The 72,089-nt window shown below is 39.2% G+C and overlaps 4 protein-coding genes and 1 pseudogene across 21 annotated transcripts in view; 2 read left to right on the top strand and 3 right to left on the bottom strand.

The window, feature by feature from the left end:
* Positions 1-1,414, bottom strand: part of baz2ba (bromodomain adjacent to zinc finger domain, 2Ba) — an 83,961-nt gene extending 82,547 nt beyond the window's left edge. For 15 of the 16 annotated variants that reach the window (XM_084425327.1, XM_084425338.1, XM_084425336.1 and 12 more), the window contains exon 1: positions 985-1,414. The gene's annotated coding sequence lies outside the window, so the exon portion shown is untranslated. The remainder of the gene's footprint in view (positions 1-984) is intronic. The other variant, XM_084425335.1, reaches the window with a different exon arrangement.
* A 10,831-nt stretch (positions 1,415-12,245) lies between these two features.
* marchf7 (membrane-associated ring finger (C3HC4) 7) lies at positions 12,246-27,717 on the top strand. 2 transcript variants are annotated; one of them, XM_084425346.1, is made up of 11 exons: positions 12,246-12,319; positions 15,594-15,790; positions 19,849-20,010; positions 20,627-20,792; positions 20,926-21,102; positions 21,684-22,773; positions 23,757-23,926; positions 24,422-24,525; positions 26,185-26,286; positions 26,440-26,488; positions 26,875-27,717. In XM_084425346.1, exons 2-11 carry the CDS (start codon positions 15,608-15,610, stop codon positions 26,973-26,975), a joined length of 2,304 nt encoding a protein of 767 aa, XP_084281472.1. In that variant the 5' UTR covers positions 12,246-12,319; positions 15,594-15,607; the 3' UTR covers positions 26,976-27,717. The 2 variants fall into 2 exon arrangements, with proteins under 2 accessions (XP_084281472.1, XP_084281473.1); XM_084425347.1 differs by having other exon boundaries at positions 12,308-12,397.
* A 3,741-nt stretch (positions 27,718-31,458) lies between these two features.
* On the top strand, positions 31,459-41,336 carry fam171b (family with sequence similarity 171 member B). The gene is made up of 8 exons (XM_084425345.1): positions 31,459-31,775; positions 33,358-33,591; positions 33,954-34,046; positions 35,289-35,444; positions 39,105-39,275; positions 39,452-39,565; positions 39,748-39,871; positions 40,033-41,336. Exons 1-8 carry the CDS (start codon positions 31,589-31,591, stop codon positions 41,264-41,266), a joined length of 2,313 nt encoding a protein of 770 aa, XP_084281471.1. The 5' UTR covers positions 31,459-31,588; the 3' UTR covers positions 41,267-41,336.
* A 1,991-nt stretch (positions 41,337-43,327) lies between these two features.
* Positions 43,328-49,478, bottom strand: zswim2 (zinc finger, SWIM-type containing 2; the record flags this gene model as incomplete). Its single annotated transcript, XM_084426247.1, has 10 exons — positions 43,328-43,972; positions 44,203-44,374; positions 44,556-44,629; positions 44,847-44,931; positions 45,805-45,917; positions 47,501-47,639; positions 47,951-48,179; positions 48,330-48,370; positions 49,170-49,246; positions 49,329-49,478. 10 exons carry the CDS (start codon positions 49,476-49,478, stop codon positions 43,328-43,330), a joined length of 1,725 nt encoding a protein of 574 aa, XP_084282373.1.
* Positions 49,479-62,939: 13,461 nt separating this feature from the next.
* LOC311301281 (calcium-responsive transcription factor-like) lies at positions 62,940-69,986 on the bottom strand (annotated as a pseudogene). Its single transcript has 11 exons — positions 69,872-69,986; positions 67,352-67,472; positions 66,878-66,959; positions 66,453-66,636; positions 65,425-65,545; positions 65,192-65,326; positions 64,862-65,119; positions 64,621-64,778; positions 64,467-64,515; positions 63,081-63,305; positions 62,940-62,977 (listed from the first exon to the last, which is right to left on the bottom strand). The product of its transcript is annotated as a calcium-responsive transcription factor-like (transcript).
* Positions 69,987-72,089: the final 2,103 nt, after the last annotated feature.

Below are 72,089 nucleotides of genomic sequence, written 5' to 3'. Positions count from 1 at the left end.
AGATAACAAATTCGACGCCTTCTGTGCAAAACATCACATTTTACTTAAACTTCACATGACGTCACCGCTACCACATAAGACATTTCTAAACTTTCTGCCTGTAACGACATGTGCAGGTCGAGTCCTAAGATTACACAGATCCGCCAGTTAAAATTAACCAAGATGGCGTGAGGCTTGTTGTTTAGAGGGCAGAAAAAATGGAGGATATTGTAATATACACAAAGGGATAAATTTCAACAACTCGGCCAGGCGGCAGCTGCTGCTCTTTAAGGAAGCAACAAAGATAAGAGCAACGCGAAGCTCCAACTCAACACCAGCGACCCACTCCGACTAAGCAGGCGATTTTCTCGTCGAAAACACACAACTATGTGCTTTTAACGATTTATATCAAAAGGAATTGTAAAGTAAATGCTTTATAGTGTTGTTTAAATGAAGAGCTGTTAGCTTTTGCCATCATCTGAGAGACGGACATTAAACAGACCAAAGGTAGCTTCAGCTCCTCCAAGTGACTCTCCCGCATCGCCCTTTTCAAATAAGCCCTCTAAAATCAAATATTGCATTTTTACGTCCCCAAATGAACGATTGGGAAGCGTTTGCTCCTTTGAAACATGTTTGGATACATTCAGGAGTGCTTACAAATAGTTTACATTTAAAAAACGTAACAGTTAAAGCGCACGCGAGGGGGCACAAAGGCAGATTCCTATTATGAAGTCACAACCCCCGCGCGCAACATTGTGTCCACTCGTAAAGTTTTGCTATATTTGCAGTCGTATCGGAATATTTCTCTCGATCGGCTCTTCTCGACAACGCCGTTGAAACGGTTTCGACAAGTTTTGCGCTTTTTACGCTGAAGGGACGCGCGTAGCCAACCTAAAGAAACTATCGAGTTAGCAACCCTCGCTAAGAAATCAAGCCAGCCAGCGACACAACATTGATTCTCCAATGAAATAACTGATCCAGCTCTCAATAAATTCAAAAACTTACCCTTACTTTTGACACTTCGTGTAATTCCGTCTCGATCGGGTTCGAAGTATCACTTCAGGTAACGTTGCTCTTTGTTTTCCTATTTCGATTTGCTTTTGGAAGAGGCCAGTGTAGCAGGAGATGATGAAGAAGGGAATTGGGCAGTAATTGAGTCTCGGTGTGTGTGTGTGTGTGAGTGAGTGAGTGAGTGAGTGACTGCGTGTGTGAGTGTGTTTGTGTGTGTGTGTTAGTTACGAACAGCAGATTGAAGGAGAGTCCTTTCAAGGTTTATTCTGCCTCACTTCAAGGAATCAAAGTGACGTCAGCGGACAATAATTAAACGATAAAACTTTTATTCGCTGCGAATAGGCAAAAGTATGTAAGTGTCCGAAATATGCACGTTGCGCGCTGTATTTTCAGCATCGTTACTCATTCTAAAACATCTGTCAATGACATAGATCCGAAAACGCTGTAAGGGTTTTTTTTTTTTTTTTTTTTTTTTTTATGCTAAAGGTTGTCATGCTTTTTTTTTTTTTTTTTGGAGACGATTTCAGAAGTGTTATCTGTTCATAGTAATTATTGGTATTATGAATTGACAATATTTACATAATGGCTGAGCATTGTTTTGAATTTGCGTCGTGGTGGTGGTGGTGGTGGGGGGGGGATGTCATTTGTAATCAAGTTAAATCATCATTTATCAAAATTGGCACATAGTGTGTAAAAGTTCAAAGCAGCACATGTTAATGAGATTGTGCTTTCAAATGAATTTGAAGACATTTTAGAAGTACAATAGCAGTGGAAATCTGATAATATGGTGTCCAGTGAAATGGAAATTTAATTCTAAGATTGGTTACTTGTCATTCAAAAGCTGTCAGATAAACCGCAAGACAGCGACGCATGATCAAACTTGATTGCATTTGTCTCCAGTTACCTCAATAGCTAAATTCAGGGATTATGGATTAACCCAGCTAATCTGACCCTATTTCCCCTCAAATCATCAGGGGAGTGAGACAAGGTGATAACGTTCCGATTTGACAACAGAATTTCCGTAATCCAAAAGATAGTGGCATCGTATGAGCTGATGTCGTCTCGCATTGAAAGGAGGGGGGAAAAAAGAGGATCTGCCCCCGTGACGCTCAGGAGGAACAGAAAATAAAAGGCAGAATAATTGGAACTGTTACTTTTAGGATGACGCTCATTGATCTCTCATTTGAATTGCACTTGCGGGCAAAGCGAGAGGCATCAGAATGGCCCTTTGCAGCGGGAGCCGAGTTGGGCACCACGAGGCAGACAGCCATCTGTGCCTAATTGTGTGCTTTTTCTCCCTGCCGCTGCACTCACAATCAGCAACAGGCTGAGGGGGGCCCTCTGACCTAGACTGGGACAGGGGGGTGCCATGGGGTGAGGGATGAAGGGGGTGGGAGATTATTTCATTGAGCAAGAAAACAACAACAGGGGGGTGGCGGGGGGAGCAAGGAGGGACACGCTGCCACTCCTTAGTGGGAGAGGGACTAGAGGAGGAGGGGAGAGAGGGGCAACTCTTTTGGGAGTTTAGCTTCACGCTTCAGATTATGCCTGACTTGCGTGCGTTGTGCGTTGAGGTTTTACTTAAGACGGAGACGTTTACAGAAATCTCTTTTTAGCTGTAAAGCTGCTTTTCTCAATGAGAAGATTTATATCAAAACATATATGTGTAATCATATTAAGTTTAATGTATATTAATTAAAAATTCCATTTTATGTTATTATTTTGTTCATTTGTGGTTTCTCTTTTAATTGGTGATAAACATGTAAAAAAAACTGTAGAAAACAAACATGTTTACACACATAACATCTCCACACTCTGGTGAGTGTTGCAAACAGTCAGGCACATTTGAATAATTTAAGCTTGCACTGTATTTAGAAATTACTAGTGTTATAGTCATGTAACTACAACTGGTGTGCTAATTCCGATTATAATAGGAGACCGTTTGTGAGTTTATCGCTAAGTAGCGCTGCTGCTGTCGTTTTAATGTGCATGTAATGAAACTATATTTGAAATTGTTCAAAGGAGAGCCAGTCGGTGGTGTTTTTGAAAGCTTTGGCGAGTATAGAGGGGACACATTCGCTTACCAATTTATGCATGCGTTCATTGATCCTCTCTGACCCCCCTCCTCACCTGTAGAGATGAAGGTTGGTGAAAAGATGCTTATGGAGGGACACGGAGAGGCAGGCAGACCTCCAGGGATCAGTGCTCCGAAGAGTGGGAGGACAAGATGAGGCGATCGTGTGCAAAACGTGCATCTGAACATGTGTGTTTATCTGCGATCATCAGACCACCGCGACCACAATAAGAAAGCCATAATTGTGTGTATATGTGTGTGTGCACTCATGATGGCAATATTCCTCCCTCTTGAGTGACTATGTGTATAACCTCCTCCCCTCTTCCAGCAGAGACACACCGGGGTTTGTAATTGTGTTGGTGGTTCTTCATTAGAGCCTGTGTGTGTGTGTGTTGGGGGTTGGGACGTGGGTGGGTGGGTGAGGAGCTGAGGCTCTTAGGACTATGAGCTGCGTCATTAACGGAGGCTGGGCCTCTGCATGCAGCCAGAATGTCAGCCGTACCTCGGTCATTTGAAACATAATAAGCACAAGTACAATGAGTGCAATGCAAGCCTGCTGGGGGAGGGGGTAAGTGGAGGGAACACAGCCTGTCTCTTCCATTGGGCTGGGGTTTTTTTTCCTTAAGAGGCTTGATTAGAAGATATAATATCCTAGCGACTAATAACTGGTAAAGATGATCTCCCTCGAGACTGATGGAAACCAAATTAATGTGGCGATTTGGATTTAATTGTTATTTTTCTATTAGGCCGCATAAAGACAGAGGAGATGTCCATCTAGAGTGGGAGCTGTGCTTGCAGCTATTGATTTTTTTTTTCTCCCTCTTTTCTTTCTCACCCCTCTCTCTTTCTCTCTCCCAACACAGATTTTAATCATCTCAGAACACCACATTCCCTAATACCATTAACAACACTAACCTTCTAGCGCCACAAAAGCGTTTAATTTCCAATGACACAAATTTCTCTCCAAGAGACTCAAATAGTGTTTTTACGCAGTTTGCTGGCCTTAAGGTTTTGCTTGCTGGAATAATTGAATTGCGATCCTCTCACTTAGTCTTGCATAAAATCACTAGGCAAAGAGCTAATCAGTGCAAAAGAGACAATAGTTTCCTCGGTTTGCCTTATTAGCCTGTTTTAAAAGAGTAAAGAGCATTTTTCTCCCGACTGACTTTGGAGCAACTGATGTTGCGTCGGAAACCGCGTCGGATTGACAATTAGAGTTGAACACCAATGCAACCAGAAATGTATTCAAGCTGTTTGTTCCTCTGTCAGTGCTGCTGTTTGTATCCATAAATAAAAGATGACCTTTAAATGTTTACATAATTTATACAGCTATAAATTCTTAATATATCTGACTGCAAATGAGAGAGTGAGTCGCTTGATTATGGTTCATAGTAGAGTTAAAATACAGGTTGTCTGGTGTGATATATATATACACACACACCTGAGTCAGCAAGGAAAACATTTTTATGTTTGACTGGGGCAGAGGATATCTTCTCTACCTAATCAATGATTAAGCGTACATATAGCTGTTTTATCACTGGGAAAATGTTTAGTTATATTTAAAAGATATAAAAGCGGTCATTTTGGCTTTAAATGAACATTATTCATATTACAATGCAGCTCAGCAGGTTACGGATTATTACATCATTCATTACCAGAGTATAAAATTAAACCCAAATAAAACAGAATTACTCGACAGTTAGCTGGTAAATTTATCAGGAACTGTAACATTACATAGTTTTGAATAATAGTCTGATCTTGCTGACTTAAGTGATTCAAATCAAACAAATACAAACTGTCTAGTAAAGAAAACTCTCTTAATCAGAGTGTCTTTACTTTGGTGGAAAATTGATGCGGGGTTTACATGTGGCGACACGTAGAATTGTCCCTGCATTAATCCACCAAAACAAAAAAATGTGATAAGAAAATCACTTTTGTGACAGGTGCAGTTGACAGCTGCAACACAATAGCCTGCGTTTTATAAGAAAAAAAAGATCAAAATGATGCAAAATACAGTTTCAAGGTCATCCAAAAATATCTTTGCGCCATTTGCGCCCTGGTCATGACGCCTCAGTGTGTATAGCGATCATTATCATAATGGCTGCACATAAGCTGACCTTTGACCTATGGATGTAATGTTTCTGTAAAGGCATGAGAACAGATGCTTACCTATTTATGTCTTCTGTTTACTGTAGGTGCATCATCTCTATGTGGGGAAAGTCTTGTTAATATGGCGGCGATGAGGTAAACAGATAGGAAGTGATGGAGTGGCAGATCCTCAGGGGATAACCACATGAGGTGTGACAGACCACTGACATCAGCCCTTGTTCTCTTGCTCGCTCGCTTACTCTCTCCATCTCTCTCTCCCGCACACACACTGATTTCCAGGAAGGGGTCATTAATGTGAGGAGGGAAAAAAAAGAAGCGAATCTAGTCATCGCTTTAAAATGGAGTATCTTCTCATAACGATGCAGTCATTCCTAACGGGTCTGAGTCAGGCTCTCACAGGAGAACAGCACAACGAAGGTTTTAATTCCTCCGTTTAAGAGACAAAATACATAGTTTTAAATTTTATTTGAGAGTAACTCCCTTAAGTGGTAGCAGGGTTCATCTTAACCTGGCCAATAAACTGATCAAAATGATCCGCTTTTCGTTCTCTGCACACCAGCCCTCTATATAAAACTACAGCAGTGGTTCTAACATCCGTACAGTAGTTAAATGTTCACATTTAACAGTCGTAATTGACATTTTCCCTCGCTCCCTTCAGCAATGATATATCAAAGAGTGCATCAGCCGCCGGAGGAGGAGAGAAAACATTAGGAGGATTAATAAAGGGGGGAGGGAAATAGATTGAGCGTTCACCAAGATCAGTAAAATAGGATCTGTCAAGCAACCCTGCAACATCCATCCTTTGGAGAGAAAAAAAAAAGACAGAGGTACATTTTCATGGATGGAAGGAAGGAAAAACAGAGGCCAGCCTGTGCGGCTGATCAATTTCCCGAGATTAGCTTTCAGCGGCTGTGCCTGCTTCCATTTGTAAAGATAATATTATTTAATAACCCTTTTGGGTGACTATTTAAATTATCATACTGCCTACAGTGCAAGGCGCTAATGGAAATATTTAACATAAATTCCCTTTAAAAAATGAGGCCTTAAACAACAGTTGTAAGAATTATTCTGAAATTAAAGGAGTGTGCATAAATGATTCTCCCTGGCCTTGACGTGCTGTTCTCCATTACATTCTGCTCAACTGGAACAATGAAACGATGCTAGCGTGCCGCTTTATCGCGCATATATATGCGCTGTTACGAATGTCATATGGAAGCTATTTATGGCCACTAGCATCGGTGCCAAGGGCATTGAAAACATGGATGTTAGTGAATCAATTCTGAATGTGCAAAAGAGCAGTGCAGCGATAGATCAGGTAAAGCCCAGCCTCTGCGAGGTTAACCGTACCACCTGAAAACCGATAGCTTGGCTTTTGTCGTGCGCTTTCAAAGACAGACATCTGAAGATCCAAAACGAAGGAAGAAAGAGCCAAAGCTATAAGCTCTCCTTCCTTTCCTTAGTCTTACTCACGATCAACTTCTTTTTAATGATCTCCTTTCAAAACACCTTCCTGCGGACCTCCCCTTTCCTGTCTGGCTAACGTTAAATTGCATAATGCCAACTGAACGCTCGCATTTGTTCTCCCTTTCCCTTCTCAGGAAATCTATTTAAATTTTCACGCCAACTGTCAGTCCGCATCAAACCTTGATTTATGCAAAAACAACGTCTGCTTTAATTAGTCATTTCGGCTCAGTGCTGCCTGTGCTCTAGGCGCTGAGCGGGGTCAGACATTCGGAGGAACCTCCTTTTTGAATGATCAAAACTAGGCCATCAGCAACACCGTGATAATAGCCAAGTCTCAACACCACAGCAGCATGCGAGAGTGTGTGTTCGAGTGTGTTTTTATCCCCCATGAGCCGTCCATCTCCACTCAGCAGGGTGGATTTGGGTGGAGCTGGGAGTAATCACAGCAGTCACTGTACACCTGGAGGACTGGAAAATAATAAACAACTAACAGATAGTTTTTCCCGCCAGCTCTCTATACTTTCCCAGGCAGAGAGAGAGAGAGAGAGAGGAAAAAGAGCAATGTTTACACAGCAATATTACATTAATCAAGACAAAATGATCTCAAACACACCACATTATGCTCCTGTACGGGGATTAGCGTCTGTGTTCTTCAAAACGAAAGTAAACTACACCATGTGTTTTTGCTCGTTTCGGATTGCAACACTTCTTGATTACCACAATCGCAATCACGTAGAGCAAACAAAAGTGGCTGAAAGCTTGTGGTAATTTCACAGACTGACATTTCAGATGAAAAATTCACCAGACAGATGCTCTGAAGAGAGCAATTCTCTTGTCAGATGTTGGGGAAGTGCGTGTGAGATGTGAGTAACGACAGTCACATGAATGGGAGGGCACACAGACTTATTCTCACCACCAATTCTATTTTGGGGTCTGTGTGCTGCTTTGCTGACTGAAGTGGCATTGTGTCCTTTGTGAAAGCATGACCCTCTGAGGTGCGTTCATTTGCTGTGAACCTCGGCCAGGAAAAAAGCAGGAGGCTGGAGACCAGGGGAAGGCGTGGGAAAGCGACTAGAGAACGAGCGAACGGTGGAAAAGCCGAGCGATCTGCTGGCATTCCTTTGTGATTACACATCTGTGGAGAAGGAGGCCAGACATTCTTTCAGCCAGTGTCTGAATCTGCTGACTTCTACCCTCGATCTCTGCGCTGTTGTTTTTTCTTATCTGTAAAAAAAAGAGAAAAGAAACTCAGCTGTGAACGTTTTATTTGGTGACTGGAGACTGTGTTTCCTAATACAGAAGCATGATGCTCGCTGAATCAGCCCCTTTCAACTTTGTACTCTGATTTAAAGTCTCGAAACTCAAGCTTGTGTCCTTGTTCTTGCAATGAGATATGGTATTTCGGTGTTGAGCACTCATGTTCAGCACTTCCTTCCTCTTATGCAAACATAAACCTTAGAACCCTTCTTTAATCCAGTCATCCACTGGTGGGAGGCAGAACATGACAGCAGACGGACAAGGCAAACACTGGTGGGGGTGGTGCTTGTGTTCCGTCTTTGTTCTGATGCTGACCTCTTCATTAAAGGGCCTTTGTCACCATGTAAGGATTAAGAGTGAAAGAGAGCTCTTCTTCTGCTAGTCAGGGTTAAAATCTGTCTCCTAATAAAATGCTCTTCCATATGTGCACATCAATGCAATGTGGCAGTGATCTTTTATAACATTTGCTTTAAGGATTTCAAAGATGTTTCCTCTCATCCTACTCTTTTAAAAACAGATTTAAGCCAGACAGTGGCGGAGCTTTGTAAAGAAAACCAGTTATTAAATAAAGTAGTTCTTAAGTAACTTATCTCTGGCTATGATCAATGACCCAATTACGAAGAATTAATTTAATATTCTCAAGAAATAAAGTCTAAGGCCTGCTGTTTAATTCATTTAACTGTTCAATCAAAAAATGAATGCAATTGAAAACGCATTTCTTTTCAGCTATCAGTCTTCCTAGGCTAAGAAATTGATTTTTTTCTAAAGCTTGTGTGCTTAATGACAAATTGTTTGCCTCAGTTAGTAAAATATGTGAAGAGATCTAGTGTATTGTAAGACATTGTAACTTGTAAAGCAACATATTTGTTTGCATTGTAAATTTTTGTCTTATTATCACACTTTGCTATATTTTTAATTACCACAGTGACAGGATAAATGCCATGTGGCTGTGAGTAAACACAAGTGAAACAGTGCCGTCATTACTGTATCAGATGCATGATACCGCCCTCTACTGGACAGGCAAACAAATAGCCAAAGTTGAAGCTATAAAAATCACAATAAATCGTTTACAAATGCCACTTTGTTCATTTTCGTGTTTTATTTATTGGATTTATTTTTTACTTGTATTTACTCTGAATGACACTTGACAAAATACCAGTATTTATTAGAATTTATTTCACATTACTGGCTTTGTATTCCACAACATAACTATTTTCATTATTCAATGAACTACATTATACAACACTATGACTATTAACTGACAAAAAAGAGAAAAAAAGAGACAAAACCGCAAGAGGAAATACACAATTACACGTGTAGACAAAATTCTGAATAGAATATATAAATAATTGAAATAATCACAAATATTTTAAAGTCTTGATGTTTTTTTATTCAAGGAGTCAATTTACAGCCTGGATTCACTCAGTAAGATCTTAAGTTGTGTTTTCTATTAGAGATTTACTTTTATTTAGTGCAGTAAATATACTTTTAGTTTTATACAAGCAGTGTAACAAAGATTATGTGATTAGTTTTAAATAGATGTAATACTTAAATTAATACTTAAAAAAATTATTTTTGCAAAAAAAATTTTTTTTGCAAACATAAATGATTTTAAAAGAAGAAATATATATATATATATATATATATATATATACAGTTCTTCAATCCCCATTGCAGATCAGGTTTATAGGTCAAATTTACAGACTTTCAGCTGTTTGCAATGAATAAATCAAACAAAAGTAATTGTTTCAAGTGGTTTCCCCAAATTCAACTGAAAATGCAACTTTTAATGACTTTGAAAATTATTCAACCCCCTGAATAGAATCCCTCACAACAGCACAAATCTGCAAAACACGTGTTGTCTCAAGCACACCTGATGCAACAATCAAGGGCTTCATTAGTTGCACCAGGTGTGCTTGAGCTAGAACACATTAAATACCTGAACTGGCTAGGTTTGTTGAGTGTCACATTTGACTGCATGTTAGACATATGGCTAAGTCAAAAGAATGGTCCAAAAAGTTAAGAGAAGAAATCATCGTTCTTCACAAACAAGGAACACAAAAAGTGTGAAGGAGTAGGAATAGTGAAGGAACTAAATGTTCCTAGAGACACCGTTGGAGGCATAGTTTGCAAGTTAAAAGAACAGGTTACACTGGACGGGGAAGAAAAAGGAAGCAATCAATGGCTGCAACCAGATCTCTGAGAAGGCAGGTTCAGAAAAACAAGTGACTGCAAAAGATCTGCAGCAAGACTTGGTGGCAACAGGCACTGAGGTTTCAGCATGCACAGTAAGTCACGTACTAAACACATGTGGTTTCTGCATTGTCCAAATACCCACACTTGCGGTCTTGGCCACTTGAGAGTGCGTGTACGCGACAGGAAGTCAGTGTGCAAGACTGTCCCATGTATTAAAAATGACAAAGTGCAATGCACACTAAACTAAAGCATAAATCAGGAGATGTCTAAGGAAAACATTCCACTGTAATTTAAACGAATTAGATACATATAATTTGGCAGTAAAAAAATTGTGTTGCACATTTTATTGGTGCAAAGATGAGTATGGTATGTGTGGGCCTATTTTGCACAACATTTGCAACTGTTTTTATCACTTAATTAGAAGCACCACAATCTTCTGGTAGTTACATAGCGACTACTGAATAGACATATAGAAGTTTTTTTATTTTTTTTTATGCAAAGTATTGAAAATATAATAAATAAAAGCTTTGTAAACACTTGCATTTTTTGCAGGACTATAAGCATGTCCCATAGAGTAATCAAAAGTTCTACACACACTTGCAGTCTTTACTCCTACTTGAACACTTGGGCCAAATAGAGGAAATACGTCATGTAAGTAGACAAGTGGTCAAGTGCAAAGACCACAAGTGTGGGTATTTGGACAAGGCATTCCATGCCAGAACTCCACTGCTGACCCAAAAGCACAAGAAAAGGCAGCTCCAATTTGCTCGAATTCATATAAATAAGCCACATAAGTTTTGGGATTCTGTTCTGTGGAGCGATGAAACAAAACTGGAACTTTTCGGTCCTGATCAGCGGTATGTCTGCAGGAAGAAGAATCAAGCATATGCTGAAGAGAACACTCTGCTTACAGTTAAGCATGGTGGTGGCTCGGTGATGCTCTGGGGCTGCTTTGAATCCTCTGGCACTGGAAACCTGCAGTATGTGGAAGGCAAGATGGATTCATGGAAGTACCAGGAAATCCTTGGAGAAAACGTCATGCCGATAGAGAGGAAGCTGAAGTTTGGGCGTCATTGGACCTTCCAACTGGAAAATGATCAAGCATACCTCAAATTCCACCAAGGCTTGGTTGCAGAAGAAGTCCTGGAAGATTCTGCAGTGGCCATCACAGTCACCTAACTTGAACCCTATAGAAAATCTTTGAAGAAGGCGGTTGCAGCACCCAAACCCAAGAATATTACTGAACTGGAGGCCATTGCTCATGAGGAATGGGCTAATATTCCTCAGAAACGCTGCCAGATGCTGGTGTCTGGTTATACATCTCATTTACAGCAGGTCATAACAGCAAAGGGGTGTTCTACTAAGTACTAAAGATGCTTGCCATGAAGGGGTTGAATAATTTTGAAACTGCAGAAGTCATTAAAAGTTGCATTTTCAGTTGAATTTGGGGATACTACATTTGTTGTGTTGAGCTATTTCAATTAGCTACTTTTGTTTGATTTGTTCATTGCAAACAGCTGAAAGTCTGCAAATTTTGCCAATAAACCTGATCTGCAATAGGGCTTGAATTATTTATAACTGTATATATGTATGATATAAAAGTTGATGTTGATAAAAGTCAATAACACACACACACACACACGTATATATATTTATACATACATGCATGCATACTTAGGCTAGATAGATAGATAGATAGATAGATAGATAGATAGATAGATAGATAGATATACACACACTGTATAATCTTGATCTTTTTAAAATAATTCATGTAGCCTACATTTTTCACCAACAAGTGTCTTGAATACTAAATGTGCTTATTAATAGGCCTACATTTCTATCGTTTGCACCAAATTGTAACAGAGTGAACACAGTTTAGAAAAATAAATGTAAAACAGTTTCTGGGAAATGTTTAGACTACAAAATTGTTATTATTTTTTTCATTTAGCCTATACATATATTATTTAGGATTTTACAACCTAACACATCATTTTGTTGTTATAGTTTACAGGCATCTTTACAGACATCTTGTCAATGAACAAGGGAAAGAGGGTGGGGCGTATTTCGCTACACCGCCGTTCACTGGCTAGTGCGGCTGTCAATCAGCCTCCGCGAGCGACGATACGCGTTCCCTGCGGGTGTCCGCTTACACTTTAAACCACGTGACCCTCCCTATATCAACACACGGACGCCATTAATAATAAAGGCAGAGAGACGGAAAAATCAGAGGTGAGTTCACACGGAAGTGATGCCATTTGGAGCATTTTAACACGATGAGATTTGGTACGCTTTAACGGGGTGCGTTTGGTAAGTGGCAATGTAAACGCATACGGATTAATTGCATTCGTTTAACGTTACCCAACGAGATTTATTCTTGTTGTATTTACGAAGTGTCCCGGTTAACAAAAACAAGGCCTAGACATCTGGCAGATTGCTGGTTTATTAATGCGACTGACTTCTGTGATCACATGCGTAGTATAACGGGTCAGTTGTGCATGTCACGAACATCTCCTGTTTTGAACGCGGGTTAAATCAGTGATTTATTGGAGCAAAAGCTTTTGTTCAGGATAAATGCTCCGTGTTTACCTCCTCTGTGAGCTATTTTTCTTTTAATGTACTTGTAATCCGAGAGCTGTGCTGAGCTAATGCAAATCACTGACATATCGTCAGTTTGATATGCATCAGCTGTGGTTTACAATCATAATCCTGCTGTTTGTCCTGTCAAGTTCAAACAAGAGAACCAAACTGGAATTGGACTTTGTGGGCTGGAGACCAGAAAGGCATTTTGAGAGGTCAATGTTTATAAACCACTATTTTTATCTTAAATGTCGTTCATGAGTCAAATTTGCACTTGTTGACACTTAAAATATTGCTGATGCACAGCCCTAAAATCAGGAAAGAGCACATATGTGATACGAAAGTACATTTAGGAACCTCAAAAGAGAGAAATGCATGTCAGCAGTAACTTAAATGTCTCTTAATTTGATAGGTGTACTGTTTAGTGTGATTTTGTTGAGGGTAGCCCGGGTTTAAGTTTAACAAAATGTTCATGCACAGGTTGCATAATCGGTGAACAAAGCCAGAGGGTTTAACACACGGGAGTTTTGCCTTCTGTTACATACACGCCCTGCCCTGATGTTAATGGTTTTTCTCGTTGTTCTTTTCAATTACTTTTGGCACTAAGATGGCTTTTGCAAATGTGAAGTGGGGATGGCGGTCTATGAAAATGTACCCCAAACATAAATAAATACTTAAGAGTATTTCCCCCAAAGTTTAAAGTAAGCATTTTTAGTTCCTTGTATGGTTTTCTTTCTTCTGTCAAACACAAAAGGAGAAGTTTACCAGACTGTCTTCTCATTTCCACACAATGAAAGTAAATTTACAGCCTTTTTCTCGAACAAAGGTGTCGTATGGCTTCAGAATACAATATAGTGCAGATTATGGTGTTTGTTTTGTCCCTTTTGTTATGTGGAAGAGAGCAGAACAGACATTCAGAAGAAAGTCTTAAATGATGCAATAAGTGGATCGAATCAAACTAAATGGCTTGGTGCAGCAAGTGTTTCTGCTACAACATTTGAGTAGCTTATACATTTCAAGTACAGGTTTTGGCCTGAAATATTCCCTGTCTAACTTGCTCTTTTTCTGCCTGACACCTGAGTGAAGCAGTGCTTTCATGCCTTCAGGTTAAGTTTAGCAGCGTTCTCACTTGGCAAATGTGATTTGGAAAAAGCTTGACATACAGCAGAGAGCTTTCATTGCAGGAAGGTGCTATTTTGATACTCAACTGTAGAGAGGAGGGTATTTATAGATGGCTTGATGAAGGGTGCAGTAGGAAGGGGTATGGAGGGGTTTAGAAAGTGTGTTATGATGACCGGTACAGGTGCTCCATAATCCCTGTGCATTTAAGGAAGACAACAGGGTTACTGATTATTTGTAAAGTCGGGTATGTGTGACGAAACTGTGGGCCAGTAAACCGATTACCAGTGTGGTTTTGATAGCAGTAAAAACATTCTTCAGGTTCACAGTTAGCCATTTTCACTCATACTTCAAGACTTTTGGATGAACTAATCCTTAAAGCACTGTTTACTCAACCTCATGTTGTTCCAAACCCATGTGACTGACTTTGTTTCATGACACATGAAAGGATAACTTGTTAACGTCACACAAAAATTAAAATTGTCATTGAGTCACCCTCATGTTGTTCCAAACCCAGAAACCTTTTATCTTCGGAACACGAGTGAAAAAAGGTATTTGCATGCTTCAAAAAAATCATCAAAATATACCGTTCCGTTTATAAATCTAAGTCTTCTCAATGGACACGATTGTTTTATATGATGTACAGATTAAATTTAGGCTCTTTGATCATTGCACCTATATAGAGGACATCAAATGTGGCAAACAGAAGCTCAACAGTACTTGACTCTTGAAAACAAACCTCATTGGTTCTCGCGTGTCAAACGTGTGTTTGAGCTTCCGTTTGCCATTTTTGATGTGCTCTGTGCATGTGCGTTGATCAATCTGTATATGCAATTAACAACGGCGGACTAAAAAAAACAACCCATTGCAGCAGTGTAAAAGTAGACCAATTCTGCAGGAAAACTGCAGACTTGGCAACACTGGTCTTAAATTAATTAGAAAGAAATCGATATAATTGGATCCATGCCGCTCATAAAGTGACAGCAGCCTAATATTCCTGCTGCGTTGCTGTCTGTGTTTTTAATGTTAATCAAACACAACAAAAGACAACAATTAGACTTGATACAATAACTTTTGTAACTTTAATAAGGATTAATATATAGCCTATATCATTTTTACACTGAAGAATATGAACTGTTATTTTACATTTGATTACTTTTATTTCTGTACCTGAAAGCTACTGTTAGACCTTGCTGAAAAGCACTATTTGTTTCATATGTATCTTTGTTCGGTGTATTTATGTTAGCCTGTTGAATGTTAAACAGATCCAATCTATGTTCATTAGAATTTTGATGCATCAATAAACCTGCTAGTATATACTTAATGCATGTGTTTTTGAACTTGAAAACATTATTAAAACACTAATCTATTTTAATGACAATCGTTGGAATCGGACAATATTTAATTGCTAAAATCGCTATCGTATTGACCAAAAAAGATCCTATCGGTGCATCCCTATTAAAAATATCTTTGTGTTCCAAAGATGAACTAAGTCTAATGGGTTTCAGAACATCACATATTAACAATGTGCTGGTTGTTCTTTACTAGTATGTAATTACAATGAGTTTGAAGCAGTCAAGAAAGTAAGTCATAAGTTTGGATGGAGCAATTGAGTACATGACATAACTATTCCTTTAAAATCATCACACTGCTGGAAGCAACTTGTAATGCTTGACAGGTAATGGAAGTACATGACAAAAGACATGCCTAAAACATATCATTACCAATCCTGTTTTTAAATGGAATTTAGCGGCGACTGTTGTCATGAGTATGCGGCTGTAACGTCATGTGTGTCGCTGTCTCTCAGGGTACAGTTCAGAGATGGATTCGAAGTCTCGTCGCTTTCCGTTTGCTGTCTCCAGCTCTTCCTCGCTGTCATCACCCTCCTCCTTGTCCTCCTCATCTTCAGCGCTCAGTGCGAGTCGTCTCTATGGCAGAGGGAGCGTCTTGGGAAGAGATCGTTTCAGCAGGGAAGCTTCTGTCAAGTTAGACTCAGATTATCAGGTATTACAGTCACACATTAATTTCCATAATGTCTGTTTCACTAGATCACTAACGTCACCTCCTCTTGCTGAACCAGTCACCCAGAAATCCATATGTAATTCCTGTGTAACCCAGTGTAGTTACAGGAGTGTTACAGGTTTTGTAGTTCTATTGACAGCATCTGAAAGTATATTATATATTTATATATTTATTTATTTATATCAGTTAAACAATGAAGAAACTAAGCAAATTGAGTTGTGTACCAATTATTGATTAGGATCCATTGTATGAGACCCTTAAACGGTAAGTTCACCCAAAAATGAAAATTCTGTCATTAATTAATCACCCTCATGTCGTTCCAAACCTGTAAGACCTTTGTTCATCTTCGGAACACAAATTAAGATATTTAATTTGTATTAACACATTTAAGGTCCAGAACGATAGGAAAGACATCATTAAAATAATCCATGTGACTCCAGTGGTTTAACCTCAGTTTTATGAAGTGACACAAGTGCTTTGTTTGCACCATAGACTGTAAAAAATATGGACAAAGCGTCTGTGACGTCACCCATAGACTTTCTGAAGAACGGGTTTGAAGACGTTTATGGGGGGTATGGGCGGCGCCATCTTGGAAAATCTTCGGAAATCCTAACCCCACCCACCTTCTGACGCAGCTTGCGTCACTCAGCTCGCTCTGCTACTTCGGTTATCTCTTATTTTAGGCAACGAAATATGTTATAAAACACCATACGAACTCTTTTCGTTTTCATTTAAAGAAATCTTAAACATTATAGCCACACAAATGTGGTTCAGGCAACGCATATTTCAACTGCACATAACGTTTGCCTATTTATGATAAAACTAAATATAAAACACAAACCTGCCTCTTTTCATTTTAAATATAATATAAAAATATTACACATTTTATGGTCCAGGCAATATGTGCATTTGTACTAAACAACAGATTTTGCAGTAAACAACATTACAGATCATCTTCGTTGTATTAAAAATTTAAAATGACAAAACTCAACCCAGTCTCTTTTTGTTAAATTTCAGTTTTATCAATATTAGCCATTATAAAAGTATACGTAAAGGTATAAGAAGCTATACAAATAAAGCAAACAATTCAGACAAAGTCAGCGCTCTATAGTCTATACATCGGTAAAGTTAAATAGCTTATAAAGTTATGAAACTTCCCCTCAGCCAAAACGATTGTCCAGGGAAAAAAATTTAGATTCACGAGACCAAAAATCGCCCATTAGATATACACAAGACGATATAGATATACACAATATCTCATGTTTAACCACTAAAGAGACGCCAGAGTCCGCGGCATTGGCGGCAAACCTCATAACGTCAAGCCGATGAAAGACTGCTCCAGGTGGGGTACATGAACGCCGAGCGCCCGGTCATCGCTGGATCAACTGGATAAAATTTTCATAAATCTTTAAATAAACCACAGATTTGAGCTTTAAACAACTACATTCTCGCCTGAAAAACTCTTAAAAGTACATTTCATGAAACATAAACAGTAGTATTATATGTCAACTGTATTAAAAAATGGCGCTTCTTGTTGTCATTCTCCGTGGCGCTGCCTTGTCAGCTGTCAATCAAGCTGTCACTCAAAGTTAACCACGCCCTTATTGTCATATATTTTATATCTAAATACAATCTAAACTAACAAGTTAGAAAAAAATTCACCCCCCTCACAGTTGTCAGGCACTCGGAAGCTATCGAAAAATACAATAAAAGTCCATGGGACCAACCTGTAAAAACATGAATTTATGCTGTGAAAACGGACATTTTAACATGGGGGCTATGGACATTTGCTCCCTTTTGGGACCTCCCTCTAGCGGATTTTCGATGTATTGCAGTTTTTCGCACTTCCGGGTAGGCTTCATTTTTCAGATCAGAATGTTGCCGCTTGGTTTGCACACAAAAAAACAACATCATTTTCCACTTTATGAAATTATTGACTTTCAATCCAGTAGGGGGAGCACCACGACGCATGTTTATTGACTCAAGACAGGAAGTTTTTCTGTGAACGTGCTTTGGTTAGTATTATTTTGTAAATATAGACGTAATTTTTTTTTTTTTCGCACACAAAGCACTTGCGTCGCTTCATAAAATTGAGGTTAAACCACCAGAGTCACATTAATTACTTTAAAGGTACAATATGTTAGAATTTTGTATCAAAATATCCAAAAAACACTTGCGCAGTGTTATACATTTCTTTCAATTGTGTACTTCCATTATCCTAAATGTTTCCAAGAATTTGTAACTTAAGAGAAATTCACAATTTTGAAAAGTGCCCGTCCCGGTTCACTTGTCGCCTCTCAATGACGTAATATCCGCGTTATCCCTCGCTTGCTTGTACTGCCATAGTTACCATGGAGACAGACGTGAACAACTGCGTAGTGCATTACATCTAGCTGCACGCTCACGCTGTTGTTGTTTCGTTCAAACATTATGGACAATGGCAAGCAGACTTTGGGACAAAAGGAGAACTAAAACAAGGATCAATATCAGCATGGCGTTTTCGAGATGCCGAGAGCTCCACGTCCGCGATTAACTTGGACTTGACAGAGCTTCACGAGTCACGACTTGACAGGGATGCCACTCTCACATGTACTTTATTAGACAGGTGAGCAAATGTACATAAAACAGATCAATGTTATATAGATCAACATGATGAAATTTTAGAATATGATCAGTATGCTATTCTAATGTTGATCTAGCTTACTGCTAGTCTCATATAGCCAACAAACTAACATAGAATAACATAACTTTCAACACTCTCAAATGCAGTATAGTATGATACTGTAATATTAGACCAAATGAAACAGCGCTGCATTACCTCAAGTTTAATTCGTCAAATAAACTGACTTGTGTGAGTAGTAATTCAGCACTTGCGGGTAGTTCGGTAGAATTAAATGTCCTTATTCCTTTAAATCTGCAGGACTCGCGTGTGGCGCTGATATCTGTCTCTTATTAGCAAGCGCGCCCTGCTTCATACCACAGTCATATTAAAAAACAAGTATGTTTTCACTCATCCATAAACATTATTAGATCCATCAGCATGACAGCAAGTCCAATCATTCCACTTATCACTGTGTCAACTTATGCCTTTGTTATTGTAAGAGGTTAGCAACCCCTAGCGGCAAAAGAAAATTACATATTGTATCTTGAATTATGTAATTAATGACAGAATTTTCATTTTTGGGTGAACTAACCTTTTAATGCCCAGCATTGCATTTTTGCTATGCTTAAATTTTTTTATCAAATTACGTACAAAGTTTCAGGGCATGTAAGCCTTTTAACATAACTAGATGTATACAAAAAAAAAAGTATTTTTTTTCAAAAGTTAGACATTAATACCTAATCCAAATTTTTTTTTAAAGTTGTACACAAACTTTAGTTATACTTTTCAGAGAGTCAGCTACTGTTTTATGTAGTGTTATTAGGTAATTAATTGCTTTATACAATAGCTAAATATTAACCTAAGGTTCTAGAAGAGGCACTATGGCAATCTGTGTGCTAACTCTATTAGCATCTCATTTTCATCATGCTGTGGAAAGATCGTCGTGTTACACTGCCTTGGTTCACTGGGCTTTTTTTAGTGCACACTAGATTCCTGGCCCCGGTGTATCTCATGAACCTGTCAAGGTCTGTCGTGCTAGATAAAGTTACTGAAGCTCCCAGAGTTGTTTTTGACTCTCCAGAGTTTTTTTTTTTTTTTTTTTTGGAAGATCACATCTTAGAACTTGACTACATTAGCCAGCGTTGAAATGGACATCAAACAACATTGGCCACCATCAGCTCGTCCATGTATAGTTTGCCACTGGGGATTTCTCATCATAACAAAGCAGCAAACCACCCATATGCTTGAGGAAGGAAACTATTTGCAGAGTCTTTGTGGTTGGCTGTTTTAGTCTGAATCTTGGCCCATACTTCTCTTTTATGATGTTGAATAAACAGTAGTTGAATGAGTCAATAATCGTTTGGTCTCTTCCTGTCACGTTTATGTTCTGACGTCCATGTGTTGTGTGTTCATTTCTCATGTTTACTGTGTGTTCCAGAGCTCCCGTCTGCTGAGCTCGCCAAGAGCTTACAGTTCAACTGAAAGCCGTCACTCCAACTGGAAGCTCTCTACTCCCATCTCCGTTTCCTCCTCTTCCTCTTCTTCATCTGTCCATGATCGATCATGGACTGAATCCACCAGTGGGGACAGAGGCAGACTTGTAAATATTTTGCATATGTTTTTGTCAAAATGTAACGCATGCATGCACACACATAATTAGATTTGATCTATTTTTATATAATCTGCTTTTTAATAACTAAATTATTATTAACTTAAAACTATAATTATAAAAAAAAACTGTCTGTTTATTATTATTACTTTTAGTAGCATTAGAATTTTTTGTTAAATGAAAAAGGGTTTTTAGATGACTAACAAATCTGATTTTAACTGGGTGTTTTCAATTCTGACATATTTTGCTTCAAGTCTGACTTTTTTTTTCTTTTCTTTTTCTTTTTTTTTTCTTCGTTTTGTCTCCCTCCCTTATTTAAATGGTTGTGGTGTTTTGAACCATGAGAAAGTGTCTAAAGCTTGTGCATAGCTATATGACTGGTTGTCTGAAGTTCTTTTAGTTTCATAAAGTGGCAAAATATGTGCATTAAATATGAAATTTAATGCTGTTAGAATGAAAAAGTCATGGAGCATTGACAGGTGTCTGATATGGGCCACATTTGTATGTAAACAACTTTACCAAAAAATCTGATTTATGCAGAATTTGGCTCTTTTGCGACCTGAATGTATGACATCTGACTGCCTCTGTTTGTCCATTTGCATTTCAGACAGACTCTGAGAGAAGACTGGGAACCTACTGTGGACTTCTTGGCAAATCCCAAGACACAGAGTCTAAAAGAGCAAAACTTTCTTACACAAATAGAGCAGGAAATTCCAGATCCCCATCCACATCTAAACCTACCAACCTAGCCAACTCCTACTCTACTTTAGGACGTATGTCACAGTAAAAAGTATTTGTAAACATTTTAAATGTGGCTTAAGTGTCCAAATACTATAACTATAGTTAATATTAAGCATCTCTTCAGTGTATGGCTATATGGTGTATTAACACTGCTCTTGTTTTTAGATTCTTCGTGGAAAACCACCATTAGTCCTTTGTCTAGATCCTCCTCCTCATCATCATCTTCGTCCACTCCATCAGAGGGTCCTTGGGCCCGCAGGGATTGGGAAAAGAGGGGGGATTTAGGACTGACCTCACTGGGGGAGTCTAGTTACCGGCCTAGTGGACTGACATCTTCACTGTGTATGTGCACACACATACTCGGTTACAGATTATACAGACACATTCATTCACTACCACTCTAGTCCACTCCTTTTTCTATAGTGTTTTTTTTTTTTTTTCTCTAAGTGGCTCTATGCATAATTGGATAACTTTAAAGTTTTCATCCATGTATTTTAATAAGCATTCTGGGATATTGGCCAAAAATTCTGGATGAAAACATGGAATGCAGATAATTTCAAAATGCTTGCTTTAGTTTTCATAAATGTATATCATTTTTATTTGACATTGTAATGTGTATTATTAAGTTGTGTTATATCCAGTATTGTGAAAAGACAAAAAAAAATGTGAAAAATATCATGGTACCAATATAGTTTCTCAAATGTTGCTCCGGTCATCTGACTTTCTGCTTTGCACCACAAGTTGTTCTTTTGAACATATGGGATTGTTTCAATTTTTTTGCAGCTTTATTTGCAATTAATTTGAGGATTTTATATTTTGAATATCTCGAATATCTTGTAATTTCTTCTTACATTTTATGCCCTCATTAGTATCATGTATAAGGTTGTAGCCCATCAAGGTAACTGTTTCTTTTTGTGCTTTAGACCGTTCAGAGCGTGTTACATCCACCTATGCACAAGGTGCTCGACCCAAAGAGAGCCAGTACTCATCCTACAGGGATAACAGTTCATCTAGTCGCCGTATCCAAACCGAGTACCTCCCCTCTCCTCTGGAGCGCAGCTCCCACAGGCTGACCACAGATTACCAGTCCGCTCCGTTCTCTCGCGATACACCACGCACCAGCACTAGCTCCACCAGAACCTCCACCTCTGTGTCGGACCCATCCCACCTCTCATCCTGGAGCTCAACCCCTTACACACCCCTTACTGGCTGTAGCTCCAGCCCACCTTCATCTAGCCCCACCCCCACTCCACTTCCTGCTCAGAATGGCGGCGACTCAGACGGCAGGCGAACAACCAGACGCCTGCTATCTCGACTTTTCTCCCGACGCTCCAGTCAGGAGTCAAACTCCACCGCCAGCTCTGCCTCTGATTCAAGGTCATTTGACTCTAGCCCAGATGAAGCCCTGCCCTCTGAAGCCCCTCCTCCAGTCAGTAGAGAAAATTTGGAAGCAGAGCTGAGGAATTCTGACCCCGTTCAGGCATTTTCGTTCTTGCGCAGACGCGGACCATCTCTCGCTCCCGTCAGGGAGAGCGCTGATGTAGGGCCCGAACAGGAATCGCTCAGGCCTCAAGCAGGACTGTCCTGGCTGAACTGGAACCGCTGTACCCCACTGTTCTCTCGTCGCAGGAGGGAAGGCCGTGATGAAAGCGCCCGCATGGGCCCTCATCGTTCACCCCAATTCCCTGACCGAGATGGCAGTAAAACGCCTGACCAAGGCACACAATGTGAAGATGATGACGATGATGAAGATGAGTCCTCAGAGGGTGCAACAGCAGCACCCTCTTCTGGAGCCTCGGGTCTTTCTGCATCTCTACTGCAGGACGGAGCCCGTCTGGCTGGACGGAGCCATGGCATTGGCAGGGTGATGACCAGCCCGCTCTTCCGTATGCCAGAGAATGTAATCATTGGTGTGGGAGTAGGAGCAGAGGGGAGGAGTCAAACTGATGAGCAGGCAAAAGACAAGCCCGCCCCTTCCAGAGACCCAGAGAGACTGCGAAAGATTCAGGAGAGGTCAGAGGGCAATTTGAACTATGTCTAGTTATTGTGTAGAATGTTCTGTTTGTGTGTGTGTGTTTTAAAAAACATTACTGTAAATGTGCAGTCACATTAGTGAAATTTTGCAAGAAAAAATGACCATTGTAAAGAGTGCAGGACAACTCCCACAGAAGCCACTTTCCAACCAAGCAGCTTTCTGTTGGTCAACACAGCAAATCTGTGTAGGGAAAGCTTTCACCCTACCCCAATCTTTCACTCAGCAATTCAAAAAGGTTGACATGGCTGTTGTCTTAGATTTCTGTACATGTGTACGTAGTTTTAAACATTTTCCAAAAATGTTGTTTTGCATTTTCCAAACAATTATTGATCTTTCACAACAAAAAATTGGGTTAGTTGAAAAACAGTGGTATGAAGTGAAATCTAGTGCTTGTATATGTGTATATATTCCATTAAACAATGTACCTTTACACATGTACATTTAGTTTGAAATTTATAGGTAAAAAAATACTATAAATTATTTTGCAAATAAGTGATAAATTATACCACTACATAAATTCATCAATAGGCTGATGGCATGTAAAAAATGTAACGCTTCTAACACTCACAAATCCTCCATGCAAATGGCAGCTAGATAACCTTAAATTGAGAACATAAGTAGAATTTACCAAATATGATGGCGTTTACATTTATAGTACATAAACCCTGGAAACATGCATGCAACTATGCTTGTTTTCTGGCTAATACTGACCACAACCGGCACATTACAACTTTTTTTTCTTTTTTTCTCTCTTTGATGTGGTTTTGTGGCGCTGAAGTACACTGCAAAGTTTAGCTTCCACCTGCTCCTACATACCTGCCTGGAAGTTTCTAGTTATCCTGAAGATCTTGATTAGCTGGTTCAGTTGTGTTTAAGTAGGCTTGGATCTAAACTTGGTGTAGCAGGAGCACATTCACAATTTAGTTTGCCGATTATAACCACACCCTCTTCCTACTTTTAGCCTTCTGTTGGAGGATTCTGATGAGGAGGAGGGTGATCTGTGCCGAATCTGTCAGATGGGGGAGCAGTCGAGTTCCAACCCTCTGATCGAGCCCTGCAAGTGCACCGGCAGCCTGCAGTATGTGCACCAGGACTGCATTAAGAAATGGCTCCACTCCAAAATCAGCTCTGGTATGGCTGTCTTTTCCTGAGGGCAGAAATAAACTAGATGTTTATATAGTGTATATTCAGTTGTTTGATGTGCACTGAGAAAGGAACTGTTTTCAAATTAATTTTGGGTTCATTTCCTGTGCTGGTCAAAGACTACTAATGCATAACACAGTCTGAAAGCAGACTTATCAAATACACAAATATGACAATCACAAGACAGGAATAATCTCATTTATTTATAAACTTCTGAAGAACCTTTGAGACTGAGGTGGTTACTAGCCCTTACAGATGAATACTGTGATGGTACCATAGTACAGTCCTGAATGTTTAGTATATCATGAATATGGTATAGTGTTTACATGAAGGAGTTACTTCAGAGATTTATATGGTTCTGCCATGTACAAATAAACTGTAGTTCAAAAACTCATTATGGCCTTAATTGGTTAAGATGTGAATTAGGCTGCTTATTTTTTTAAATATTTTTTATTCATCCCATATATCTGCTTTGATACACAGGTTCTAACTTGGAGGCCATCACTACCTGTGAACTTTGTAAGGAAAAACTGCACCTAAATATTGAGAACTTTGACATCAATGAGCTCTATCGATCTCATGAAAGGGTGAGTGCATCAAAACAAGATACAAGCACATTGTTTAGATGACTTCTTATAATAAACCTACTCGTGTGAAATTGTGCATGCTCGAGTGCTTTACCAGTTAGTTATGGTTAACTAAGGAACAAGAATTATAACATGCAATTAAGGCCTGGAATTAAGAATTCAATCCCAATTTTCACATGCAATTTGTCTGTTCAGACCAATGCAGGGAAAAAAACAGCAAAAGCAATATGCACTTTCTCTCTGACAGAAGGTGGGACTTATGGAGAAGCAGAAATACAGTGGTACACAAAGCAGCACTGCACAACTTTACATTTCTTACACTCTTATCACAGAGAAGAAACCGTAAAACCACAAAGTCAAACCGTAGTCGCCTGTTTTCAAACAGACATTCAGATTTTTTTTATTCGCTATGGTGTTTATCAAACAACGGCAAATACAGGAGTACAGAGACAAAAGAGTGAGTCCTGGTTCCTTCCTCAGCAATTCACTGTCACTTGGCAGAATACTCTGTCTGTGACCACCACCAATTTATTTAACAGCAGACCAAATGCATGTATTTCATTTGGTGGTCAACACTTTTTGCAAAGTGATTTGAAACCCTCTTTGTACCAACTTTTTCGGACTAACACAAAAGGGCTTTTCACACTTGAAATAGTTGGGTCATTCCCTGGGTCATTCTAAACCCTGGGTAAATGGGATCCTGGTAATATTGCTTCAGGTTTCATAATACTTATACTTTTAACAATGTATCCTGGATATTCATACGCTGTTGTTTCACACTGTACATTTCTAAACCTTTGGTTAACATCCTTATTTGCAGTGTCATTGATTGGACGAACGCTGTTGACGTTCTTGCAGTGCACATTCTCATATTACACTATACCGACTGTACTATCAAGTTTTTCTTTTCTTTTCAGACTATAAAGGTATGAATGAAACGGTCTCTTCTTTACTCCAATTGATGTGTTTTCAGTTGATATTTGACCATTTTCTTTTTGAAATGCTCTAAATAAACACAGCATTGTTTCACACTGCACATGGCACCGTATTGTGGGGTTAACATCACAAAAGTGGTCCTTACCCTGCTCTGGAGCAGGTTTTCATAACCCTGGGTGAATATACTAACCCGGTAGAAAACATTACCTGGGGTTAAAGGCGGGTTTTAGAACGACGATGACCCAGGGTTAAGCGCAGTGTGAAAAGCTCTAAAGAGGTGCATGCCATCAGTACAACAGGCATATTAACACAACTTGTCTTGGTTTGAACGGACATTTAGAGACCATTCACACACACTGCTTTTTTTGCCTTTTTTTTGCCTTTTTTTTTTTTTAAGCAAGATGTAGAGTGGTGGAATAAAAAAACCAAAGGGTCTAGACAGGTTTTTTAATTTTTTTAGTTGAACTATACTTTTAACTGCATTTTTAGAACACACTGTTGTGTGAGATGCGCGCGCAGCGGTTAAACATGTCCATCTAGCGCGTTTTCATGGCTAAAAAAAACTTGTGTGAACTGCCCCTGAGAATCATATCCTAAAATCCCATCACTATTGATCAGACTCTGAACATGTTCCTTATTACAGAGACTTCAAGCAAGTAATGTTCACATCTATCTGTTATATGATTCATATTTTTAATTTAGTTTGTGTGTTGGATTCTTCAGTCAGAGTATGAGTTCATCAGCTGTGGGCTGTACCTGGTGGTGCTCCTGCACCTGTGCGAGCAGAGGTTTTCTGATGTCCTGGGTGCAGTCAATGATGCTGGGGTAAGCCTTCCACGTCTTTCCTGTATTTTGTTCATTGTATCTGTTAGTGAAAGTACAGTTCTTTGGCTCCTGTGATGCGTCACACAATATTATAGTGTTCATTGCAAGCTAATGTGATTTGAAAACCAAAACGTTCTCCCCCCTCTCGCTCAGTTTTTCAACTTGGCGAGAACTCTACACGAACACATGGACAATCTTGAAAGTACGTTGTGATTTTCTATTTATTTTGGTCCTGCATCATAAAACCTCTAAATCTTGTTAGTTAATTTATATAAAACTGGATAGCACCTTCTTTTAAATGCATAGGTAAGTATAGATTATAAAACCCAGTGTTGGTTCTGGTATTAAAATGTGCAAAATGATTTCACATAGATGTAGGTAAGATTTGTTTGCATGGCATTTGTTTATTTATTCCACTAACATAGTCATATTTGGCTATTGACTGCACAGAGGGAATCACCAATGCCTCTGTTTAAAATGCTTGCTTGCGTTTAATTCTGCCTAAAAAGATGGCATCTGTCCCTGATTTTTCCCTCCATCCAATTCAGATTTTTAATGTTTCTGCTTATTTCTTATATTTGGATTCAGGTTCATATGCAGAATCTGATGAAGATGAGGTGGAGGACCATAGACCGTCCATCGACTTCTGTGACTTGGAGGATGATGATGAGGAGGAGGAGGAGGTTTAATCAGTTGGCAGGGAGGAAGGAGGCGTGGCTTAGCAGTTTGCCTCTCAGTCTCCTCCCACTTGCTGTTTTTGACCTGTGTCCTCCTGTTTAAAGTGATTTTAGCCAACATCTGATTGGCAGCGTAACCACTGTCCCTAGCCTATCACAAGGCTTTCATAATATGCAGTTAATTCAAGGTTATGGGAGCTGTTTGGATCCTGTTATGATTTCTTTTTTTTTTTTCTTTTTTTTTTTTCTTTTTTTTCAGTTTCGCATCAGATTGGTGAGCGCACTAAAGCTTTCAGTAAAAAAAAAAAAAAAATGTCCGGTGAACTGTTGACCACCGTGAGTGCTTTAAAAAAACTATGCTTAGAAGCTGGTTTGGGGAAAGAGAGGATCTTGGCAGATTCATGCTCTTAAACTGGTGGAGTTGAGGAACGTTCATCCGCTCATTTATACAGTAGGGCTGCTTGAAAAGGATATGATGTTTGGTTTCAATATCTTGATTTTAAAAAATAAATAAGAAACATTTCCTTTGTTTGTTTTTATGTTATTAATGTTTTTCTTTTCTTTTTTTTTGGAGAATGGGTGAGTGACAAAATGTGGTCACTTTTCTTTCAAGAGTTTCTCTTTACAAAGGACCTTTTCCACAGTCTGTTTGTATGTTGTACATTCAAATTATGTAATTTGCTTGAATTGTTACAATAAAATGGAGGTATGGATACCTCACAAAAAAATAAATAAATCTGTTCTCTCTTTCAGACGTCTTGTTGCTAATGAACAATGATTCTGTTAACTGTATGATATTATTAAATCGATTTCATGACTGCATGGTACCATATAGCACAGGTTTGCCTTTTAGTGGGATTGTCTTTTATTTTGGGGCCCTAAGTAATTCATTAACTTCCATTTGTGGTGTTTTATAGTTTTGATGACTTTAATGTTGTTGAAAAAAACGTGGAAAGTAGTATAAAGACAAACATACAGTATACATTATAAACAAATAGCATTTTATATATATTTAATATTTATACATAACTAACAAATACTATACAAAAACAGGTTAACACTTATATATTTGTTATACTTGACTTGACTATATTTGATCTCGCGAGTATATTCAACGTGAAAAATCGCAGCTTGAATTTCCAGTCACCGTCGAAGAGAAACACAGGTCGTGTCTGCCCTATAAATATGCGCCGCGCGCTTTCAATGATTGCCTTTGAGGGCGAGCAGGCTGTAGCCACCCCATCGATCGCTAGATAGATCGGCTGATCTGGGCGGGTATCGTAACTCGACGATCTTTTTTTTTTAAACATTTATTTTATATTTAAATAGCTGTTTTCAACATTGATAATTACAATGAATGCTTTTTGACTATTATTCATGTATCATATTAGAATGATTTCTGAAGGATCATGTGACACTGAAGACTGCAGTAATGATGCTGAAAATTCAGCTTTGATCACAGAATTAAATTATAATTATATATTCGTATTGAACCGTTATTGCCTTTCGGTTCGGTCCTGCCGACCAAAATTTAGATAGCAGTCGCGCTGGCGCGAACACAACAATGCTGCCCAACATCAAATGGCAAACTCAATCATGCATGCGATAATCATTTGTGCTTCTGCTTCACTGACAGTTTATCGGTTTGGACCTATGGTTTGGACCAATGTCAGTGCAGCGCGAGCCGATCTTGATCAAGCGACGCTGTTACTACACAAAGATATAGGCTACAGTAAAGAAAGCATGTGAATTCGCCACAGAAATAATAACATCGCTGCGAGATCTAGTGAAGCATTCAAATTTCTCCGTTATTACCAGTAGATCTCTATAAGATCAAACAGCGCATGCCGTGGAAACCAGGAGAAACATTGTGCCATGATTACGTCTACAAATCAGAAACATTCACGATGGATTTGATGTAGTAGCCTAGGCTAAACACTAACTGTCACCATGGAAGTTTGGCAGGAATAAAATGCTTTCAAGTAGGCTACATCACATATATTTTCTAGCACTTCTAAACTCAAATATGATCATATATTTAAATGTTATTTTTAATGTGATGACCAAAACATTATTTTGTTCATCCTTCAAAGATTATACACTTATTTAAAAATAAAAAAAGACATTCATTTCCACTCTCAAATATTTATTTTTTAATCGTTTTGCTTTTGAATTATTTCGACATTATGAATAAAATTGCTGCCCTCAAATGTTAACCTGGAGTCTTGCAAACTTAAAATAAAATAAACCTTTGTTTATAACTAGGCTACTACAATAATAGCAGATAATGTCTAATAAGGCGAGAAGTTTCACTCTCAGTACACTTCCGGCTTCTGAAATGGTTGCAGTTCCACTCTGATTCCATATGAGGGCGCTCACAGGACGAGTGCAGAATGAATGGAGGTCTATGGCAGTATACCCATCAAAATCCACTTTTCTCAGGATATAATTTTTTGTCTAGTAATTTGAATATTGTATTCGAAAGGAGATGCAAAGAAATTACACATTGCTGGGTGTTAGATTTTTTAGAGTCACTTATTTGCTTTAAAAAGTCTTTTAAAGTGTCAATGACGTCATACACATCGTACGACCAGAGATACTGATTTACGGCAATCCTTCAGTCACTTTGGTGCTTTCGCGCTCTGCACTTTCTTTTCTCTTGAGGCATCGACAACACAGCTGACACAGGTAAATACACGTGCTAGAAGAGTTTTTGTTTTGTTTGTTTCTGGTCCCGCTTCGGATGCCACGATGCCATCAAGCGGTATCTCTGGTCGTAATCAGTCCTTCACTGACCAATCAGCGTTCATTAGCAGAATGCTAGCGTGTTATGGACAACAACAACTCAACCTGTTATAAATCGAAAGGACATAAGTACTCGTTCATTCAACTTTCGACCTATAACCCATGTTGAACTTGCAAAACCTACTATCAAATCTGAGATTTCTCAACGGCAATTGGGTGAAAGAGACAAATTTAGCCGTCTAGCCCCATAGACTCCCATTCATTCTGCACTCATGGGCGATCGCCCCCAGTGGAACTCTGGTGGAACTACAACCAAAATTCGGTACAATAGGACTTAATAGGGAGTGGGCAGGCTCTCCGTAGACGGGCTCTGATAATAGCCTACATTTCATTTTTTATAAGGAGCGGTTTTTGTTTTATATGCTGCTAAGAAGACACCCCAGAAGATGGGTCAAGTATAGCTCCATCATTGTTCAAAGTAAAAAAAGATCATACTTTATGATGTTAGTTTTAATAAAAAAAAAAAATCAAGGGAATTTATCTGCCATTTCTTTCTTTTTGCTGTATCGAAAACGTACCGAACCGTGTCTGTCACCACTCACTGCATCGTATTGAACCGAACCGTGAATTTTGTGAACCGTTACATATAATTGAATGAAAGTATTAATTTGTTTTGAAAAACTACTGACCCCATACTTTTGAATGGTATAGTTTGTTTCATTACTACATTTACACTACATTTATTCATTTAACATACACTTTATTGACTTAGAAATTAAGAAAATGACAGACAATTTATGTTATATGAATTTATGTTTCAATATGTGGTATCGTCAGGTTTTTATACCTCAAATTAAAGCCCAGGGATGTCCACAGATCTAATGGTAACAAAATAAAAACGAAATTAAGATTATGCCCTGCATCATGAAGAAAAAAAAACGTTTATTTTGTGTTACATGATATAAATACCTATTGGTGTTGCCTATAGCGTACCTCTATGAACAGTGCTAATTCAGGTTAAGAATACACTGTGACAAGAGCCAAAAATAAAATAAATAAATAATAAAATAAAATAATAATAATAACAATAATGATTATGATGACGCATGCAAAACAGAGAGAAATTTCAAGTTTCGAAAAATACAACAACAAACAGTAAAATTGTAAAATATTATAACAATTGAATTTATAATTATATAGGGTTAGGCATGTAACGGTTCACAAAATTCACGGTTCGGTTCAATCGCTGTCTGTTGCATTGAGACTCTGGTATGGCTTTATTTTGAAATTCTCGTCAGCAAAATAGAGGGGAAACAAACAATATTGACAATATTGTTTATAAAATGTAACTCACAATGTTAATTTATTGTTAATTTAACTGTTCCGTTCCGTTCGCCTTACATACTTAATAATCGTGACGTAAACATTACGTACGCCAATAGCAGCGCTTAGTAATCGTGACGTACGCCAATAGCAGCTGCAGAGCAGAAGCATTGTGGGAAATACCGACTGTTTTAACGAATAAACGTAGAATTTGTGTTCCTGTCGTGTTTAACATGTATTTTACTATGTATTAAAATATTTTTAATAACGTTATACAAATCAAATTAAATATCTTTAAAATCTCTTTACCTACGCATGAAAAAACTAAAAACATTGTGTAAGCTTTAACAAAGACCAAAAAAAAAAAAACACTGATCCAGCAGATGGCATCGCGTGAGCTATGACGCAACACGCGCACCTCACTTGCGCACCCTCAGATATTCCTCGGTCCACCCGAGAAGCATGATGTGACCGTGACACACACATCCACCCCAGGACAGAAAAACAACAACATTCTCCTTCTCCGTGTCATTGAGTGCAGTTATGTCTGAGACGCCATGCCAGATCTTTCGGGGTGTCTGCTCCTCGCCGCGCTGCTGATTTTCTGCGAGGATGGGTACTTTAGGAGAGCGGAGGGTGGAGTGCTCTCTCACGGCCTCGCCTCGCTGTCGGAGGAGGACAATGCCAGCGACACACACACGTCCCCGCTCGAGGGACAGGGGAACGCGACGGTGCCGCCATCAGGTAACGGTCACGGCATCAGCTGGTTTCATCTTCAGCATCATCTCCATCCACAGCATCAGCTGCGCCATCAGCTCCGCATGCGGTGTGCTTGCTAAGAATAGGGATGTTTTCATGATGTGGTACATCACAACAAAGGACATGGGTGCGCTGTTGACCGATGTGCTTGGTGTCTCATAACATTGGCCTATCACATGGATTACCTAGTATTTGTAAGCCTCTTCATCAGGGCCACTCGAAGTAAAACCACCTATTTCAGGCTTTTTATATATAGGACAGCCATGTCCACATTTTTAAGAGCTGAATAGCTGATATGGTTGAGCTCCATTGCACTGCTTATCTTGAATATACTGTTGGGTTTAAGATTTAAAGCGAGATTATTTCAGTGCCAGAATCACCCAATACCTTTCTGTTTGAGGTAGTAGGCATATAATAAAATACATTAGGTGTTTCCTGTTACGGGTTTTCAAACTTTTTGATGGCAAGACCCTCAAGTTGTGAAGGAGCCTACAAAGTCAGCTATATATTTTAAGGTTAATTTAATATGTGATAAAAATCGTTAATGTTATAATAATATTATTAATACTAAATAATTTAGGGATGCAAGATATCGACCACCATATCGGTATTGGACAATATATGTTAATTTTTGGATGTATCATTATATAAAAACCGATATATTTAAGCCGATAAATAATGGATTATTTCCTTCAGCTGAGACACTTTCCTTAAAAATGTCTGCAGACTCCAGTTTGAAAGCCCCTGCCATGTCTTACCTATTCGCATATGGGTCTACAGAGAATACACCATATTGTATCCCATTATTGTTACCATGTGCTACAGTACTTCATTTCCTGTTCGATTTTTTTTGTTCAGTACCAGATCATGGTTGTAAGTTTATGCTGATTTGTAACAGCGTAAAATCCATCATAAATCAAAAATGTATTTATCATTATTAAATATCAGGGACCAAAGTTAAGACTTATGTGGTCCAAAGGTTTTTCCTATAAAATTCTGTGTTATTAAACTAATTATTTATGCTACATTGCCTTATTTGACTAACATTTATATACCAGCTGTTATAGTTGGTATGGATTGAACAGTTTGGTTCTGCCATTATTTCATCCTGGTCATATTTTTGTGTTTTGGGCATCTAAAACAGGCTGTAAGAACATGAGCTTCACTTTTTTTTTTTTTTTTTTAGTATAGAGACATTTCAAGAGGTTCTTCAAGGTTTTAAAGTCTCAGCTTTTGATGTGCTCATCCGGCATTTGGCACTTTGATCTATTTTTAAGTCTCTCTGACTGAGCCGTGGGTTCAGCGGTCATTACTATTTCAATACTAAGAGGCTGTCACCAACCAATTTTATCGTTTTTGGCTGAACTGGTTTTTAATGCGTTGAGCAGTTATCCGAATGAACTTATGAACATTGGCGTATATGGTTAACCTTAAACTCCTTTAAATCTTATCTTTGACTCATATTACAGGGGATTGACTCTAAATTTACCATTCAAGCGATGCCATATACATTTTTTATTCATTCCTCCCAGTTTCCCACTGAACGTGACCTTATCTCTGTCTCTAGAGTCGCTCCTGACACTAAAGATTTGGGTTAAAGATGCATCTAGCCAGAGGTTCCTGAAAGGAGCTGTGGTGGCTGTGTTCTTGAATGGATCCCAGATTCACTCCAGCCAGACTTTGGAGAATGGAGAGGTCACGGTCACTGTCCCATACAGCCTTGGCCTGACCCTCACTCTGGTGGCCAGCATGGAGGGTTATGTGCTCACCCAGCTGCCTTGGAAAACCACCAAGATGCCCAGTAAGTTCATTGCCTCTAAGATGCGGTGTTATTTACTAAATTAATAATTTTATATGATTTGATGTCATCAGATTATTTTTTTTTTTTTTAGGTATATACAGTATTAATTAAGAGATACATGTTTGAATTATATATGATTCATCTTAATCCATGAATATTTTTGCAAGATATGCTCAATAAAAACCTCAGACAGCAAGAAAGTAGTGAATCAATGTGACCTCACCCTGGCTTGTTGTATAACATCCGAAGCCCTAAAGAAATGACATTCAAACATATGGAGAAATTCAACTAATGTCATTTAAATGTGAAAAACCTGGCTACTAAAATGAGGTCTGAGTGTTCGTTTTTTTGTTTTTTCCTAGTTTTTTCTGTTATTACGATGTCTCTGCGCCCTCAAACACAAGGGAACATCTGGCTCTTTGAGGATACTGTGTTGATAACTCGAAAAACATCTGGTATGTCATTTAAATCATTTCTTATTCTATTTTTTTTATCCTACTATCCATTTAACTATTTTGAAATTGAGACCTGTAAAAAAATTATAATCCATAATAGGGGTGGAACGGTACACAGAAGTCACGGTTCGGTTCATACCTCGGTTCAGACATCACGGTTCGGTACGAGTTCGGTACAATGGAGGGAAAAGAAAAACAAAAATGCAGAAGGCATGTCTCAGACTGTACCACCAGGAAAATAAATGTCTTAAGCCTTGTATTTTTTAAATAAGTTTTATTAATAAAGTAAAGGCATAGAACCAGTTTATTTGTAGTGCATTGACAATAGTTTTATATAATTAGTTTATTAATTAAATTAATAAAAAGACAAAAAATATGTTTGGTAATTGTACCTGAATGAATTTAAAATTAATGTGCTATATTTCAGATCAATATATTTGTTTTCCTTAAAATTTTAATGAACATTAACTTTATTCTCATCTGAATTATAAATAATTTATTTCTGTATAAAATAATACTACCAATAAACAGATTAGTGCTGTGTTTGAGGACAAGAAATGAAAACCAATGCAATATGAAGAATGTTGGCACCTGCAGACTGTTTTTAAATGGGGTTGGATAAATATTTTTTGCTTTTTAACTGTGTGAGAGAGAGAGATTTTGGTTGGGTGACAGGTTACAGTTTGACAAGAGTTTACAGTTTGACAAGCACAATGTTGTGTTTTATTGCGAGTGTACAGAAATATAAGTAATGATGTTGAATGATGAATAATGATGTCCTCTATGAACAAAATGACGGAGTATGTTTCCACTGTTCGATCACGCCCGCGCCTCTCACTATCTCACACACACACACACACGCACACACACAAGCACGCACACAACATATTCCAGCATTGCAATCTTGACATCGCAACCTGTTCATTATAGCCACAGAGCTTCAGAACTAAGGCGGGGCTACAGATTAGGTGTCCCTAAAGAACCCGCGTATCTCACAGTAGTTAGCACGCAGGTTTTATTCATTTTTATACCGTGTATTCTCCGTGTATATTCATGCACCGAACCGTGACGCCCGTACCGTTTCGGTTCAATACGAATACATGTACCGTTCCACCCCTAATCCATAATTTAATTTAGTACCTCCATATATTTACTGCATAGACCAACTACTATCAATGCAGTGATACTGTGACACACTAAATTTCCACTGTTATATTATTTATTTATCTTGACGTATTGCAGATCTGTCATTTCAACCGAGTGTCCAGTTTCCCAAAAGACTCCTCAAACTGTCTGAGAACACTACCATCTCCATGTTGTCAGCCTATTTGACAGCTCCAGCCCTGCATACAGAAAAAGACTCGAATTTCTTTACTCTAAACATCAACGGAAAAGGAGGTAAGATGAACTTTGAAAAAAAAAAGGATAAAATACCTATTGCATCTAGCATAATAATTTAAAGGCACACTATGCAAGATTTGTACCTTAATATAAGAGCTTCGAAATAATTTCGATGGTAAACAAACTCGTAATAGGGCGAATCATCCCTATAGCAAAGCAGGGGGGGACGCCGCTGGCAAAACCAGCAATGCAGGTTTGAGAGGTGGCGCCCCGCCAAATCTCGCGAGAATCACGACTTGCTTTACGGCACAACGTCACTTACATCAACAACATATGAAGCAGCCTCTATGGAAGACACTAGCACGCATTTCAGACGTGAATCATGGCAGAGTCGACGAAGAAAATGAAGAAAGCGCGGTCGGAAGAGTGCAGAGACGGCTCTTCGTGAGTGGTATTTACGACAGTAACGTTAAATACAAGTACTCCACAGTGACTCTAGGGGTCGCTGTTTGAGAAAAACGGAAACTGCATAGTGTTCCTTTAACCAGTTGCCTTGTCACATCTCTTGAGTGAATGCTGACCCTGTATGTTTCATTGAGATGTTAAGGATCAATAAGTGAGTGGAGTATATTGTAGGGCAGTTTTAGTCAATGAATTCTACAAGCTCCATTATTGTTTAGACTCAATACTGTATTGATTAGTTAATGTTATTGATCACAACATATTATTGATTAGGCAATATCAGGCCGCTTGGTTACCCAGATCAAATATGACGGCTTAAACTACAGGGCCGTTGAATGCTTGAATCTGATTGGTTGACGAACGTTCTAAGGTGTGCATTATTTTTAGGGAAACGCACGGCTAAAGTAGTTCCAGGCAGGTCTTGACCGCATTACAGTTCCATATCACTTTACGTAGTTAACTGTAATAACGGAAAATAGGATACAATTCATAACAAGAAAAAGCATTTAGCCCCATGCTCTTGATCTGCAATTTTCAATGTCTAGCTTCACAATCAATAGAAACATGCAGTTTAATTTGAATAAATAAAGTATATAGTCCTATCTATAATCAATAGAAAATTAAACTGAATATAGGCTAAATAAATGGATAGTCCTGCAGCACGGATTTGTATTGCAGATAATATAACAAATAAATAATTATTGATAGGCCTACTTGTTAAAAGGGCTTTGTGTTTCATTTATTTGGCTATAGTCTACTGTCATCTGTCAATAATGAAAAAAAAAAAGAATGAACGAATTAATTAAAACGAATTGAATTAATAAATAATAATATTGACGCACATGCTTTTCTGTCTCATTATTGCAACATCTCTCTCTAATAACTGCATTAATAACTGCATAATGAATGTAATTTGATACTTATGACTGATCATGCCCAAACGCGTGTTCAGCGCATTCAATCTGTGTTCAAAGTCGGTGTTTAAAATCTGCTGCAGTCGATGAAAACAGTCAGAGAATGTGTCAGCTAGTCGTGTGTCCCCAGCATTAGTCTGCTATCAGTGGCTCAAACCTCCGTTACTAACTCTAAAATGACGTTTTGGAATTAGCAACGGAGGCATGGGATTAGATGCGTAAGAAATTAGTCCTACACACAAGAGCATTTTAATGACAAAAACTTTACAAACGTCTTGAAATACAGTGCTATGCATAAGTTTAGACACCCATACTAAAGTTGACTAAAAAGAGGAATAAAAAAATCATCTTTTGGAAATTGAACTTATGTTCATGTTATGTTAAATAACATTTATGTTAAATTCCCATAGAGGCAGGCAGATTTTTATTTTTAAGTATTTTTTTGTTATTATTTTTTTAGGATACTATGCATCCTGATAAATTTCCCTTGGCCTTTGGAATTAAAATAGCCCCACATCATCACATAGCCTTCACCATACCTAGAGATTGGCATGGTTTTATTTCAGTTAGCCTAATAGCTAGTTTGATTTGCATTGAGAGATGATCTTATGGAAAGTACTCCATGCCAATCTCTAGGTATGGTGAAGGCTATGTGATGATGTGGGGCTATTTTAATTCCAAAGGCCAAGGGAACTTTATCAGGATGCATAGTATCCTAAAATATATATTTTTTAAATACTTAAAAATAAAAATCTGCCTGCCTCTATGGGAATTTAACATAGGGGTGTCCAAACTTATGCACCCTGTATTTTAAGGAAGAACATTTATTTATTTACGATACATTATTCATTCACAAAGAAAATTGGTGTCCTTAAAGGTTGGATTTTTCCTAATTTTTTAAATTAAGGCATTAAGTTCAATTTCCAAAAGATGATTTTTTATTCCTCTTTTTAGTCAACTTTAGCATGGGTGTCTAAACTTATGCATAGCACTGTACATAATCTGAACAATGTTTCGAGGTGTGGTAACTGTAGTATAAGCGGAATAATTGACTTCAGGCCGTTGAATTATTAGAAAAATAATGCACACCCGAGGTGTAACGGCCACTCCGCTTCGTGACCGCATTACCACCTCGGGTGTGCATCATAATAATTCAACGGCCTGTCGTCAATTATTCCTTACACATATTATTTATTTTCTAGTAGTCCAGTGTTTCTCAAGTCCAGTCCTCAGAACGTAACTACCAGAATGTTTTTAGATGTCTCTCCCTATTAAACATTTAGAAGATGGTGAGTTGAATCAGGTATTTTAAAGGTAGGGTAGGCAATTTTTTTCATAAACACTTTTTGCTATTCTGGTTGAAACTCTCTTCACATCCTGATATAAATGAATAATAGAAGTGGTCTAAATATAAACAAAATTACATATATCTTCTGTGGAAGTCTCAGGAACAAAAAATGTTCATCCAATCATTGCATTCAGTCCGAATGCAGTGAAACATGCAGGGGAGCACCGCAATTCATCAAGCTTATTCATCAAGCACCGCAAACGAACAGCAGCTGCCTTTTACAGTTCCTCCTGAACCAGAACAACAAGCTTCTGCTGTGTTCACGCCATGTTATAATAATAATTTGGAGATGGCAACCTGTGACGTTCTACCCAGAGCTTCGCGATTTACGCGTTTCTGTGTCAACACTATCAACGGTGAAATGAATCTGCAGCAGTCAGGTGGTACAAGTAAGAGCTGTTGTTTACATTCATTGTTATGGTCATTTTATGTGCTTTGAGACACGAGGTAATTTAATGTCGCCTCTTATAATGCTTTGCTGAATCTGCTCTGGCTGTACACATTCATGTGTTTTGGAGGAGGCTTTGGGGAGTGCTCTGAAGGAAGGGTGGGATCTAATGCTTTCAAAGCTAGCTTACTATTGCTAGCCGCTCCAAAATTCTACCCTACCATTTAAGTAGTGAGACATCTAAAACATTCTGGTAGGTGGGTCCCCGGCTCTGAAGAGGCTCAATATCTTTTCTTTCATAATGGCTAATAATTGTTTCTTATTCACTGGCTGCAAGAGGCATCGGCCATGATGCATCAGACTCTCAGGCTAACTACATCATTTATGTGGAAAATGTTGGATGGCTGATGTACAATCTGTACAAGAACATTGGATCTATGAGATTAGAATGTCTATGAAGTGGCAAAGCTTTGGGAAAAACATGAAAAACCCTTGGACCTGAGGAATGGAGTTGAGAAACATTGCTCTAGACCACACACTCTTAAAACTATTTTTTTTCTGCAGAATCTAAAATTAATCAGTTATCTTTGTATTACCAATTACAGGTTATAGGAATGTCAAGTTAAGCCCTTTGGCTATGATCAGTGCCCAGTTAGTGTCTAATGGAAAGGAGGTTGATGTCAAAGGACCCATTCAGCTAACAGTACCACTTCCCTACCACACCCACCTACGACCCTCCGACTCACTTCCTGCGTGGACCTTTGACATGACAATAGGTGATTGAAAAACTGCAATCATGCTAATTTAAAACATGTTTCAGATCTTTCCTTGTTTTCTTTAAGTGGGGACTATTACCTATCAGCATTTTGTCCTTATGCAAAACATGTAATGGTCACATGGGTTGAGGGGGAGGTTTGTGTCCAAAAGCACTAAATGACATATGTTCTCACAGGTACCTGGGTAAATAAAGGTATAGGCACTGTTCAGATGGAGAAAAACGGCCTAGTCTGGATTTATGTAGCACCTCAACTTGGTAACTGGATTGCTGCACCACCACCATCATCAGGTAAGTATCAGTCATATTTAAGATTTTGAAGTAAAAAATTATTGTCAAGTCTCACTCATCATCCCATATTGTTGCTATTTATGAATGAAGATGCATTTCAGTTTCATACCTTTAACACTAAAATCAACATCTTCCAGACTTAATATGCAGCCCTCTAAACAGATTATGTTGTGTAAATCTAGGTTTTATGGGGCTTGCAAGCTCAATGGATTTCATTTCCTACCACACATACCTTCTTTTGGGTATCTTGGGAGGAACTCTTGTGATAGTCATCGGATTTTTATCTGTGATTGTATTTCACTGCAGGTAAGAGTTTAAGTTATGCAAATATCATTGTATCACTTTCTTATAAATACAACAGTGCAGGACTTATTTCATCTTAACCTGTTAATTTCAGTGAACTAAAGGCATTTTTCAACTCATTATTATTAAAGGGCAACTATCAAAATATGTATCTCATTTTGCAGAGATTTAAACCATGAGGTCGGAAGAAAGCGATGGAATTCCACCAGGCTCACTGTATTGAAGAAAGACCAGACCACTTCCACCAGCTCTGATGAGGTTCAAGAACTTTTCTTTCATAATGGGGACCGGTCTTATTCACTGGCTGCAAGAGGCATCGGCCATGAAGCATCAGACTCTCCACGACACCAAGCCAACTACAACATTTATGTGGAAAACGTTGGAAGGCCGATGGGCAATCTGTATGAGAACATTGGAGCTGTGGGATTAGAAAGCCTCAGAGCCCCAATGTCTAATCTCTACATTAATAGTGATGAAGTGGCTAAGCTTCGGGAAAAATTGGAACAGAATGGCTCACGCCAGGGTGGTGCGGAGAATTTAGTTTTCAAAGACAAGCTGTTCCACATCTACAACCAGCCTCTGGCTATTGTACAGGCCCCAGAGCTGTTTAATTCCCAGGGACAAGCTGACCCTTCTGGAAGCAGATCTGCCACTTTCCCGCGGAATGGTATGGAACATGGAGCTCAGACAGAGCGGAACTTAAAAGACAGTTTCACTCAGACGTTGCCTAAAGTTCCCCAGCAAGACGGTGATGAGCAGCAGGCTCTGGAAGGAGTGCAGGGCGCTGCCGCTAACCCCGGGCTATGGGGCCGCTACAGTCATCTCCTGGAATCTGTATCTGTCCCAGGAACTTTGAACGAAGCGGCTAGAATGGGGCCTTTTCGGGGGGAACTCCAGGGTATATCAGAGCAAACCTTGCTTGAGCTCACCAAGGGAAAGCCGTCCATTCACCCGCCCCGGGCTTGGTTTGTGTCTCTTGATGGTAAACCAGCAGCCCAGGTTCGTCACTCTGTGATCGAGCTTCAGGGTAGACATCGTCCAGGCAGCAGCAATGACACAAGCTTGGACTCTGGAGTGGACATGAACGAGCTGCTGCAGCAACCTCTGCGGAAAAGCGAGGAACCCTCGAGCGCTAGCTTGGCTAAAAGAAGTGGAAATCAAGAGCAGGACTTGAGCAGCAGTGAAATTGGGAGTCCTGAGGACACGTCCCTGAGGAACACCCTGGAAGGCAGTAGTGCAGCCATTCCCAACATCCCGGAGGACAGGGATGCAGGAGACACTTCCAGTGAGTCCAAATCTACCCCTCCACCACGGAGACTGCGGAAGGTTCGAGACAAGAAGCCTGACAAGAAAACATCTCGACATGTGAGGGAGGAGAGACCGCACACGAAACGCTAACTGAATAACCTGTGTGTAGCTGTAGCTTTTTGGTGTCTGAAAATGGTTTTGATCAAACTGCCTTATAATATAAACATCAGGAAGAATGAACAAAACAAAAATGCCTGTCTTACCTGCCGTAGCTCAAAGTCGATTCCTGTGGCTATGCTGTATCCAGCATTTTGTCAGCAGTTCATTTGTACACAATTTCGCAACCACACTACAATGTTTTTACAAACTTCTTTGAAAGAACATATTTGTTTACCTTCAAAAGTTCACTGCAAAAGTATGTATATATATCTATATATATCTAAGTATTTTTAAACATTAATGTTGAAATGCTTGTACCCACAATGCTCTTATAGTGAGTCTGCAAAACTGATTTAAATGCAATCAGTTTGGCTCTCTTGGCTTGCTTGGAATACATGTTTGTTCTTCAATTCAGTTCAATGTAATGCAAGGAACTGCCACACAGTGTCATAAACAATTATGAAATAAATTGTGTAAAAACTGAGCACTGTTATCATATGCTGAGCACTATATATTCTACAATTCAGAACGTGCACCAGTGTGTTGCTAAGAGTTGTTTTGAGGGAGCACGGGCCTTTAAGGTAATTTGCTGTTTTGACGCACTGTACTTATTGTATTCTTGCTAGTCACATTTGCATGCTGTCCATTGTGATGCTTTTACCATTCAATGTTTTAATGTGTAAGAATGTAGTACCCAAAAACATCTAGAATATGTCTCGGGTTATGGCTTACCTTACCAAGTCCAATGCTGAAGCACAGCTGTACAGGTCATGAACCTAGCATATTAAGATGTTTCTTGTGCTAATATGTTTTGTGTATGAAATATTTCTTCACAAATTGACAACATGATTATCAACTCATGTATTGAATGTGTTGGAGCTTTTGTAGCTTTATTATTTTAGACAATTAATTGTAACTGTTTGATTCTCATCAACAGTTACAATAAGACACTAGTTTGTTGTTGTCGGGCAGCAAATTTGAACCGAGAAGGGAAAATTACATTTTAAATGTATGACCGAGGAGAGAAAATTGCATTGTGTCAGCTGGATGTTTTTAAAGTAATTTATGTTGTATTGTAGCATTTATTATTTCAATAATTGTAATATGTTTTAACAATTTCTCAACACACTGGTTTAAATGGCTCAAGAGCCATTCCTGGATGCTTTTCAGTACAACTTGTAATCTGCCTTTTTGTGCACATTTAATAAAGGTACTTGACCAAAAATATTCGTGAGTTTTATGTACCCAGAACTGATAAGAATAATGGGTTACACATTATTTTAAGGTGTCGTTGTTACAGTGTAATTATATATTTAAGTACCGAGTAATATTAAGCAATTACATGTTCTTACTCTAGGGTTAGGGTAGGAATAGGATTTGGTTGAGGGTTAGTTGCATGTAATTATGCATAATTTATTGTTACTAGTGCAAAATCAGTTTTTGTGTGTTTTTAGTAATTGTTGGTTTGGTGTGTTTGAGTGCTCATTGTTACAATTACACAGCAAAAGTTCAATGACATTTTTATTTGTGCATGGTAGAAAGCACACAGTGAACTCCGAGAAAACGCTACGCTTGAGCAAACAGTTTGTGAATAGGCAACTACAAATGATGGCCGTGAAAGAGACTGTGAACGCATTGAATTGGCTTATTTTTCAAGTTTGGATTTATCTGAAATCTTTGCTTGTTTTCAGCAGAAGTCGGGGATTGAGGATTCTGTAATTCAGTGACTGTTCAACTAAACCAACATACCAAATCCAAACATACTTAATCAGAACATTCTTGATTTTATTAAACATGAAGTTTAAGGCACTCATGTGGACTATAATGTATTAAAAAGCCCATACTAAAACTATAGCTATAAAATTAATAAAAGTAGTAGTTTAATAAAAGCTTTTTAATATTACACATGTGAGCGCTTTGGATTTCTTGCTACCCAGTAGTGCTATTCCTAACACCCATGGAGCAACATACTACCATTATTTTTTAATTGCATACCAATTCACTTTGCTCTTGTTTTCTCATAAGTATAGCTTTGACATGACTGTTTGTCATCTAGAGATGAAGATCCTTCATATCCAGCCTGTCCGGCCTAGGTCTCTGTCTTACGGGATCTTTCCTCAGTGGTCTAATCCTGCCGTAAGCTGGTGTCATGATAAATGGTCCATTAATGCCCACAATGAGTCTTTGCTGGTCATTCTGTGTTCTGGGCAATGCTGACTGGACATTCAAAGTTAGACTGACTGATGAAGGACTATTTGGAAAGGATACTCTCCTCTCAGCCGGTGCAGCTATGGCTCCTGAAAAGCTCCTATGAAGAGAACTCTTTTCTTTTGTATGATTGTGTTTCATGGTGGACATTCTGGTATATGGTTCTATGTGGGAACTATTGATGCAGAGGCCCCGAAACCCCTGAGTGAGTGAATCCACTGAGGAAGGACTGCACACAGATGGTTCAGATGTCACTGTTCTCATCAGAGATGGAGCACTACCTTTCTTTACCTGCAAACCAATACCAGGTAGAAAGAGCTCAGAGAGCTGTTCATCGGTACGCTTGCTCTGAAGATCACTAGATGGAGCCAGAGATCTTTCTGTTCTGCTACTTCGAGGATTCCATGTAAGAGGATTGTAGATGACATGCCAGTCCAGTGGGCAGCAGTTCGATTTTCGGAGCACTGGATCAATACAGCCAGTATGGAACTGGTTCAGGTTCAGAAAAGAGAGAAAAATAGATAATAATTATCTTGCACTATGTAAAATTATTTAGCTAATAGTTTGTCTTATTTATAAAAAAGTCATGCGAGTTTGGAAAGACCATGAGTGTGAGTAATTTTGTAGAAAAAAATCTAAGACTTTAAAATGAGTTCCTAATGGCCAGCTTTATCAGCATTCAACCCACCTTAAATGAGTTGAACTTGAAAATGTGTTACCTTGTGTTTGCAGGGAAGGGTTCTGACATGCTGACCCAGTTGAAATCTTGAGAGGCAGATTCTACATTGAGCACCTGGATACAGAAATCTGGACTCTTTCCGAACCCTTATCATCGGCAAACTTTTTATTACATAGTTCGGAACTATATCACATGTCACACCAGATATGCTGCTGGAGCTGTAAAATAAAATAGAGTAATATGTCTGGATAAATTCAGATATATAGAAATGACATATATATATATATATATATATATATATATATATACATACATAGAATATGTATAAATAGAAATTCGGTTAGCAATTAAAAATAAAAGAACTGAACAGAAGCCATGAATGGGCAGACGAACCTACTACCCATTAAATGGTTTTCCATTTTCTGTGTTTCGTGAGGTCCTGCTGTCTGCCATGGCTGACATCTTTTCTGCACAATTGTAATGAAAAAAGGAAGACTATTTTGTTAACCCGATACTGATTCACGGCCTAGGGAGCTAGAGTGCTGATTGAGACGCACCTGTCTGAAAGTGCCATATGTAAGCTATTTTCTAATAGATGCTACTAATAACTACTTTCTGTAGTTATGAATGGCATCATCATGTTTCACATGTCATGTGAAACACAAACCTTGTACAAAAACTCACCATTCGAACTATGAAGTAATGTTTTGGATGGACTCTTCTCTTAAAGCAGTCCTCACACAGGTGGAAATAACTGCACTCTGTGCACCTGTGAACGAACATCAGACGTAAGACGCTGCATATGACACAGAATCTAGCATTAGACAGAATCAGGATAAATACATTACTGTTCAAAAGTAAAAAATAAAATAAATAAAATATACATTGAAAAGTAACATGAATAAATACTAATACCTTTATTCACCAAGGATGCATTAAATTGATCAAAAGTGACAGTAACGACTGTTACATTGATGCAAATTTGATAGAAATACAAAATTCTAACTTTTTATTTATCAAAGTATCCTGCAAAAATGTATCACGATTTGCACAAGAATATTATAATACAAAAATAGGTAACATTTTATTTTAAGGTGACGTAGTGACACGTTACTACATGTACTTGCTAATAGTAAATTATTCATAATTACAGGTAACTAACCCAAAACCAAACCCTAAAGTAACTCTATAGTAAGTACATGTAGTTAAATAATATTACTCAGTACTTATTTGACTAAGTACAATGTAACTACATCACCTAAAAATAAAGTGTAAGCCAAGAATGTAATAATATAACACGAGAATGATTATAATAAAATAATGATAATAAATTAAAATGTTACTTGAGCAACATACAATGATTTCTGAAGGATCATGTGACACTGAAGACTGGAGTAATGGCTGATAAAAATTCAGATTTACCATCGGAGAAATTAATTTAAATTTTAAATATATTAAAAAGAGGACAGTTATTTTAAATGGTAATAATATTTAACAGTTTTTAATTGTATTTTTGATCAAATAAATGCATCCTTCTAGCATAACAGACTTCTTTTAAAAACGTTTAAAAAATCCTACCAACCTCAGACTTTAGTATTTTAAGTCTGCACTGATTTGTCAATGCTATGTAATGGTTGCCTACTTGAAACATTTGCCGATGATTGGACAGGCCCTGCAGATGTTACACATAACACCCAGATGTTTGTCCAGACAGTCCCTCTCATAGTAGGTTAACAGTTCACCTGCATTTTTCACCTGTCAAAAATAATAGTTAAACCCAAGATGATTTAAGCTTAAAGGGTTGGTTCACCCAAAAATGAAAATTATGTAATTAATGACTCACCCTCATGTCGTTCCAAGCCCGTAAGACCTCCGTTCATCTTCGGAACACAGTTTAAGATATTTTAGATTTAGTCCGAGAGCTTTCTGTCCCTCCATTGAAAATGTATGTATGGTATACTGTCCATGTCCAGAACTGTGCAGCGCTTCTGTGTTGTACGTCACACGCATCACACACATGACCAGCGTCGGCCAATAGTGAGCCTACGTGTGACGTACAACACAGAAGAGCTGCGCTATTACACTATGTGAACTCACTCGAGGCCCAGAGAGAAGGAAATGAATAGTGAAATAAAGTTGTTATTTTTGTTTACTTTTTGCGCACAAAAAGTATTCTCGTCGCTTGATAAACTTAAGATTGAGCCTCTGTAGTCACATGGACTACTTTGATGATGTCTTTATTACCTTTCTGGACATGGACAGTATACCGTACATACATTTTCAATGGAGGGACAGAAAGCTCTTGGACTAAATCTAAAATATCTTAAACTGTGTTCCGAAGATGAACGGAGGTCTTACGGGCTTGGAACGACATGAGGGTGAGTCATTAATGACATAATTTTCATTTTTGGGTGAACTAACCCTTTAAAGCTGCAGTCTGTAACTTTTTTGGGTTAAAAATTATCCAAAAGAAATTTTTGACAAGTACATAACCAGCCAGTGTTTAAAACTATCTGCTTGCCTTAGCTCGATTCTAAACGGTAAGCTTGTAATAATGTTTTTAATTCCAGTGGTACTGGTGGATTTCCGCGGGAAGTTCAAGCATGTCTTTGCGTCATTACGTCACATCTGCACACATAAAGAAGGTGTCTCGGCTAGTAGGCTATATTGCGCGTGAGGATGTTGGAGGTGGAGATTTATAGCCTTTTCTCACAGCACTTGATATAATTAAACTTATCAATTTGATGGCGGATCCAAAAAGGTTCAAAGGACAACTGGAGATTCACACGTTGTAAATCGCAAAAGACTTCGGACTTCGGAGTGGCTACAGAAAAAAAGAGACTGCAACCGGGCCATGCGAAAACAAGGATAAATATCGGAAGGGCATTAAATGTAGTCATTTGTAGTATGATGTTGTTAACATTAACAATTTTAGAACAAAGTATAATTTGCACGGTTTGACATAATATGAGCGATCGTTAGATTTAATCAGCGCGATTTACTGCAATGCTTTTCCCCCCTTAGTTGGTCAGAACAAAAGTGGATGTTACTGACTTGCTCAGATGACATTTTCCGGTGAAAATTCTAATGTTGGTCATACTTCCAAAAAGTAGAATCTGTGATTCCGAATTACAGTATCCACACCGGCGCGGTGGCCGACAGCCGCACGTTCTCCTCAAAACATTGGATTCATTTGCGCTGTGCCGTGCAATTCCGCAAATAACTGCAATTGCAAATTTCGAACAGAGATGGCGACAAAGAGGAAAAACTACGGACTGCAGCTTTAAACAATAGATAGTAATGAGTTATTTAAGTGACTGGGTCTTGTAATGATGTACCTGTTCAATTAGCTGCTTAAAAGTGCCGAAGTCTTCTCTACAGAGTGGACACTTAAGCAGGGCACATGGGTCTCTCTTTGTTTGGTGATCAGCCCATACCTTCATACAGGAAATGTGGATGTTGTTTCCACAGCTGAACCTTTACAATGACGCATAATTACAACGCAACCAGTCACAAACCGCAACACAGAAATTGCGTGTCAGGAAGGATCACTACTAGCTTTTTGGGTTTAAATGGAAAAATGTGATGCATTTGGCTTTAAAGATGGAAACAATACAATATTTATAATACATTTCTATGTTAAAAAATGCATTAATTTCAAAAGTTTCATCAATAAAACATATTCACTTCATAGTTAATACAGTATTTACCATGAAGTTCATAAATATATGCAGAAAATATCCACTTAATTTCCTGAATAATTTCTGGATTAAATAAAAACCTCTTACTTGCAATAGGTCACAGGCAATTTTTTCAGCAAAAGTTCTTCTTGACAGATTGGACATATATCTTCTTTCTCTACATCTTTCTGTCTGATTCCTCCATCTTCCTCACTAGGCTCAGGACATGAAAGGTCTGCTGAGTTCTCCCTTTCATTAGGGGATGTAGTTTTGGTCACATGAAGCCCTTGCAACAACTCTAGGATTTGTCTCTCCGCAAGACCGTACTGAAAACAGTCTGAAACAGAACAAGTGACCAGACAGACAGTTATAGCTCAAACATTAATGTACAAGTAGTATGTGCCTTTATGTACAACTGTTAGGAGGATCTTACTGGAAAGGGTTGCATTGAGTGATAACACTTTGGGGGAAAAAATGGTCTACTTACATTCGTGATCTCCTGGTAGTCGGAATTTACGCATTAAAATCCTAAAATAAAATGTTGATGTAAGGTAAGGTAAGATTATGTCTCAACATGCAAACGGTGTATGTGATTCTTCAACAGTGAGCACTTTTCTGTCCAAGGGGTTGATTTTTATTAAAACTAACAAATTTTATTTCATATTATGAAGGCCTTTCATGTATAGGTTAGATGTTTCATGTATTTGTTGTTGTCTCCTTGACTTTCATTTCAAATTCCATCATTTGAAACAATCTATCGATCTAAAGAAACAATAATATACCATTTCAATATGTATTGTGAGAATATTTTTTTATTATTATTTTAAATTAAAAGTGCCAATGAAAAGCATGGTGGATATAAAATATGAGACATGTGATGTGTGATGAAATATGATATACATAATGTGTCTGAATATTTGTAATTGTGTCATATTTTTTACTAGCAAACAGAATATTTTTCATTGTGTCCATAATATTTTTCTACTCAAGCTGTCAAGTTATGCATAATGTGAAAATATTAGTAATTGTGTGTACTTAAGTTACATAAAAGCTAACTGTTCGCTTTAGCAAAACGAAGTTGTTTAAAATGTAATTTCTAGTACAATGCAAAACATAATTTCAGTTGTGGTGGAAATGACTGTCACTGTAGTGGAAATGTTTAGTGAATGATACAAATTCTTATGAGATAAATGTTGGAATTTCTTAGTAAACAAATTAAACAGAATGTTAAAAGTGTGTTTTAACAAATAGTTTACTTTCTCAATGTCCACAGGGTAAAAGTGCCTATTGTTGAAGAAACACTTTTCAACCCCAAGCATTTATTTACCAGCAGATGTGTGTGCAAAGATCCTTCTCTTTCTGGAAAGTAGGGCAGGTACACGTGTGTGGATCTCCCAAGCACACCTTATATTAGATATGAAATAACATTATTAAATTGCACAAAATATACTAAAAATGTATGAAACAAAAATCAGTACAAACTTACTTTATAATTTTTGCTACCCCCCTCCTCTTTCAGTAGAAATCCAATCGGTCCAAACTCTCTGAGGATGAAAATAGTAGTGTTCAGTGCTCGATGTTGGTGTGAGATGACCGCATCACTCACTGCTTTCCTCCACATTGTTTTCCGGAACATTATTAAATCAATTTCGTTAAAAAATGCGCTTATTAGCGAACTTTTTCCATGAATAATTAAGACTCTAGACGTATCATAAATTCGTAATATGAACACGTTGGCTGGCACTCTGAAACTTTTATATTAGAAGCGCGATCTTGAATCCGGTGTTGCTACGTTGAATCTGATGTTTCTATAGCAACAAGCTTATAAACATTAGATGATACGTATCACCGCTTGATGGCGATACAAGTCTCTGTCTGACTGGTCACTGTTCAACTTCAATGGCGCTTAACCCTACTGTCTGAGATATATATTTTTCTCGTGACTCGTGAGATTGTCGTTTACATTATTAATTTGTTGGAAACGCACATTTATTTTAGACTTGTCGGAGTCGGGCTTTAACTACAGCACAAACTGTTTGCACTGCCCTAAGATTATTTGCGAGTGGCTCTTTCCTTTACACTACTGGAGATGCGGAGAACCTGATGGAAAGTGCTGTCTGTCGTGTCTGTTACCTGGCGCTTTTAGGTTTAAAAAACAGTTTTAGTTTTTTTTTTTTGGTGGCATTTCCAAGCCACTTAAGACCCAATGTTGTAAAGCAGTTTTTTTTAAAAGCAGGTTTTTTAGGCTATCATATTTTTTTATGAAGATCATTCAATCATGACCATGCCATATACTGCAATAGTATATGTCACTAAGGCTTCACTAACGTGATTGGTACCATAGGCTAGCTAGACCATAGACTGCCATCAAGGCCTCAATGAAGGGGATTATGTGAACAGAAAGGGGGTTCACAATGTAAATGTGCAGCCCAGTTACTATTGTGATTCTTAATATTCCAGATTAGTAATATTATATCAAATAAAAAAAAGGCAGTTGACTAAAATCTTCCATATCACAAATGTGAAAGCAAAATGTCCAGGATCTGTGCATGACTTAAGCATTTTCAGAGATTCACATTTATGCACATTATTTGAAAGTGGTAAGGAAAGTTCCACAATTAAATATCAAGCTCACTGTATTACATACACTTATGCTGATCCTAACAGAACTGCATTTTATCATAGGTGATTACATGTTCCTGCCTGCAGACAGGTGTTTTATGACCCCATTCCCTGACCCAAACCAGTTACAATCCAGCTCTAGCCAGGACAAGGGCACACAATGAAATTAACTTTGGCTAACTAAAGGGAAGATGTCAGTGTCTGAAAAGTCTGAGGGTTGCACACCTGACAGGGCCTGTGACATTGTTGCATGTGCCATATTACACAACATTGGCAAAAAAACATTCAGAATTCGCTACCTGTCTCTTTTCATTTTATTTACCAATACCTGTCTGTTTATTGTTTTCTTTCTTTCTTTTTTTTTCTTTTTTTCAAACATACTACTCATATATATTACACTGTATACTCTTAACCTATTTTTGCCTTAATGGAAAGTAGACAAGCAATGAATAACTTTCGCTTCATATCATGGAATGTCAAGGGGGCAAACCAACCTACTAAAATAAATAAGATTATCTCTCACCTCCAAGACTTGAAAGGAGATATAGTATTTCTGCAGGAGACCCACTTACATAGTGGTGAGATTATGCGCATCAAAAGGAGCAGTATATCACTCTAAATTTAGTGCAAGAGCCAGGGGTGCTGCCATTTTGATCCAAAATAATGTTCCATTTGAAGCAGAAGAGGTTATTGCGGACTTAAATGGCCAGTATGTTATTGTATCAGGGGCACTTTGTCACATCAAAGTCATCCTAGCTAGCATCTATGCACTCAATTGGGATGATGAACAATTTATTTCAAAGATTTTTACTTCTATTCCTAATATTGAAACACACCATATTATCATTGGGGGAGATTTTAACTTTGTACAGAATGCTGATTTGGATAGATCTTCCCGTAGACCGCATTCCCTTACGAAGTCTGCTAAGCTACTAACGTCTTTTGCAGAAGAACTGGGTATGTCTGATCCATGCAAATTCCCTGAAAAAAAATCTTTTTCTTTCTTCTCACATGTCCACCGCACTTATTCTCGAATAGATTTTTTTCTTATAGATAACAGACTGCTTTCGAATGTTCTATCATGCGTTTACCATAGCATTGTGATCTCAGACCATGCTCCCACGTCACTAGACATAAACTTCCCCAATCACAACCGTTTTTTTAAACCATGGAGATTTAACTCAAATTTGCTTGCCAATGACCTTCTGGTGGATTTTTTAAGATCAAGCATTGAACTATTCTTTGAAATGAATGACAAACCAGACATGACGAGGGGCACTTTATGGGAGTCCCTCAAGGCTTATTTAAGAGGCCAGATAATTTCCTACACAGCCCACCTCAGAAAAACTGCCATGTCTAGACAAACCGAGCTAGCACAAAAGATTCTTGAAATAGATGATAGCTATGCAAATAATCCAGACCCCTCACTTTATAAGAAGCGTCTACAATATCAGACAGAGTTTAATCTTTTAATCTCAAACGATGCAGAAATGCAACTGCTCAAGTCGAGACAAAGAATTTTTGAGTCAGGGGACAAGGCTGGCAAACTCCTTTCCCAGCAAGCCAGAGCTGCAGCAGCATCTAGGTTCATTCCTAGTATTATATCTTCATCAGGCGTCACTACCACTGACCCAAAGCTTATCAATGAAACATTCTCCAAATTCTATTCTGATCTATATGCCTCCGATCACCCTAACACCAGTTCAGCATGTGGGTTAAGCACTATCGAGTTCCCTAAAGTGGATCAGGGGCTAGTAGAGAATTTTGCAGAGCCAATCTCCACAACTGAGATTATGGGGGCGATAACTACATTGCAGAATGGGAAATCACCTGGTCCAGATGGATTCACAGTAGAATTCTATAAGAAATTTGCCCCACTTCTCTCTACAGTTCTAAGTGACATGTTTAATGAGGCCCTGTCACTTGGCCGACATCCTCCAACCCTAACCAATGCCACAATTACTCTTCTCCTAAAAAAGGACAAAGATCCCTTACTTTGTAGTAGCTTCAGACCCATATCATTATTAAATGTGGACTACAAAATTCTTGCTAAGATTCTAGCCCTCCGTCTTCAGAAGGTTTTGCCAGGAATTATTTCTGCAGATCAAACAGGCTTCATGCTGGGGAGGCACTCATTTCACAACACCAGGAGACTCCTAAACATTCTGAACATGCCCAGCTCCAGCACTCCTGAGATATTGGTGTCGCTGGATGCTGAGAAAGCTTTTGATAGGGTGGAGTGGGAGTTTCTTTTTGAGATGATGGATAGATTTGGTTTGGGTTCAGGTTTCATATCATGGGTAAAGTTGTTATATTCATCCCCAGTAGCATCTGTACAAACAAACAATGTGCTCTCACCCTCTTTTCAACTTCACCGCGGCACAAGACAAGGGTGTCCACTGTCCCCTTTACTGTTTGCTATAGCCATTGAGCCTTTGGCTATCTGGCTAAGATCTGAAGAAAATTTTGAGGGCATTTCACGTCAAGGTACAGTACACAAGCTATCACTGTACGCGGATGACTTGCTTTTGTATGTGTCCAACCCTTCTACCTCTCTCCCCGTAATTTTAGAAATCTTAAAACAATTTGGCCAACTGTCAGGTTATAAACTAAATTTTGGAAAGAGTGAGTCATTCCCAATCAACAACCTAGTAGGTAAATTGCCAAACCATGTAGCCCCTTTTAAATGGGTGGACCAAGGCTTCAAATATTTGGGTATTTTCATCACCGTGTCCTTGGCAAACACTTTTAATAGCAATTTTGTACCTTTGCTTAAAAAAGTCAAGGAAGACTTTAACAGATGGTCTACTCTGCCCCTCTCCTTAGCTGACAGGGTTAATCTAATCAAAATGACCAACCTCCCCAAGTTTCTTTACCTATTCCAACACATCCCAGTACTTATCTCAAAGAAGTTTTTCACCAAAGTAGATAAATTAATATCTCATTTTCTTTGGGGTAATAAACCAGTGCGCATGCGGAAAAACATATTGCAGCTCTCTAAAATGTCCGGGTGGGCTAGCCCTCCCCAATTTTCTACATTACTACTGGGCTTCTAACATTCAAAAACTCCTATACTGGACAGTCGAAACCGCGGCCAATCAGCCAGCCTGGGTCCAAGTAGAATTTGCCTCCTCTAAAACCTCATTACAGTCATGGTTATGCTCCCAACTTCCAATGTCAGCTACTGACATTAGCATTAATCCTGTAGTCATTCAGTCACTTAAAATATGGATGCAATTCAGAAAGCATTTTGGCCTGAAGCATCCCTCTATCCATGCCCCAGTATCCCACAATTATTGTTTCAAACCATCTATTATGGATTCTGCCTTTCAACTCTGGAGTGACAGAGGTATCATGGCTATCAAAGACCTTTATGACAATGGTACTTTCATGTCTTTCGCCGACCTGTCAGCCAAATTTCAACTTTCATCTGCTCACCTTTTTCGCTTCTTTCAAATTAGGCATTTTGTACAAAGAACTTACCCTGATTTTCCAAATCTACCCCCAGAGACTTTGGTAGACACGCTTCTCAAAGTAAACCCCAATCAGAGAGGGACTATTTCTTATATCTTTAAAGCCCTTGATTCCGCTTTCTCTAATTTCCCCCAAAAAAACAGAGATTTGTGGGAGCAGGACTTGGGGCATACTGAGGAAGACCAATGGGACCAGATTCTGGAGTTAGTCCATAACTCTTCCATCTGTGCACGGCATGGACTGATTCAATGTAAACTAATACATAGGACTTACTATACTAACCACAGATTGTCCAAGTTCTACCCCAATGTTGCAGATGCCTGTAATAGGTGCAACCAATCTCCTGCAGACCTCATCCACATGTTCTGGTCATGTCCAAAGCTAGCAGACTAGTATCGCTGGATTGAGTATCAATCATATTGGTTTAAAATATTTGACACTCTTCACACGGCCTACCATTGTGTAACAAACCTAAATCCTCTGTCTGCCCTTTTTGGTATATCAAATGGCAGCGCTCTAACAGCCGAAGTACAACATTCTTTGGCCTTCTGTACCCTGCTTGCTAGACGCTTGATCCTGTAATCTTGGAGCAGGGGGCATCAGGGGGTGGGTCCCCATGTAGGGGATAGGGATGGTGTAATGGGGGGAGGTGGGGGGGAGTGTGGAAAAAATGAAAAAATGTGAGCACTGTTTCATATTTATAAGTACTGTTTAACATTGTGTACATGTTGTATGGTTGGTGCTCAATAAAACATATATAAAAAAAAAAAAAAAAAGATTTAACAGTTGAAATGACTATACAGCCTTAATTTAATGCAGCAAAAATGATTTTACAGTGTAGGAGAGTAAGATCTTTTCTTCTTTTTTTTTTCTCAGCCTTTTTCTTGGTTGCTTTTATAATCAGACAACCATTTATTTAACATTTAACTTAAATAAATGGTTGTCTGTTTATAAAAGCAACCAAGAAAAAGGCTGAGGAAAAAAAGAAAGAAGAAAAGATCTTAGTAGCCTACACTGTCAAATAATTTTTGCTGCATTAAATTAAGGCCGTATAGTCATTTCAACTGTTAAATCTTGAGTAATGATGAATTGCTTTGACTTGTGAAAGTGAAAACTGATAAACTTATGTTACTGTAAAAATATTTTGCCATGAGTTATTGATCACATTTTTCTGAGTGTAGTTCATTGTAATGACATTGTGTTTTCCTCTTTTGTGCACTTTTACATAATACACCAACACTTGTATCTGTTCCCAAGAAAGTGGTGGCTGAAATATGTGCAGTAAGTGGACATTTTCTAACTTTCCAAAGGAAAGAAAGTATAAGACTTTGTAATGTCCATTTGTTTCCATTGCACTGGACAGTGAATAAACCCTCTCAGATAACTGTCATATGGAGGAACTAGCCTACCTGCAAGTGCATAAATAACTTTACTTAATTTATACTTGTATGCTTTATGGCTGCAATATAAGTTGCAAGATTCCACATCTATAGAAAGGCCTACAGAAGAGTCTGCACAGACAGAGGAGACATAGGCCTAGGTGGGCAGTGTATAGCCAACTTTTCCTTTTTATTTGTTGCATGAGGCATGTGTCTAATATCTCTTGTTGCAGGCACTTGGCCACTGGCTTTTCTTTACAAAGAACAATTGAAATAAAACACAAGGAACTAAGCATATTTGTCTTTTATTAAACATTTAATGAAAAGTTTTTTGTTTTTTTTTGCCAATGTTGTGTAATATGGCACATGCAACAATGTCACAGGCCCTGTCAGGTGTGCAACCCTCAGACTTTTCAGACACTGAAATCTTCCCTTTAGTTAGCCAAAGTTAATTTCATTGTGTTCCCTTGTCCTGGCTAGAGCTGCATTGTAACTGGTTTGGTCAGGGAATGGGGTCATAAAACACCTGTCTGAAGGCAGGAACATGTCATAATCACCTATGAAAAAATGCAGTTCTGTTAGGATCAGCATAAGTGTATGTAATACAGTGAGCTTGATATTTAATTGTGGAACTTTCCTTACCACTTTCAAAAAATGTGCATAAATGTGAATCTCTGAAAATTCTTAAGTCATGCACAGATCCTGGCCATTTTGCTTTCACATTTGTGATATGGAAGATTTTAGTCAACTGCCTTTTTTTATTTTATATAATATTACAAATCTGGAATATCAAGAATCACAATAGTAACTGGGCTGCACATTTACATTGTGAACCCCCTTTCTGTTCACATAATCCCCTTCATTGAGACCTTGATGGAAGTGTATGGTCTATCCTATAGTCTATGGTACCAATCACATTAGTGAAGCCTGAGTGACATACTGTAATCGGCATGGCCATGATTGCATGATCATCATACAAAATGATGATAGCCAAAAGAAAAAAAGAAAAAAAGAAAAGATCTCAGAAAGTGCACTGTGGCGCTGCGCTGGATTTCCCGTATCAGCTCTGCTTATGAAGCCGCAGTCTAATCCTGTTAACATGAAATAAGCCTGGGGCATGGTCAAGTTCAAAACGGTGCGCAACGAGGTGCTACACCTCCGTGAAGGTGGCACCCCATAAAACGAAATAATTTCCAAAACTATGCCATTCGTTTGTGCTGCGTTTGTGCTGATTTGTGCCGCAAAAACGAACGTTTGTGCTGGTTTGGTGTTTGAGATATTGAACATTATTTTTTGGGGTTGTGTGACGTCACTCTCCACCCCATGTCCTTCAAATCGCTCCAAACCGGTGTCATTCGTTTGTGCTCGGTTTGTGCTGGTTTGTGCCGTTAAAACAAACACTGTGTCTGTTGTCCTTTCGCAGATATAACAAATTTAATTCGGGGCAGTGACGTCACTCTCCACCCCACCTCATCTAAATCGCTCCAAACCGGTGTCGTTCATTTGTGCTCGATTTGTGCTGGTTTGTGCCGTTGAAAGAAACATTGCAACTACGATCCCCTCTTAAACATAAAAAAAGAAACTTTTTAAGTACAGTTATAACTGTCCACCCCATATGGTCCAAATCGTGACGTGATGAAATAATGACACTGTTACACTACACAACGAAGCTCTTACTGTGTATTCACATCGTGTTTGCATTGTGATTTGGTGTAAGCATTTGTGAGAGTGCAAAAATTACGTTGCAATGATAAGATCTTTATTCACGCGATCAACAGACTGTCTGTCATCTGCTCAGTCAGTGCTCATCATGCTGCAACCTTTCATGCGATGTAATAGATTTAAATATAATGCTTTAAACGATACTTTTCACGATTTGTTAATCTCGATAGCTGTAATAGTAAAAACGTAGTAAAAGTTTTCGAGAGAGTTCATGTAATACTAGCTATTTCATATGCAAGCATGTCAGCCAATCACAGCAGTGGGCGTTTGCACTGCAGTCTCACAGCAGACACGCCCCTTAAAACGGAGCGTTCAAATCTGAGGCTGAAATCAGGCTTGGAAAAATGGCTTTTATTTATAAATTATGACAGTTTTTGATGTAAAAATCATACTAACATCATAAGGGCACCCCAGGAAACATTATAAAATAATAAAACAATCCAGTTCATGACCCCTTTAATGTTTGACTGTTTTACAATAGAAATGTTCAACTACCGACAGTATACGGTGACGCAAATTACTCAACTTTATTTATTTATTTATTACATTTTGCCTTTTTAATTGAAAATATGCTATAATTTCCTTGATTCATTTAGAGAGAATGCATGCATAATTAAAAATAAAATATTATTTTCAAATAGTTATAATTATGTCACTAATACAATAAGCCTTTCTTTTTCTTTTTCCCCTTAAATCACGTTTATAATTAATTAATTCCTTTAAATAAAAATACCCAATTTTAGTTTGGGCTAAAGCCCCGAATATTTACTGACCTTAGGCAAGGCAAGGCAAGGCAAGTTTATTTATATAGCACATTTCATACACAATGGCAATTCAAAGTGCTTTACATAGAAGAAATTAAAATAATAAAAAGAAATAAGAATAGTTAAAACAGTTTAGAAGAATACAAAATAAAATACAGTACAAACAGTCGGACGAACATTGGCACAGTGCTCATTCAGTAAATGCATAGCTAAAGAGATGTGTTTTGAGTCTGGATTTGAATGTGACTACAGTAGGAGCACATCTGATCTCCTCTGGAAGCTGGTTCCAGCTGCGGCTGGCATAATAGCTAAAAGCGGACTCGCCATGCTTAGAGTGAACCCTTGGTATTTCTAGCTGATATGATCCTAATGATCTGAGTGATCTGTTGGGTTTATATTCAGTGAGCATATCTGCAATGTATTGAGGTCCTAGGCCATTGAATGATTTATATACCAGTAATAATACTTTAAAATCAATCCTAAATTTAACTGGGAGCCAGTGTAAAGACCTGAGGACTGGTGTGATATGTTCATATTTTCTGGTTCTGCTCAGAATCCTGGCGGCAGCGTTCTGTATGAGCTGCAACTGTCTTATGGTCTTTTTGGGAAGGCCAGTGAGGAGTCCATTACAATAATCCACCCTGCTGGTGATGAAAGCATGAACAAGTTTCTCTAAGTCTTGTCTGGAAACAAAGCATCTTATTCTTGCTATATTTTTCAGATGATAGTATGCTGATTTAGTTATTGCTTTGACATGACTACTGAAACTAAGGTCTGACTCTAGTGTCACACCAAGATTCCTGACTTGATGTTTAGTTGTTTGACCCCTAGAGTGAAGGTATGCGTTCACCTTGAGAACTTCATCTTTGTTTCCAAACGCAATGACTTCAGTTTTGTCTTTGTTTAACTGAAGAAAGTTTTGACACATCCAACTGTTGACTTCATCAATGCATTGGCACAGGGAGTCAATGGGGCTGTAATCGTTAGGCGATAGGGCTAAGTAGAGCTGTGTGTCGTCTGCATAGCTGTGGTAAGCAATTTGGTTCTTTCTCATTATTTGGCTCATTGGGAGCATATACAGGTTGAACAGGAGTGGTGCAAGAATTGAGCCTTGAGGGACTCCGCATGTCATGGATGTCCACTCAGACTTATGGTCTCCTATACTCACATAATAACCTCTCCCATCTAAGTATGACCTGAACCATTTTAGGACTATCCCAGAAAGCCCCACCCAGTTTTCCAGCCTGTCCAGAAGTATGTTGTGATCGACAGTGTCAAATGCAGCACTGAGGTCGAGTAGTACCAGCACTGATAATTTGCCTGAGTCAGTATTTAAGCGAATATCGTTTATTATCTTTATGAGCGCTGTCTCTGTGCTGTGGTGCGGTCGGAAACCAGATTGAAAATTGTCAAAGTATCCATTCGAGCATAAGAATTTGTTCAGCTGATTGAAGACAACTTTTTCAATGACCTTGCCTATGAAGGGAAGATTTGAGATCGGTCTATAGTTGCTTAATATGGTCTTATCCAGATTGCTCTTTTTCAGGAGGGGCTTGACAGGCTTTCTAGGCTCTTAGATCCGCCCCTGTGTAAAAATCTAATGTAATTTGTATTTAAATACATTTAAGGTGAGTATTTTTGTATTTTCAAAATACATAAAATATTTTTGCCAGTCAACCTCGTTATCAGGGTATGATTTTGTGCATCAAGTAGTTCAGACATTCACTAGCTCAACATTGGATCAGCGATATTTTTCTTTTCTTTTTTTCTTGTTTTTTACAAGGTGAGAATGTCATGATCAATTCTACTTGTTGATTAATCCTTTACATAGATGGGCCTATTTGTGGGGTAAGCAAATATCTGTGTAGCTTTTAGTGGGCAGGAATTAACCACATTTTAATACACTTATAGAAACAAATAAACGTTACATAAAATAAACATAAAATTACTTAAAAAGCATTGGTCTACCTGCAAAAAGAAAAAAAAAAGAGTTTGAAATTCAGTTTATGCTGTGGAATCAAAACTAATATTGAGAATTGTGAAACCACGATATTGTTACTGTGAAGTAAAATTGAGATTTTGGTCATATAACCCATCCATATTCTTTGCTAGATAGCAGAAAAGGTTCCCACAGTTTTACATGCAGTATGAATTTTTTAAGTGTTCACCACAAGTAATAGACTAGGCTACATTGTAACCAGAAATAAGTATATAAATGGCTGATATTTTGCATAAGTTTATTTGTAATTGCCAGGAAGAAAGAAAGGGCTGAGATGTGATTAGGAATGAAAAGTCAGTAGGCCTGTGTAGTTTCTTCATTCACTGTGACCTATACCTGCACTGGATGGCCAATTTCACATGTATTTTGTGTACTTTCAAAATACAAAATACTGCATTTGTATTTGAATACATTTTTTCACACAGTATTTTGTATTTGTATTTAAATACATTTTTCCACACAGTATTTTAAATACATTTCCATGTAATTATGATGAAGATGATAATGGTAATTGGAGAAGCATATAATACATGTAACATAGAGCTCATGCTGCTCTAATTGACTTGCTGCTGATATCAAGTGTTGTTTACATTTAAATGATCCTAAACAGTCTATGTCAGTCCAGTAGATTGAGTTGATTTTTGAAATCAACACAACTGTTTCTGAAGCCTAGAAGCCTGAACGCACTTGCTGCAAGCTCTTCACAACTCTACAATTTGGTAAGTCTTAGTGATTTTTCCACAGTCTTTCTAGTTCTTCTTGATTCGTTATCATGGAGCAGCGTCGGTCACGAAGAACCAGGGCTCTTCCCACACGCCTGAGGGGATTCTTGGTGGAGGGCGTGTCTTCCAGTCCGGACCCTTGTGAGCTTCCACAGCTGGCAGCTGTAACGTTGGCCAGGTTAGATCACACTTACAGCTGCATCTCTGCCAAAGCTCAAAGGCCCACGGGTTTGGAAGAACGCTACTTGAAGAACACTGCTGTCCTTCCTGACATCCGTCCAGCAGTCTCAGTCTCTTCAGTGGACGTGCGTCAGCAGGATGAGCCTATCTCCATCCACGGCTACAGCGACCAGGCCTACCAGGACATCTACCGCTCTACGGTGGAGCCCATGATGAAGACACGCAGTGGTCGTCAGCATCCCTACAGCCTTAAACTAGGACTGAAGATCAAGCAGCGACTGTGGGAGGCACTCAACCGCCCTTCATTGGTGGAGACGGAGCATCCTGATGGACGTGTCCGGATCACCGAGAGCTTCTCCACAACCAGCAGCGGCTTCGCTCCTCCAATCCACGTGGACAGTGAAGAGCCCCTGCCTGAGGAACCCCGAAGAAAGAAGCCCAGACACTGAGTCATCACAGTGTCACATGGAGCCCGGAGTATCACACAGCGGGACCTGTATGTAAATACTGTATATAGTTACAGAGCAAGTTTATAGTTTTATGAGTAAGTTTTATTTTGTAGAGTTTTATAAGTAACGTTAAGTTTTATTTTCTAGAGGTGTTTTGCACATTGTTTGAGGTTGTCAGGATGTTTTTGGTGATTGTCAAAGCATTGATATGCTGTTCATAGGTTGTTCAAAGTGGTTTTTAGCGTTTTGCTACACGGTTGTTGGGATGTTTTGGATGTTTTCCTGTGTGTTGACATGCGTTTGCCAAGGTTTTTTGCGCGGTTGTTAGCGTGTTGCTTTGCGGTTGCTGAACTCATGCATTGCTATGTGGTTGTCAGGATGTTTAGAGTAGCCTAGTTGGTTGATATGCGGTTGCTTTTAAGCAGTTACTGCAGGTTAGGGAAGGTTAGGGTCCCTCACACGGTTTGCAGCTTGACGTGCTGTGAGGGCTTGTGTGCATCAGTGATGCTGAGAGCTACGCCACTGGTACGTCACAACTACTGCTAGGGTCACCCATAGTGGACAGGTCTCAGCTGAGATGCCAGACGAAGACAAACCACCTGATTCTGGACAGAAGAAGATTGACCTGATGTTCCTGGCAGAAGATCACGGTCTTGTTACAACGACAACAACATCAGAGGTACCTGAATGGAAGAAAATTCATGATTCAAGAAAAACTGATTATTTGTGGAAGTCATCAATGGATCAATGGAAGCAACCGATGGAACAGAACAAGGTAAAACAGTTTAATATTAGCAATGGCTGCATTCTTTCTTCAGCATTTTTGTAAAAGCATTCGGCCAATTAAATCAGAGGAATGCTAATATTATAATTTCTTACATTCTTGTATATGTATGATAAATATGAAATAATTCTCTTCTAAATTCAGGCACACGATCATGTAAATACTGGCAAGCAGAGAAAATGATTAAAATACAATTATTACTATTCACAGGTAAACACTATCACAGTAATCTGAACTTCATAAACAGACACTGTTCTTCTTCTACTGTTCTTCTGTTTTGTCCTTGACATTTTTTTTTGCCATGCCTTAAAATAGCTTGAATGTAACTCTACACTCTTGCCTCATTTAGTATACCGGTTCTATGAATATGCAAATGAACCAGCTCAGAGATCCACGCATTGACAATCACATGTTGATCTGATTATTTTGAGACATCATAAACACCAGCGATTTCAAACCACGTCTTTGGTTCACTGCAGTTTTAAGGAGAAAATACTTAGCAGTGTTGCTGACTTGTGAATTTGCACATGGTTTGTCTTAAAGCATATTAAAAACACCACGTAGACAACATTAAAAACTTGAATTTCACCACAGGGGGACTTTAAAAAGTCCACCGCAAGGATCCATTAGGCTTCTATTCAAAGGGTAGAAATACCTGCAGAAATACTCATAAGATATTCTTATAAAAAGTTGTGAAATAGTTTTTTGTGTGAATAGAATGCAACAGAAAACATTTAGCTTTAAATTTTTAAGTTTGATCTCATTCATACTTTTTTTTTCTCCAGTCACCACTGTATTAATTAAAATAGCAATAATAGAAACAAATAATAATACAAATCAATATTGCATGAGTTCATGTTATCGTAATACTGTACTTGAAACAATGAATCAGTCCTCCATTGGTTAAAGAGCTCAATCGTCAATCGCTGTTGTCACAGAAATGGACATTTGTTGTTGTATTTCTGACTGCTGAGTCCACACATCCATAGATTTCCCACTCTCCTATTTAACTGAAGTGTCGTCTGCCGAGGGAGTCAAAGCTGAACAATAAGAACAAACAACAGGTTTATATGTTATTTTCATGATTCTAATTGGTTAAATTTAGATTTTTTTTATTTTATTTCTGTGGTGCCATGTACTTACCTATGCTTGCAGGGTCCACAATCTGGACTGGAATGGCCTGTCCGTCCTCTAACAAGATCTGTGTGATGCCACCTTCAGCTCCAGCATTAGTCACCGAGGTCACGCTCACCAGCTGGATCATGCCGAGTGGGGTCGGGGGGTCACACAGAGATATGCTTTCACCAGCACTGCCACTTGAATGGAGGAACTGGGACGGACTCAGCAGAACAGGCTGTGGAGGTGCTTCTGGTGGTGGTGGGGGTGTAGGTTAGGCAGTGTCTTCAACTGGACAAGTTTTTATGAACAAACATTCTTCCATTAACGTTAACAACATTTGTTCAAAGTTATGTTTTTAAATAATGTTCTCAAAACTTTAGCACAAAAACAATGATTTTTTTCTGAAATATTTTAGCTGTTTATCTAACTTTTTTTTTTAAATGTTACAACTTGTTTCAGAATGGTCAGAGAACATTCAAAAGTAACCTTCACATAATTTTTGCAAAATTATAAAATTGAATGGTCCCTTAACGTTCGCATTAACCAACAAATGTTTTTAAAATGTTTAAAACCATAGGTTTTGAAAGCTCTGAAATAACGTTTTAATAAGTTAATAGGAACATTAAAAAAAAGTTCAAAACAAAAATGTATACAAAGATTACGTAATAAGGTTTTCAAGCATTTAATTTTAATGTTTTTTTTGTTTCTTCAATTATACTATCAGAACAGTTGATCACCCTGAAACTTTTTACATTTATTCAGAAATTAAAAACTTAAAAAATGAATGCATTCATTTAATAAATGAATAGATCCATATAAAAAATGATCATTTCAGGATAGGGTCACCTGGAGATGTGCAAAGATCTTGGGCTGCAGAGCTGCACAGCCTCTGGAGAAAGAGTGTCACACTCTTCCAAGAGTCCTTCCTTCTGAGAGGGCACTGTCAATATAACAGCAGTACACTAGATTCTGTGGCAGGGTAAACAATGCTTATACTTTGACTACAGGTATGTGCTTTCTTTTTGAGGCAGGAACTTTCCTCTACTCTCTAAATTGTATTGAATGATTCCAAGATGTTAAAGGCTGGAATACTCTACACAACTTCTGAACAGATTTTAAAACTCTAGGCATCATACACACGCTGGTGGAAAAACTGGGCATCACACACTGAATGACTGAGGAAACGCAGACACATGGAGAACACGTAAACTCCACACAGACAGGACTCCTGGCTCAGCTGGGACTCGAACCGGGGGTTTTCTTGCTGTGAGGTGACAGTGCTACCCACTGAGCTACTATGACAAAAACCTGGGCAAAAATTCTGTAGTGTATTCCAGCCTCAAGTCATTAAACACTTGTTGTTTTAATAATGTATGTCGAATTTCAAACAATATTTCAACAGTATTTTACCATCCACAGTCAAAGTCTCTGGAAGCAGGTTATTAGCCTCTGCTTTCCACTGCAACAACAACAAAAACTTCAAAATAAATGCTTACTACAGAAAATGGTTGGCATATTTGTGCTCACCAATCTAATGCTTTACAAACATGTTTTCTGTTCACACCTCTGTATCTGAGGTAGCCAGTGGTCCCGCCGTCAGCTGAAGAGCTTTCTGAGCCTCATGGATGTGGTTCTTGATGTCATTGACAGTGGGAAAGTAACACAGACTGTGTCTCTCATGCAGGCACTTCCTCTGACTTGAACATCTCATGTTCCACAAACCTCTTGCCAGGGCGTTCACAAAGCAACGGTAAATATCTTTCCAGCAAATAAAACAAAGGAGATTTGAAACCATTGAGTCATACCTGAGCTGCTTGCGGACAGTGTAAACTTTGTTATGACCTTGTGCTACCAACTCACAGATCTTCTCTGCCACGAGCGGGTATAGTCGAGAGGGTAGGGACGCCCCATCCTCCATCGTGACATCCTGCATGGCTTCACTGTCCAGCTCCTCTGTCTCCTCCTCTTCCTCTTCATTTTGTTCTTCCTCTGCAAAGCAGATCTGCTCTGTGGCCACTTCATGGTACAGGTGGGCTTTCTCTGTAGGGAGCTGGGTGTAGTACCTGTCACGAATGTAAATAAATGAAGTGAACCTTGCAGTCATGTGATGGACTGTGATGGCTAGATGTTTATACCTTACAATGCCTCCAACATCCCATAAACTCTTCTTGAGGTTGAAGAAGGCTTTCTCTGCTCTTGTCGCACTACCTTCTTGTCCATCTGTAGGAACCTTGTACTCCGGGAATTTTCATACTTTTTTTATATAAATTCTCAAAAACGATCAAATATTACAGTGTGGGTTTCATAATGAACTTCCTGTGCACAGGACAAATCTGTTGTGCTTGGCCCAATTGTAGGTTTTGTGTACCTGGCAAGGCAGGTTGCTTTGTAGAGTATGTTTTGATTCATTTCTTGCTCTGACCCTTTTTTAGGTTGAACGCCCTTCCTCTGTGGACCAAACTGGCGTTTCATCACAATGGCTCTGCTCCCTTAAAACCATATTAAAGATCAAGATAAAATTAATTTGTGTGCATATTGTAAAACCATTACATTATCTGCAACAACAGCATTTAATCAAGGCTTAAGAACAAGGCATGTCCAGCCATGACATGCAACTTGCTATTGCAAGCATTCTCATTCTAGAAACAAAAATCTGGACAAATTAGCATGGAAGCTTGTTTACGCCATAGAATAAAAAATAAAAAGGGTAATTGTGACTAGGGTAATTATCTCACAATTCTGACTTTTTTTTCATGCAATTGCGAATTTACATCTCGCAATTCTGACTTTTTTTCTCAGAACTGTGTGATATAAACTCGCAGTTGAGAAATATAATGTCAGAAATGTAAAATAAAATAAAAAAATAAATAAAAGTCAGACTTTTCTCAGAATTGCAAGTTTATATCTGTGAGATAAAAAGTTGCAATTATCTCTTAAATTGTTTTATTCCATAATGATTTGGTCTGTTTCCCCCCAAAAAAAGATCAAATTAACTGTCTTCTGTTCAAATATATTTAAATTGAATTCCTGTGATGACAAGAACTCATTCTGTCATCATTCTAATGCTGATTTAGCTGACCAATGTTACTGCTTAATCTTTATGAATGCCTTCACTGTCACTTTATATTTCTTAAATGCATCCTACTGAATAAAAGTATTTCTTCCATTCAATCGTATCTGCTAAAGTTTAATTTGCTAACTTTGTGAGCCAATATACCACTAGCATTCAGATGTCCCCAAATTTACAGACATCGATTAAAATTCCAATTTTGAATTATAGTCAAAACTCATTAAAATAACAAATAGACTACATGACTAAACAGCTTTAAGACTTAAATAAGGCTATCTCACATAAAGTCGTACCACGGATCCCACAAGCAAAAAGGGCCATATTACCTGCAAAGGGAATGCCATCGTAGGGCAAATACTGTGATTTCCACATGAGTCTGGTGGCAGGTTTAGCCGGTGAGGGTGATTGGCGGGTGCCAAACACAGCGTGAGTCTGCTGCTTGTGTAGAAGCAGAACGGCCTCAAGCTCTGCCTCTGTGTTACAGTAACCACGGTACGATTCTCCGATCTTCTGTTCCTCGTGAAACAAACACACAGAAAAAGCCACATTAGCTTGACATCATCAGATTGTGTTGCTTTAAATGGATCTGTTTGACAGAGGGCTCTACGCACAATAGAAAAAGTACAATGCAATTAGGCTATATTTCCATGCATATTACACTACTTTTTTAAGTTATTTACATTTTTATAAGTGAAAGTTTTGTCAAAAAAGAGAGAAAAACCTCAATTTATCCATTTTCTACTGGACAAACCTCACACACATGCAGTCTTAGAGCCCAGTTTGGTGCCCCTGGTGGTAATGGCTTCACTGGGGGCTCAAATACATCAGGTGAACTGAAAGAAATGAGAAAACGATTCAGTAAAACTGTCAATAACACTTAAACTCCAGGAATAGGACATGGCCTGAAGCAGTTTTCTTGTTGTTCAACCAGAACAGTTTAATTGGGTAGTTTGTTTGTCAACCCATTCCATATGCATATGAATGCTTTTTACTAATCCAGTACATATTTTCCAGCTCCATTTAGCTCCATATTTGCGCAAGACTTGTCAAATCTGTGTTCAAATAAGTGTTTTTCAACATTTAAAACAAATCGGCTGTTAAAAAAGCATGTAGTTTATTATAAAAAAATGGTAATAAAAAGCAACAAACACAATAGGGAAGTTAATCTTTCAGACTAGATACAGAATGTGACAGATATAATGATGTGCAAACAAGGTTTACTGACCCTTTTTTCTGAATTTTAATACCAGTGACATTCTGAGCCGCTAGTGCAGATAAACTATGGGTGCCATCATTGTCTTTTGTGGATGTGATGATTGACTGCTGTCTTTTCTCCACAAAGATTCCTATTAAACAGAACAGAAAGAAATGGCAGAACCGGACATCAACCAATTTTCTTCATTATTCTTTTCATTTTCTGTTTATTTTATTAGTTCTATTTAATTTCTTCATTATTAGATGTTAACTACTCTATTATATATGCATACACATACACACACACTCACCAGCCACTTTATTAGAGGACATTTGAGTGTACTGAACTGATGATCTGAGATGATTTGAGCTTTGTGACATTGTGCATTATCCTGCTGGAAGTATCCATCAGAAGATGAGGGATCTTCATAAAGGGGATGGACATGGTCAGCAACAATACTCAGGTAGTCTGTGGCATTTAAACAATGCTCACTTGGTACTAAGGGACCCAAAATGTGCTAAGAAAATACCCCCACACCATTACATGCATTCAGAGATGCTCTTCTGCAGACCTTGGTTGTAACGAGTGGTTATTTAAGTTGCTGTTGCCCTTCTTTCAGCTTGAACCAGTCTGGTCATTCTCCTCTGACCTCTGGCATTTTCACCCATAGAACTGCTCTATGCTGCTCACTGGATATTCTTACTTTTTCTGACCATTCTCTGTAAACCCTACAGATGGTTGTGTGTGAAAATCCCAGTAGATCAGTAGTTTCTGAATTACTCAGACCAGCCCGTCCGGCACCAACAACCATGCCGCGTTCAAAGTTACTTAAATCACCTTTCTTCTCCATTCTGATGCTCATTTTGAACTTCACCAGATCGTGACCATGTCTACATGCCTCAATTCATTGAGTTGCAAGAGTTAGATATTTGCGTTAAAGGGATACTTCACCGATAAGCATTAAGCATTGTATCAGTAGAAACCCGGTAATATTTTCGAAAGACCATATTACGCCCCTCATGTCCCCCTGAGACGAGAGATTTCTGTATTGTGTGTCTGGAAAAAAACTGATGACACAAAAATCTTAATTTTGCGTCATCTGAGACTTTTTTGGCCAGAGCTAGATCCGCATGTTTTCATCCCGCCCATAGGGGGTGGGATCTCACGATAAAACGGCGTCTTTTCAGTTTTGAGTCAACTAGTAGCCTAGTTGTATAATTTCTTTCAATACTGCCCTCTTTAACCGTTAGGCGTGGTTTGGGAGTGGCCTAGTAGGGCGGTGAAGCAAGTGCATTCTGGGAGTTGCTGTCTTTCATCCACATGAGCCAAAAATACATTTTCCAGCTGTAAAATATCCCTTTAAAGGAGAACTCCGGTCAATTTTAACAATGAGCTCATTTTTTTGTACATTTGGAGTGCTGTCAGTACAGAGAACAACGACAAAAATCGGTGTTGCCTACACCGTGTTATCCTCTTTTTAATATTTGCACCATGTTGACTTCAATGGGGCAAGTTTTAAACCTGCTTTTAGGCTCTTAACATCCTTGATGTGTCATTACAAGTGCACAGGTCATGTGAGTGATTCCTTCGGAGTGAACGCGAGTGAATCTGACTGCTGTAGATGTGAAAGATATTAATAAAAATGATGTTTATTCAGCCAGCGCACATACCTGTATTTACATCCTGTTTTCGGTCGAAGTCCACAGTAGTCGATTGTCGAGTTCACGCGCATAGGTTTAGTACCTATGATCACGCGCGTGAACTCGACAATCATATCTGATCTATAGGCTTCCTATTTTTTCATATTTCCCATTCATTTCCTATGTCGCCCGTTTTCGAGCGGGAAGAAGCTAAGTGTGACTTTTTTTTTTACGACCCTTTAACATATCAGAATCATCTCCTTGATTTTTTTTGTGTTTTCATATAGGTAATAAAACAAAAGTTACCAAGTTTCACCCCCATCCGATGAAGCAAAAATTAAACAATTCGAAACGTTCAAGTTCTCTTACGAGAGGTTCTCTCGTACTGCGTAAGAACTTACGCTCGGGGGGAAAGTCTCTTTCCGTGAGATATTGAAGCCAAAAATTATCCTTTAATTTTTATATAATGCAAAACGCGTTGCAGCAGCATGCAGACATAGGCGAGGCACCTTTGCGCGCCTATTGGCTGCTCTGCGGCAACTGCAGCAGCCTATTGAATGAGGCCCTGTTGACGCTGACCAATGGGGGTGCTTCGCGCCCATCTGCGCAGCGTCCCGCCGAAATAGGCGTGGCCTAGGGCTATAAATATAGCGTTGAGGCTGGTTCACTGATTTTCATCTCTTCAAGCGGAGCTCACGCATCGCTGGATCCTGAGAGAAGCCGCGCCGTCTGAAGAAGCCTTTCAGCGGGACGAGTCTGCATCGAAGCCGCTGGCCTAGCCGCCTTCTGCCGACATTCCTGCTGCGCTATCCGGTGCACTATATCCTTTACTGCAGTGTGTTTTCGACCCGCGAATCACACACCCTTTCTCTCTAAAAGAGCTGAGTGTCTTTTTTAAGATGTCTCGCACTCTCTGTGGCTCGTGCAGAGCCCCTCTCAGCGACAGGGACCGCCATGTTATCTGCGTTTCCTGCCTGGGAGAAGATCATGCAGCTCTCGCGCTCGCCGACGGCGGATGCCCTCATTGCGAGCTGATGTCAATGGCGACTCTGCGGACTCACATGGCACGCTTTCACGAGTCTGCACCCCCGCCCGCTGTGCTGCCGCGCCGTAAGAAGCGCCGCGCTCAGCAAGGCCCTGAACCTCCTCCCACCGAGGCAAGCTCGCCGGTTCGCCCGCCAGCTTCACCGCCCGCTTCACTCGAGTCTATCACCCCCGGACAACAGCCGCTGTCTGCCGCCGTTTCCGTCGCGGATGAGTCTGATGATGTAGAAATAGCGGAGGAGGACAGCTGCTCTATCCTAGCGTCAGGCAGTGAGGATTATCCGAGCTCTGTTGATCTCGCACCCCCTGCTCGCGAAACGTCTGGGAAACGGGCCAGCATTGAGTCAGAGCTGATGCGTCTGCTCTCTCAGGCCGTTTAGAGCCTTGGCCTCGAGTGGTCGACGCCTGTAGAGTCAGCACGTAACCGACTGGATGGCTGTTTTCTGAAAGGGGACCGTGTTGTTACACCGTCTAGACCCGCGCCTTTTCTTCCTGAGCTTCACGAAGAACTCGCGAAATCCTGGTCTGCACCCTTTTCAGCCCGTGTTAAAACTTCTGTTTCTGCTGCATTCTCCGTTGTCGATGATGCTAAAAACAGAGGATACCAGTCCCTTCCGGTTGTAGAGGACGGCGCGCTAAGGCTGCACTTCCCTCGAAAGCCTGCCGCACCACCTCAGCACTGCACGGCCGCGCTTACACCGCCGCTGGACAGGCTGCAGCTGCGTTGCATACAATGGCCACGCTACAAGTTTTCCAAGCCAACCTTCTCTGCAAACTTGACGAGGAAGGATTGGAAGCTGTAAGACGTCACGGATTTAAGGAGCGCCACAGACCTCGCTCTTCGCGCTACAAAATCCGCTGCACAGGCCGTGGGGCGAATTATGGCCTCTCTCACCGTTGCTGAGAGACATTTGTGGCTAACACTGTCTGAGATGCCGGACTCGGAGCGCGCCGCGTTCCTAGACGCTCCCGTCTCATCTGCTGGGCTGTTTGGATCGTCCGTCAAGGATTTTGCGGACAGATTCGCTGAGGTACAGAAGACATCGCAGGCCATGAAACATTTCCTGCCTAAGCGCTAGCTCCGCGACAGGTCGCTCTAAACAGCCGTCTGCTCGAAGCTCACAGCTGCAGCCACCGCCGCTGCCGCCGCCGCCGCCGCCGCTGCCTCACAGAGGAAGCAGGCCCGAAGCTTGAGACCGCGCTCTCGCTCTGCTGCCCGCCGCCCTCAACGTGGTCCCCGGCCAAAGATTGACATCAAGCCCGAGGCCTCGAAGTCGTCCTAGCCCTTCTAGGAAAACGACGGTGTTCAAGTCGCGCTGCGGCCAGACTTCTACCAAAACTACCAGCTCGCTCAGTTCCAGAAAATGTGACTGTTCCAGCTTATTTAGCAGTAAACAAGTCATTAACACGGCCCGCTTGCCTGCTTACAAACGCCGTTGTCACAGCGACCTAGATATATCCCTCAAAGAGTGTAATTTCTGGTATTCCGGCCACGGCCGATGGTGTTATAAGTGTAGAAAAAATGCCCACTGTAACGTGCTCATTCCTACACACAAACACAGCTCTTCACACAGAGCTTGCGCTCATAAAATCGTCGATTGCGCGTTAAATGTAGTGAATGTGCCCACAGCCCAGTGCCCACATACACTGCACACTGCATGTCTCCCGGTTTCTGTAAAAACGAAACCTACGCACACACGGTCACAGACCCAGGTTGTGTTCAGTGCTTCCCATGTGCCCGCTGTAGCGCGCCCTCATGCACTCACAGACATGTCAAACCCCGAAGGGTCTCGCCCACTCGCCTCCTCTCAGCTACCCGCTGTAACAGAGTTGAGCGCGGGCAGGCTGCAGAGCCCCCCCCGCCTTGTCTGCCGCAAACACGGCATCTATGTTTCAGCACACAAAAGCTCTTCAGCCGCCACACTGTCACGGCCAGAGCACAGACTTCATTCAACCCCTAGCTATTCATGCGACTGCATGGGCACAGCTTCCGGGGGTGTCAGAATGGGTGCTGAACATTATAAAAAGAGGCTATTCGCTACAGTTTGTCGAAACTACGGTGAAAACGGAAGTAGCTCATATAC

The sequence above is a fragment of the Rutilus rutilus genome (assembly GCF_951802725.1).
Source record: "Rutilus rutilus genome assembly, chromosome: 12".
Classification (NCBI taxonomy): domain Eukaryota; kingdom Metazoa; phylum Chordata; class Actinopteri; order Cypriniformes; family Leuciscidae; genus Rutilus; species Rutilus rutilus.
The sequence above is the reverse complement of the archived record's forward strand: the minus strand, read 5'-3'. Positions and strand labels throughout refer to the sequence as shown.

Excerpts from the sequence above, each read along its gene's own strand:
- marchf7 (XM_084425346.1), top strand. The coding sequence starts at position 15,608 with ATGGATTCGAAGTCTCGTCGCTTTCCGTTTGCTGTCTCCAGCTCTTCC. Across the intron at positions 22,774-23,756 it reads CTGCGAAAGATTCAGGAGAG|CCTTCTGTTGGAGGATTCTG; the intron begins GTCAGAGGGCAA and ends TCCTACTTTTAG. Across the intron at positions 26,287-26,439 it reads GTGCAGTCAATGATGCTGGG|TTTTTCAACTTGGCGAGAAC; the intron begins GTAAGCCTTCCA and ends CCTCTCGCTCAG.
- fam171b (XM_084425345.1), top strand. The coding sequence starts at position 31,589 with ATGCCAGATCTTTCGGGGTGTCTGCTCCTCGCCGCGCTGCTGATTTTC. Across the intron at positions 31,776-33,357 it reads CGCGACGGTGCCGCCATCAG|AGTCGCTCCTGACACTAAAG; the intron begins GTAACGGTCACG and ends CTCTGTCTCTAG. Across the intron at positions 33,592-33,953 it reads GAAAACCACCAAGATGCCCA|TTTTTTCTGTTATTACGATG; the intron begins GTAAGTTCATTG and ends GTTTTTTCCTAG.